The sequence below is a fragment of the Egretta garzetta genome, unplaced genomic scaffold, assembly GCF_000687185.1.
Source record: "Egretta garzetta isolate BGI_Z169 unplaced genomic scaffold, ASM68718v1 scaffold179, whole genome shotgun sequence".
In the NCBI taxonomy this organism is placed as follows: domain Eukaryota; kingdom Metazoa; phylum Chordata; class Aves; order Pelecaniformes; family Ardeidae; genus Egretta; species Egretta garzetta.
Window position 1 is genome coordinate 2835932 of NW_009270001.1, and position 72089 is coordinate 2908020.

Here is a 72089-nt window from a genome sequence, read left to right on the forward strand (position 1 = left end):
ATTAATGATATTTTGGCTTGTTTTGGTTTCTTCACTGCCTGTCTTCATCTTCAGCTGGATGTACCATTCTGAATAGTCTTGCTATTTTTGGCCTCTTTGTCTATTGATTTAGCTAAATTAATAGTACATCCACCAAATGGCTGGCTTCCCCTGATATTTTTATTTATTTTGCTATTAAAATTGTGACTCATGTTTCATGGACCTGTTCTAGGGTGGCAGAAAGAAAAGAAAGGTGAAAACAAAAATGTGTGGATTAAACTGGTTTGGAGGAATTGTTGTGTTGTATGAAGAAGGGCTAGAGAGAAGTCAGGAACCATATTTTACATGAGAAAATACTTCCAAGTACATGCTACCAGCTGCTCTTTCTACTATTGCTTTGTTTTGAATAGCAGCTATTTGAAGATATTTAGCCAGAATCCACTTTATGAGTGGGAGAAATAAAGAGAGTGAGGCAGCCCATCTGATTTCTGAATCATCATCAGAGCTGGAGCGCCTGCTCTCTCCCTGTCTCCATTAACTAAGAGGAGCTTACAGTGGCTACACGCCTGGTTTTGGCACCTCACATTAAAGGCTAAGGCTGTCTGGAAGGCCTCCCAGATTATGTTCTCTTTTCCATCTTCTTCCACTTGTGCTTAAAAGAACATAGCTCCTGCAACTGTACAAGCAGGATCACAAATGACTTAAGTGTGCTGAAAATGAGGTGTAACAGGGACATGCTAAAAGTTCTGTTGAACATCATTATCATTAGGTACTCAAACAGGTAAAGCATGGCTAATTACAGGACCCTGTTCTTAGCCTTCAAGCTGACTGGAACCTGGTATTGAGGGTGAGGATTTACTTGGAGATGTGGAAAAAAAAATAATTACCCATATCAAATATCCTTCCTGTAGCCCATCCTTTATTTTTTCTAAGCAATTTTCTGTTTACCAGGGAGGAGACTGGCTCCTGCACTCCTATCCTACAGACCAAAATTTAATGTTCAGTGATTTGGCACAGACCTGCATACTTTCAGTGATTAGGTTATTAATATTTCACTGCTGAGACCACAGGTCTGAGCTGATAGGATTTATGTCACCTGGTAAGTGAGGAGACTGGGAAATACTCGATAACCTGGGAAGATCTTGCCAACCTTGAGGGGGCAGGATATGAAACAGGAGGACAAGCTGTATACTTAAGCTCGTCAAGTGTTTTCCAGAAGGGTTCTTCACTGGAAAATGTTGATTCAAGGTCACTAAATGTGCCTTGGGAACATTTTGATTTCATTGGACATTTTCACTTGCATGAGGTGGCATTAGAGGTGAAATGTCGCCACCAAGGAATTACTACGCCACTGACCTGGCAAGGAACCAAGAACTGTGAGACCCAGGTATAAGGAGTAAGCGTGGGTGTACAGCAAAAACGTTGTCTGCACCCAACAGGACTAAGTCTCTACTGTATAATGGCCTGTAAGAGAGCAAAAAGCACTCTACCATCTCCAGATAAAATACTTACAAAATCCTGCTGTTGGGATGAATCAATCAACCTAATCACCATTGGTAATATTAGCAACCACAATCTTTTTAATTTCAGGCATTTCTGGCAAGGGTTCATTGCATCAGTTTAAAGCAAAAGCTAGTGGAAAGATAGAGCAGTGGCTCAGTTTCCATTAAAGTCCTCTTTGTCTTGTAGCACAGATGGAGTTCATATGGGAAGTTAACATTGCTGCAAAATATGAGAGATTATTATGAATAGGGCATCAAATGATAGAAAATACCAGTTAGAATAATTACATTATCATATTTTTATATGGAAATTATTTTCCAGGCAAATGTCGCCTGTTTGGAGAAGTTGAAAACAACTCTAAATACATCATTCTGTATGTCACAGAACAAAACAATTTTAAAGTTTAAAGCCCATTATTTTAGAAGAGCTATTTATTTCAAGTAGGTGGCAATTTTCTTCCCCTCCCCCTGCCCAGAGATTTCAGTAGCTATTCACCTCTCGCAATTTTCATCTACCGTGTTCTTTAGAAACCAATTGCAACCTTTAAAGTAGTCATCTATTTCCAATGGAAATCTTCACATCCTGCTCTTTAAGCCGCTTTTTCAAACTCTTAATAAATTGCCTTAGGTTGTAGAGTTAGTAATGACACTAAATAGTGGAGGGCTTTCATGAAATGTTCTGAACCTCAATTCTCTTCTCACCCTTTCTTTTGCCCACTGCTCCTTGCTTTTTTTTTTCAGAATTTCAACAATTGCTCTTTCAAGAGGAACAAATGCCTTTATTCTCCCGCAACAGAATTTGGGAAATTTGCCAGATAAATGGGGATGAGGAGAGACACGTAAACAGGGTCAGCTGAAGTAGAATTGGATCTCGAAAGAGCAGTAAATACTTAGCTCTCACAAAGTACTTTTCTCGGCAAGAATAATCTCTTCAGGGAGAGAAAGAAGAAATCAGAAGGTGACTTTATGTTGCTGAATTTACCTCCTGCTGCTGCTTTACAATCAACGTCTGCAGTGAGTTGGAAGTTTTTGAAAGCTAGGTAGGGTATCACAATACTGCAGTGTGCTCTGCAGGCTCCCTCCTTGTAGGAGTGCTGGAGATGAGAGGTGGCCTCAAAGGACGGGAGATCAAGATCCATAAACTCTTGAGTCTGCCCAAGTGCATGGTTGAGACTCTGGAGCTGCTGGCTGAGAAATGTTTCAGGATAATGCGTCTCATGGCATTACTGGCTCTCCTGATGGAGACCCCCTGATGGAGAAAGAAGGGGGAATTCCTCAGGCTGCATCTGATTGTAAGTTTCTGCAGCTCTAGTGCCCATAAGACGGCATAAGACGGATGCTCAGGAATGCAGTATCACATGAAGGAAATTTGTACTAGGATGACTGTATCCTAGATCATAATGGTATAGAGACACCACAAAAGATTCGGGTGTCCTGAAAAAAAACTTTCTGGTCATGTAGGTACTCAAGAGCATATAGGTACCCAATGTTGTCACTAAGAGAGCAAAGACAATCCTGAAAATCTAAGCAGAGGAATTATCCATTACAACAGGGAAACAAATGATTCTTAGTGTGCTATGTAAACATTAGTGGAAGATGGTATCCCAGTGCTGTTTTCCACATTTCAAAAGGGCATGTGGGTGAATCAGACAGCATTCAGAAAAAAATTACAAGCATGATTTAGAGTAGGAAGAACCGGTCTCTCTGTGAGAGATTTAAGAAGTTCAATTTATTCAATCTATCCAGTTAGATTAAGAAGTGAATTGATCCTAGTCTACAAATATCTATGTTGAGAAGGGGTTTTAGAAAGCAGACAATTCTTTGAGTAGAGAAAAGCTTAATGAGACTTGGTAGTTTGAAACAAGGTTACTGTGAACTCAGACTGGGAATGTGGCATGCATTTTTTGACTGTGGAGATAATTAACCATTGAAGCAGTTTAACTGGGTATATGGAAGACTCTCCGTCACTTGAAAATGAGCAAAAGATAAACTATTATTTAAACTCAATTAAGTGCTTGGTGCAGACATAACTAGCAAGGTTTTGTGGTCTGGTGTTATGCACATCAGCTTAGATGGCTATGATGATCTCTTCTAAATTATAATTCTTTATTAATTATTTCTGTATCAAACCAATACTTCTTTAGAAAGGGCAGGATTTACTCTGAAGACTGCAATTAAGAACACTACATTATCACGTATTTAATTCTATTGGAACATAAATGAGCTATAAAATTTAAAAGGCTCTAAGAAATAAAACACACTGCAGTTCTCAGGGCTTGCATTTTCTACCCTGAATAGTCAATGTTCACAGATTTATCCTCCCAGCTTTTACCCATCATCAGCCATCTACCCTTACTACAGACCTTCATCTTCAGGAACAATAATATGGGAAACCATCCTTCTCTTCCTTTGCTATGCTCTGGGGTTGACCCCCATCCCCTCTGACTTTAGGGGACAGAAGGAGTGTTGGAAAGCAAGACAAGATAATTAGGGAATACTCTGGTTTTGTTTGTTTGTTTTCTTGTTTTAAAGCAGCCTTTTAAAGAACCTCATGAGTAACATAGAGAAATAACAACATTGCCATCTCCCATGCCAACTTGTCCATAAGGATGCTAGTCACCTGACTGATAAAACCCGTTGATAAAAACCTCACTTGGTTATAGGAGAGATTAAAAAGCTAAAATGCATACTGTTGCCAGATCATTAGTGCTGTGATGAACAAATGGAGGTTTTGCATGTGCGTCCTGCATTGCTGCTGTAATTTTACAGAGCTGAAGAAAAGCAAGTCAGAAGATCACAAGCCAATGCACGTCTATGGGTGATGGAGATGCTCATGCTTGATCAGGATCCTGCAGGGCACAATGAGCCACTGAGATCTGCTGGAGTAAGTAGATGCAGGGACTTGTCTTTCTGAAATACAAGCCTGTACTTGCTAAAGGAATTACATCATCAATAGCTTGAGAAGTCTGCTGCCATTGAAGCAATATTGGAGTGAGGCATGAAAGAGGTTGTGGGTTTGTTTTAGGAATACACTCCTTGATATCAAGTCAACCCATAACCAGACCTGTACTAACCTCAGAGCATTCAGTACTTGTTTAATTTTTTTCATGCAAGATTAACGGAATCTAAGGAGAATCTGCAGGTGTTTTGGTCACTCTCAGGCAAATACTCCTTCCCTTAATATTGCCCCGAGAAAAGCGGAGTGTAGAAAACGTATGAAGCTTTAAGAAGATCTTGCAAACAATTCTCATAATAGCAGAACAGTGGGTCTCACTGCAGTACCAAAAAACCCAATAGGTCTGTGTGAACAGACAAATGCCACAGGCTGCTTTCAAGCCTGCTGAATTCTTTGAACCTATAAAAAAATGTTGAATCAAGGTGAAACAGTGTGTTTTAACAAAATGAAGGACTCCATATACCGAAATGTACAGACTCCCAAAGGGTTATACAGATTTGAAAAAGAGTCCCTATACCAAAAGTGAATCTGTTTGCATCAGCAATATTTTGAAATAAACCAGCATGCTACAGTTGTGAACAGTTAAAGTGTGGGATGAGGAGCAGACAAACGAAGAAAACAATCATGAAAGGAAGGCTGATAGGTTTCATGTGTTTTTGATTTAGAAGGTGAAATACACTTACAAAGGTTTTTTTTTCATACAGAGAAGGCTTAAGAATAACCTCCCCCTACACCACAATGGAACTAATCTGCTGCCATCAGACTCATGGAGCATATAATTTCCCTTGGATTAGGATATTTGGTTTAGGTAGTTTGGTCTCTAAAACAATATGCAGACATTCTTTTTTTTTTTTTTTTTTTTTTTTTTTCCCCTGTAGGGATCTTCACAAACCTTTGTCTCCAAGCTGTTTGTGTTTGTTGTGGTTTTGACCTCCTGCAGTGGGCTGAAGTTCTGTCTGGAACAGAGTCAGTGTGCCACAAAACCAACATGCAAAACCATCCGGGGCTTGTGTGGCGAATGACTCAGTACCCAAAGGTCGCTTTGCTTATTACTGTACTTCGGGTGAAGGCAACTCCTTTTCCCCTGAGTTTATGAAAATAGATTCCCATGAGGTCTCACAGAAAGCTGTGGTGTGTTCTTGATCCCTACTGGACAACTGAGAGCAAACAAACCATAATTTATTTTCCTAAGACAGGTAATTATCATAAATTAGGTGACTAGCAGTCACAAAACTACAGCTGAACAGAGACATGGACTCTGGAGGTATCCTCTGGCTCTGAGACATGGTGAGTCCCATGCACCACCCTTTGTAACATTAGCAGGAGAAAGGCACGTAAATCTAAACCATCCCCAGGTGAGAATGGATCTCTTTATCCAGGAGTGAACCAAACATACAGCTTGAAGCTTTATGGCAATGCTGTTACTTGCTCTTCTTAAATCTCAGCCCTTTTTGCATTCTTCTGGTACAGCTCCACTAAGAAAATCTTTCATTTCAAAAATAATGTTAAAAAAAGAGATTATATTCATCTCCCTCCCACAAAACCCCTGAGAAAACTAGTCTTCCAGTCCACATGATTCAGCCTTGATAAATCAGTGTTTCCAAAGGGAAATATATTGGTTACTTGACAATTTCCCAACTGGTTCTAACTGGCAAAGGTCACAATATGATGAAAACTTGCTTTCTGCTAAGGCATTTCCCCTTTCACTGAGGTATCTCTGGATGCCTGTTCTTGCCTTTCAGTTGTTCTTCCGCCTGCTGACATCAAAACCTCCCCTAAGGAAACACCTGCCTGAGCCAGGAAAGGCAGCGGGAACTTTCTCATGGTTCTACAGGAGAGTTTGGACAGGGAAGGAGATCTGAGGTATTTTCATCAGTTTTTGGACTTTCTCTTCCTCCCCCTGCCCTGCTGTGGGGCCAAAGTCTTGGAAGACAAAGCCCCCAGTTGGAATTAGAAATTTTGCAACTCATCTGTAGCTGCCAGCAATAAAAAATCAATGCCTGTCTTTACCCAAGAGGCATCTGTAAGGGATGCAAGAAAATTAGCAAGGAAGTGAGTCACAAAGTGGACACATCCATCAGCCTATTATCTTCCATAAAGACTACCATAAAATCAGCTTGTTCTTGCATTATTCAGTGTATCCACATAGGTACAGAATAAGACATGCTGTTCCAATAACATAGTTAACGATGGTCAAGATAAACAAGGGGGACCCTAGAAATTAGTACAAAATTTCTCAAAGGTGCAAAGGATGGTGAAGTGACAAATTTACACTGAAATTCAATGGAAGCCGGATACTAATTTTTATTAATCCTTTCAAAATTTTCCCTGGTCTTTGAGATCCTTCATGGACGTGATTATTCTTTCCTCTTTTATGAAGGGAAACTGAGAAGCTGATTCATTGAAAAGAAAAGAGAGAAAACTGAAGCCTTAAGGGGAGGAAAGAGATAATTTAGGCTATAACCTGTATGTTTCCATGCATATATGAGTTGTATATTGTGGGAAATAGCAGATGACACTGTCAGCTATTAAAGTGAAACATAAGGAAGCAGTTTTTACAGAGTGCACCAACAAATTGTGGACCTTGTGGCCACAGGGTATGGTGAATGCTAGAATATAATGTGACTTAACCACTCATGCTCTTAGTCCTACAATTCCTTTCACTGCAGAAGCACAGTTTGGGCTCAAGAACTGCTTTCCCTTCAGTATCATGATACTGTGCTTTATGGGGAAAGTAACAGAAGAGTTTGTTTTCTACCTTAATTATTCTAATGATAGCTGGTTTTGAGACACAACTGAAAACTAAATCTTGTTGCTTGGACTGAAGCTTTTTGGAGAGAAGATGGCCCGTGTTCTGCTTACCCACCTCTATACTAGGCTGTTGGATAGAAAATAAACAACCAAGCTCACCCAACGTGATGCATCCATACAGCAAGCATTTGCAGTACTGATTTCTCCACAGACAGGAAGCTGATCTGCAAGGTTCTCACATTTGCTACTGCTCAACAGAAGAGCAGCAATACCAGTTATCTTCCCATCAACTATGCTTTGACCTTGCTGATGACTTCCCAGATGGGTATTTTGTCAGTTCAGAATCTGGTACGTACTTTTCTGGAGGCTTTTACTTACAGCCTCATCCTTTTTACTGAAAACCATGTCTAACACAAAGAGAATTCCAATACCTTACACAGATTCTTTGATAATTTTGGCAGAAGAACTAATGATTCTTTTATGTGCTTAAATTGAGAATATGCACAGCACAACCTCCTGTAAAATCAGTTTCCCATCAAGCAACTGAACTCTGAAGATAAGGTTACCAGCTCAGTCTCAACATCCTTCTTTGTTCTCTATCCATCTCCCCCCAGCCCTGTTTTTTTTTTCTATTAGTCTCTTCTACATGCTGTTCTAGGTGATTCTCTCTGTTTCTGCAGTACTCTGTCGTGGTTTAACCCGGCTGGCAACTCAGCACCACGCAGCCGCTCGCTCACTCCCCCCCCTCCCTCAGTGGGATGGGGGAGAGAATCGGAAAGAAAATAAAAGGTTAGAGCTGAGGGCTGAGATAAAGACAGTTTAATAAGAGAGAATAATAATAATAGTAATAATGAGAATGATAACAGAATATACAGAATATACAAAACGAATGAGGCACAAGGCAATTGCTCACCACCCGCCGACCGATGCCCAGCCCGTCCCGAGCCGCAAGCAGTCCCCGAGCCGCGAGCAACTGACTGAACGGAACGAACCGACCGAACTAACTAACCCCCCCCCGAGCATGACGTTATATGGTATGGAATAGCCCTTTGGTCAGTTTGGGTTAGCTGTGCTAGCTGTGCTCCCTCCCAGCTTGTTATGCACCTGGCCGAGCAGGAGAAGCTCAAAAAGTCCTTGAGTAGTCTGAGCACTACTTGGCAACAGCTGAAAACATCAGTGTGTTATCAACATTCTTCTGGTACTAAATCCAAAACACAGCACTATGCTAGCTACTGTGAAGAAAATTAACTCTATCCCAGCCGAAACCAGGACACTCTCACTTAGTCATGGAGGGGTCAGGTTCTTCTCTAGCTCTTGCTGGTGGAATTCTCTGGAGTTCAGTGAGATGACAGCAGATTTATACCAACATAACTGGTATGACAAGGTGACCATAATGCTCTTTCCCGAGCTCAACATAAGCTCATGTCAGAGCTGTGCTTTCTTCTTAAGTGTCTCACTTCTGCTCCATGTGGCACCATTCCTATCTGAAAATAGCTCCTAACTGAGCTATGCCTTCACGAGAGTAGATGGAGAAAGAACCTTGCAAGTCTAGTATTAAGCTAGAAAATGGCTGTGTCTTCCAAGGATTTGGGATCATCTGAGAAAGTCTGTAAGTCCAGCTATTAGCTCAGATTGAAAGTACCATTTTTTAAATAAGTCTTTTATTTCAATTTGCTAATTTAACTAGAAATTAATAGTTATTGATAAATCTTACTACAAATCAAAATTATAGAAAATAAGGCATAGGATTAATTACTTCAGTGCAGAGAAATATCTTCAAATAAATACTTTTTGCATCTAAATCTCAGCTTGCTTTTTCAGTATAAAACTTTTCCTTAAAATTCAGTCACTGTCTAAGCATTTCAATATGATGGAGTGCTTATGATGCATTATACTTATTAACATTTCTTGATTTTGAGTCTTCTGTACAATTGTAACTATGCATTTTTAGCTTTTCTTCCCATCATAGCATCCATTCAAACCCATTTTCTTAAGAGAAACTGCCAGAAATTGCCAGAGAACTGTCTTTCATACAGTTTCTTTAGAGCTTCAGTTGTCAATGCAAACAACCTGTTTTCAAGAAGGTTGTTTTCAAGATGATGCAACACATTAACTGTGAAACAATCCAGAAGAAGGTGACACTGTAAAAATCCAGTAATTTTTTAATAAGACTAAGAATTGCAGCATAAACTTTCCTGGAAGAATATGGGTGGTCTTCCCATTACAGAAGAAAATAGATATAATTTTGTCTCTGTTTACACTCCTATGGTCAGCACTTCTAATAAACTTTTCAGTGACAGCTGTAGAAAACCTTGGAAATTCTGGGAGTTTTTCAACTTGCGCACAACTCTCTGAAGGCTGCTGACTTCTTGGTAACCCTGTGGGCTGGTGATGGTTCATGACAAGTAGGTTGTATAGGAGACCCGAAGAGCTATGATAACATATTAACCTATGTTTCCACAGGTTGACCTACGCAGTCCAACCTTTGCGCATGATATTCAAGGAGTGTCAAAGCCTTTGTAAAAGTACCATAGAACAACATGTACTTATGTACTGGCTTCGCGTGGGGCGGTTTTTGTAGCAGGGGGTCTCAGGGGTGGCTTCTGTGAGAAGCTGCCAGAAACTTCCCTTATGTCTGACAGAGCCAATACCACCATCTTCAAGATGGACTTGCCACTGGCCAAGGCCAAACCCATCAACTATGGTGGTAGCAACTCTGTGATAACATCTTTAAGAAGGGTGAAAAAACCCTGTGCAATTGCAGCTAGAAAGATGAGCAAGAGGGTGTGAGGGGAGCAGCCCTGCAGACCCCCAGGTGGGTGCAGCAGGAGGACAGAAAGGGCTCCAGGTGCCAGAGCAGAGATTTCCCTGCAGCCCCGGGTGCAGCCCATGGTGGGGCAGGCTGTGCCCCTGCAGCCCAGGGAGGACCCCACCGTGGAGCAGGGGGGTGCCTGAAGGAGGCTGTGACCCCATGGGAAGCCCAGGCGGGAGCAGGGGAGGAGTGTGAGGAGTCAAGTGGCAGAGACAGCGTGTGATGAACTGACCCCAAGCCCCATTCCCCATCCTCCTGTGCCGCTGGTGGAGGACGTGGAGAAATTGGGAGTGAAATTGAGCCCGGGAAGAAGGGAGGGGTGGGGGAAAGGTGTTTTAAGATTTGGTTTTTATTTTCTCATTATCCTACTCTGATTTGATTGGTAATAAATTAAACTAATTTCACCCAGCCAAGTCTGTTTTGCCCATGACAATAACTGGTAAATGATCTCTCCCTGCCCTTATCTCAACCCATGAGCCTTTTGTTATATTTTCTCTCCCCTGTCCCACTGGAGAGGCTTTGATGGGCACCTGGCATCCAGCCAGGGTTAACCCACCACAACTTAACACCCATCAACTGGTCATAAAACCAACATAATTCTGTAGTTAACCCAAGAGTCATGTTACTATCTGAAAATCACCTCAGTAATATCAACAAAGTATTGAGTCATCTGGGTCTAAAAACATAACTCAACCCATCTCCTTCAGAAAAAAACTGACCTTCTGTGCATAGGCTAGGGCCTGGATTCAGTGGTATTGGAATTTCATATGTGCATTTTGGGAGCTTTTAATCTGATCATAGAGGAAAGCCATGGAGCTGCCCACTGTTATGACATTTCTTCCATTTGTATAGGGACTAGAAAGTGGATCTCTTTCATGTCCAGATGCTACTCATCACTATCAGAAAAATACCATCAGAATTAGCCTAATTATTATACTTATCAAAAAGGTCACAGGGACAAAATTGCCGCTTGTGGTTTGCCTTGCCAGTTGTGCACAGAAAGTACACTTTCCTTATTTCTTTCTGAGCTATACTTGACCAGAGAGGATAGGTAGGCATCCTGTTGCCAAATAAAATTACTAAGGTTGTTTCCTAATATTTAAAGAAAAAAAACAAATATTTAAGGGAAATATATTATTGTATGACTTATGGGTTGTGGAATTGCAGTAACTGCTATAGGCATAGCAGGACAGGCAGAGAAGAACAACTGCATTCTGCTGTCATTCCCATATGATATAGCCTGAAGTTTCATATGAACATTTTATAGGTGAATCATTTAAGCTGTAGTTTTCCCTTCAGTTCAGTTTTCCCTTCAGTTTTCCACACAGCAGAAACCCTCCTTCCCAGCTGAATCCCCTATTTAAGCTATGGATACCTTACAGTCCTTTTAGACACAGTTTCTGAAGAAAAAATGTGCATGAGCAATGACTACTGCACTAGAAACACTCCTTCATCAGCTCTGCCAAATGTATTCAACAGATAAAAGAACTTAACTCCAGCATACATCCTACAAGTGATTCTGTGTCTCAACAGCTCCTTCACCTTTTGTTAGAACCAAAGGGTGATGAAAAGGCAAAGAAAAATGAGAAGCTACTGCAGATGACTCATGTCTTCTGCCAGAAGCCAGATCAGCATAACAAACCAAAGGTGCCTAAGGCACAGCTGACCCCAGGTGGATTCATCTTCAACCCTTACGGACATTAATTGTATCTTTATGACTACTGCACACCCAATAAGAGTGGGAACCATAAAATCAGCATCCTTGTGAAATCAAATAACTAGATGAAGAAAGTGTGAGCCCTTTTCACTAGGAAAGCTTCTGACAGTAAACTGCTGGTTTTGGTTCAGGCACAAAGGAATCTTAAGGGCTGGAAAAAAATTGTCATTCGGTCCCTACACATATTGATTTGCTTAATGAAGACAACGGATTTTTGATGATATTAGCTGATATTTGTTCTTCCTCCAAATCTTGATGCCTACAAAAATAATTTTGAGCATTGTAAAGGAAGGAATGTATGAAGGACGGAGATCCCAAAAGAAAGTGAGTTGTGTTTGTACATCTATTTCTTCTAAGGTCTGTGCAAATCATAAGCAGAGAGTTTAGCAAGAACTCATGTAGGCTGTAGGAGAAAAATAAAAGTATTTCAAAAGATCCATGCACTTGTGCATGAAATCCAGTCTATTTATTCACCCGGTGGTTTGTGAATAGTGGTGAAGAGGAAGTCACTCTTCATAAGGAAATCACCAAGTTAGAATTTAGTGTTCACAAATCGTATCCAGAAACCCACACCTCAGGAGTTATAAAATATATAGAGAGGTCTATGTGGAAAATCTATAAGATTAAATCGTCTAATCTGACATTTTCCATAATGAAAGGCAGAAAATACCAGCTCAATATGCCTAGATTAAGACAAACAACTTGTGCTTGACCAAAGCATTTCCAGCAATGCACTTGATCTTGATTTGAAGTCATCCAGCAAAAATACATCTGACTTGAATATTGCCATCTGCAATGTGTGTGTCTACATCTCAGCTAGTCACCCTCTTCTCCCTTTAAAATTATGGCTAAAAATAGCTATTTTTTGAGGAAACACTCAAAACAGGTCAAAGATATGGTGCCTGTTTCCTAACAGTGCCCATTTCAAGCCAACAGCAAGTTTTGATTTGGGTGTGGTGGTTATGAGAACCTATGGAACAATGAACCATCAATTAAAAAAACAGGTAGAAGTAAGACCGTATATTATTTCAACTAATCCTACCTATTAGAGAAAGAAAGAGAGAACATTGCTGATATTTGCTTACTCTGCTGTTGCTATTTTGTAAACTCACTTACAAAGCTCTTTTCTGATTTGGGCATTTAAGTCAATGTGGTTAAAAAAGCCCCATAGTAGCATTAAATCTGAGGGCTACACTAGAGATGGAAGCTTTCTGAAAATTCCTCTACCTACAGCCTCAGATATTATTTCTCCTGGAACAAAAAAAGTAATACTTCTACTCATGTGCATGAGGTGGAGTTTACCTATGATGTAACTATTGTATAAAAATTACTGGAATAATTTACACAGATCACTAATCCCTCACACATACTAATCTTTCCCTCTGAAACTATAAATTAGAAACATAGTTAAATTCCTGTATTTTCTTTAAAATGTGGGTGCACAGGGAGGAGTTTAAATGCATGAGAAAGCTTTTAAACTGGTCTGTTGAAGGACCAGGTGTGCAGCCTGCAAATTTCCCCTAAAATACAACTAAAAGTGGGTGTGAAGAAGTAGAATGTGGCTCTGGCTTTAGAAGTTCTTTAAAAAAAAAAAAAAAAAAAAAAAAGAAGAAAAGTAAGCTTTATTTCCCACAAATGATTAGATAGTTAAAATTCACATTTCATTTACAGCACAATAATATGTTATACGCACACACAGACACAGCCTGTCATTTTACATATGGGTTTTGTGAGCTTACAATGGCAATAAAAAAAACAACCCACAGTTTTTCTGAAAAGGGAGCAGGGCTCCTTGCAAAGTTTCCTCTCACTGAGCACCGCAGTCGTGAAGAATGGTGCTCGGATTATGTCGTATCGATGGTTAATTTCAAATCTAGAGGTTGATTAAATTTGACTCATAGCATAAAAGGCCACAATCAATTATTATTCAGAAAAAATCCCACTGTTTAGCCAAAGACTGTACTGAGCAATCCTATACTTGATGTGCTTGTGATAAACGTTCACATGACAAGGTTATTTGGTGTACAGCAGCTGGAGGGGTTGTCATAGCAACCTGCGCACGATGCCCATAAATCTGATGTGTAGTTATCCTTGCTGTGTATGCAAAAAAACCACAAAGCCAAGTCAAGCAGTTTAATTTACAGCATTGACTGTCTCCAAAAAAAAAAAAAAAAAAGGAATTCTAAAGTATTAGACTTGTTTGGATTATATTCCTTCTCAAGGAGAGTACTCCAAGAACTGAGACAACCTCTTCAAAACCAGAAAGATTTTAAAGATAATCATTATGGTAGGAAGGGCAGGTTATCATTAATACTGAGAAAGAAAAAAAAAAGCTCTCTTGAAAATCTCTGCCTGAGTATATTGATTGTTTTCTGTTACTTGCACAAACAGCTGACTGTAAGTGAAAAAAACCCAAACACCTTTTTTATTTTGCTTTTGTTTTCCAGAAATGATGAGGTGAAACCTTGAATCACCTGTCAAGTAGGCCATGACAAAATGCCCTCCTTTTCATAAAAAGTCACCAGGATAAGAAGAATCTATTTTACTTTATAGTTCTGTCTCATTCAAATACAGGATAAAAATGAAGAGAAAGGTAAAAAGACCACTCATTTCTGATGGGTAAAAAAGCTTGCCCTGGCAATGACAAAGACAGCAGATGAAGAAGCAGGAGACCAGGGCTTTTTAGGAACCAAGTCATCAAAACCTTCTGTTTGGCCGAGTTACTGAAATTATGTGCCTCAGTCTTCCTATCTGTATAGCAGGGGTGCCTTATTTCCTTTCCCAGGAATAACTTATCACCCCCTTCAAAAAGAAATAATGTCTGGAAGTGTGGAGATTTTAGAGTAAAATCACTTGCAGAGAGTAAGTGAGGAGCTCTGGATCATCCCCACCAGCACTGGGGAGAGGGTTAGAAACCCTCCCCAGTGCTGGTGCCCCTCTAACACACAGAAGGCTGCACCCACAGGAAATACATGGGCACCAAGCAGCAACAGCAACAGCTTCATCTTGTACCTACACCCATAGCTCTGCAAACCACATACGTGTATAATGGGGTGTGATGAGTGCCAAACGCCTCCAAAGCATTTGGGACTCTTCTCTAGAGGATGCAGATATTTATTATTACTTCCAGATGCATAAATATTAATGAGCCAAGGGTTCTGGGCATAACCAAACCAAGAGGTTCCCAGGCACAGAAGAAGAGGGTATACCATTCAGGATAACCTTTGCGCTCCAGTGGCCAGGCCTTTTGCAAGGACCTGTTTCAATACAGACAGAAGATACTTCTCAATATGCAAAAGATTTCCCCAAAGTTTTCTTGCATGACGTAGCATATAATTTATCTCCCAGGGGTGACCACAGCTATTTTCATCTAGAAGTGCTGTTCTATGACTTCTTGTCACAGAAATAAATATCTAGATACATAGATAAACTCAAAAGTATAGTGTATATTACTAAAGGAGGAAATAAAGGTGAGAAATGGTCTGTCCTGACATAAACACTCCTGGAAAGTGATTCGTCCAAGACTCAGATGGGTGCTCAATACAGTCAGATGATCACTGGAAAAGCTTATTTCTGTCTGTTGGCACACAGGGATGCTGCGTTGACTACCTCAAATTTAGATAACGGAAGATATAAATAAGAGTAATCTAAGCAAAATGTAGGTGTCCACAGTGCCGGTGTCTACATATGAACTAGGTATCTAGTATCCCACTATGCTCAGGAAGACTTAGGAAAGGCAGTTAATAGGCATTAGGGCAAAATTAATTTCATCCTTGAGTTGACTCTTAACTCTTAACATAATTTGGTTCAATGAATCACTTCCTAATTTCCATTTACTGCTTTGACTAGATTTTTATTGGTAATAGAAGTTTAGACGAGTGGTTCATGTGTAGTCCCTTTCAACATGGATCCCTAAAGCTGGATAAAATTGACCTCTCATGAAAATCCTTTCTTTTCTCACCCAGCATTGAAGCTTCAGTGAGATCTGTGCCTCCTATATTCCTTCCTTCAGGTAACTGCTTTCTCGAGGATTCCTTCTTCCAAAACCCCTCATTTTGCAACACTACCCTTTAAAATGCCAAGCTGCTGTGGCGCCATGTTTTTAGTGGAACAGGGTGTTCCCACAGGGACTGTCAGATTATACTGAGAAAACCTGCTACGTTGCCACTACCAATAACTTTCAGAGAAAGAACCACAAAGTCTCACATGGTATAATGAAATGTGTCCCAGGAGTGCAATCCAGCTTTGGTTAACTTCATTACATCCACCACATAAATGGCAAAACCCAAGCTCGTCATCCTGGGCTCCCTTTGTGGTCAACAAGGGGGAAAGGTGGGTGGGTGGAAAAAAACACTTTTCATAGAATCATAGAATCGTCTAGGTTGGAAAAGACCTTTAAGATCATCAAGTCCAACCGTTAACCTAACACTGCCATCCCACCACTAAACCATGTCCCAAAGCACCTCATCTATCCTTTTAAACACCTCTAGGGATGGGGCCTCGACCACCTCCCTGGGCAGCCCCTTCCAGAGCCTGACAACCCTTTCTGTGAAGAAATTTTTCCTAATGTTTAATCTAAACCTCCCCTGGCGCAACTTCAGACCATTCCCCCTCGTCCCATCGCCCATTACCAGGGAGAAGAGGCCGACCCCCACCTCACTACAGCCTCCTCTCAGGCAGTTGTAGAGGCCGCTCAGGTCCCCTCCTCTGGACACGCTCCAGCAACGCAACATCTTTCTTGTAGTGAGGGACCCAACACTGAACTCAGCATTCGAGGTGCGGCCTCACCAGCACCGAATACAGGGGCATGATCACTGCCCTGCTCCTGCTGGCCACACCAGTCCTGATACAAGCCAGGATGCTGTTGGCCCTCTTGGCCACCTGGGCACACTGCTGGCTCATATTCAGACAGCTGTCAATCAGCGCTCCCAGGTCCTTTTCCAGCCCCTCTGACCCATTCCTGTAGTGTCGCATGGGGTGGTTGTGACGCCAGGGCAGGACCTGGCACTTGGCCTTGTTGAACCTCACCCAGTTGGCCTGGGCCCATGGATCCAGCCTGTCCAGGTCCCTCTGCAGATCTCTCCTCTGCTCCAGCAGATCAGCACTCCCACCCAATTTGGTGTCATCTGCAAATTTATGGAGGACACACTCAATCCCCTCATCCAGGTCTTTGATAAAGATATTAAACAAGACCAGCCCTAGAACTGAGCCCCGGGGGACACCACTTATTTTGGCACACAATTCATCTTAGTGATTTTAGATCTATTTCAGGATGAAATAAATCACATCTGGAGAGGTCTCTATAGGGAGCTTGGAGTGTCTAATGCAGAGGTAAGCACCTACATAGAATCATAGAATGTTTTGGGTTGGAAGGGACCCCTAGAGGTCATCTAGCCCAACCCCCCTGCAGGGGGGTTGGACTAGATGACCGTCCAACCTGGCCTTGAATGCTTCCAGGGATGGGGCCTCCACTACCTCTCTGGGCAACCTGTTCCAGTGTTTCACCACCCTCATTGTAAAGAATTTATTCCTTATATCCAGTCTAAACCTACCCTGCTTCAGTCTAAAACCATTATCCCTTGTCCTGTCACAGTTGGCCCTACTAAAAAGATTTTCCCCACCTTTCCTATAGGCCCCCTTTAGGTATTGAAAGGCCGCAATCAGGTCTCCCCACAGCCTTCTCTTCTCCAGACTGAACAACCCCAACTCCCTCAGCCTGTCCTCATAGGAGAGGGGCTCCAGCCCTCGGGTTATTTTTGTGGCCCTCCTCTGGACCCGCTCCAACAGTGATCTGCTGGCCACGCTTATCCCGATGCAGCCCAGAGTACAGTTGGCCTTCTGGGCTGCCAGTGCACATTGCCGGCTCATGTCCAGCTTTTCATCCACCAGCACCCCCAAGTCCCTCTCAACAGGGCTGCTCTCGATCCTTTCTTCCCCCAGCCTGTACTCATACCGGGGGTTACCCTGACCCAGGTGCAGGAATTTGTACTTGGCCTCGTTGAACCTCATGAGGTTCACACAGGCCCATCTCTCCAGCCTGTCCAGGTCTCTCTGGATGACATCCTGTCCTTCTGGTGTGTCAACCGCACCACTCAGCTTGGTGTCATCTGCAGACTTGCTGAGGGTGCACTCGATCTCACTGTCTAAGTCATTGATGAAAACATTAAACAGCACCGGTCCCAGTATGGTACATGACAGACACAGTCAAGAGACAATGGCTTCAGTGCATGGCGTGCTGTAGCAACCTCATGGAAGATGAACATGATTTTTGCCTGTCCTTATAGCATAATGGCACAGCAATCAGGTGAGCAATGCTCACTTCTGGACAGGTTTTATGCACAGCACAAAGTAACAGCATAGTGGCCAAGCTCTTCCGTTTTTTTTTTTCCTCTCCTGAGAAGCTGAAAGGACAGAGTGAAGCAGTGCTCCCTGCACAGGTCCCACAGGACCTGGGCTGCTGCATCTTCTGGAGGGCTTCTGCTGAAACGAGTAGCAGCTATTTTGTTATTCTGTCTTTTCCTGCCCCTCGAGGGAAAAATAAATGCTTGGTATGAGGCAGTGGGGACCCTTGAAGCAAAGGGAAGCAAGAAGAAAGCTCTGTGGTTTCTCACATCCTTTATTTCTGCATGGCAAAAGGGAGAAATGGCCCAGTTGTGTGACCAGAGGGAATTTGCTTTGAAAACGGCTCTGCTGTGAAACAGCCAGGCAGCTGAAAGGAGGTTTTTCAAGCCAGTGATCCTGTTTCTTGTCCTGGGGGCTGGGAGTGGGGCTGCTCTGGTCAGGCTTTGCTCTCCACACTCAGTGGAGAGGTCTCATGCTTTAAACCTTGATGACCGAGGATGCTGCTGCTTGCTGAATTTCTTCTCTCTGCTGTGCCTGCAGAAATGAGAGGTGAGCTTAAAGAGAAGCCCACAGGAGGCCACTGAGAGAAGATGTTAGCAAGAAACATCTTTCTTTCACTTTCTAGCCAAAGACTATTGACTACATCGGTCCATATTTCATCATCAAAGGGTAGCTCAGAAAAAGCTACAGATGAAGGAAAGAAGCATGTTAAATTTAACATGAGGCATGTTAAAAAACTACCAGATGAATACAAGAAGCATCTTAAAACAATAAAATACAGGATGTCTGGACCAACAGCACATACCACTGGAGTTCTCTGAGTTCCTGTTTGGTGATTTGAAAAACCCAATGATTTATAGGTTTGATTTTTTTTTTTTAATAAGGCATTAAAGTTTATTACCTCACTTTATAATTATTCTCAATAATTCCAGAATAAGGCAAGCTAAGGAAAAACACAGAGTTACTCTCCTTCAGTGAAATGTTGGGGGACCTAAAAAAAGATTGGAGGAAACCAGCTTTTCATACAATCTTCTTAAAGTATCTGAAAAAATACAATCAGATGGCAGCTTCTCTCATCTTTTTATGAGCGACTGATATATGCAGAGGAGAATGTAAAGCTACCAGGCACTGGAACCATGACACAAATGCGAAACTGATGTTAGAAGTAAAACTGAGTGAAAGCTTTCTTTTGGGCAAGCACCAGTGTTTGTAATGGTCAGACATCTCCGTGTAATCCTTTCTGTTAAGAAGGGTAGCTATATCTTGGTTGATATCCGGGTGGCACCGAAGGCAAAGGAAATGTAATTACTTTCAGTAGGACCAGGGTTTTTTTACGTCTTTATGTTTGGGTATATTCCCTTTAATCTGAAAAGCCTTCAACTACAGGTTCTGCAAACTCTACACCAGCTACAGGCACACGGATGGATTAACCTCTCCCAAGTCAAGCAGCCCTGGCTCTAAAAAGCTGCACACAGATGTCACAATCTCCAAAAGAGCCTTGGCTCAGGCCCAGGAATGGCAAATGTACCCCCCTGGGTGAGTCAGGGGCAATTTTCCCATACGTTTTGCTGCCTGACTTTTAACACCCCGGCTACTTGTTTCTCACGCTCCTGGACACACAGACACAGGTTTGTGTCCAGCTGCCACCGTGCAACGTGCTCCAGGTTTATGCCTCGAGCTTTGCCTCTCTGCTCATGTGTCCGCAGCCTCAGGGATTGCTTTGACTGCGGCTGAACTGCACCCTTCCCTGGGCTGGGTTACACTATTGCACACAAACACACACACAAAAGGCAACAGAAAATATGGGGAAATATTTTTTTTTGTCCAGTCGTTCATTGAATTATGATGTGAATGGTGCAGAAAACAGGCATTACACAAAATGCTGCGGGCTCATCAATGATCATAAATGGGAAAGCCTTCTGAATTATGCCACTGCTGTCAAAACAGCACTCATTACCAGTATATCCTGTTGAACAGTAGCATCGTGGTGAAAAAAATCCAAATATTGATTCATAGGGGTATATTTTTTTTGCAGCATTTTGATGTTACCCATCCGTATAATAAGCAGGTCCAGTCTGTGAGTTAGTGATTATTATCTAAGTGAAAATGGCTACAGGCACAACAGGGAAAGTCACGAAATGGAAAACAAACAAGCAAAGTAAAACTGAAAATCTATTGACTGATCGATGAGGTGCATGTGCTTCTTCAGGAAAACAGAGGAGGATTTAAGTCCATAAATAAGACAGAAGCAAAATAAGAGAGCTTTGCAGAGGGTAGCTCGTGAAACAGCAGTTGTGTTCACCCCAAGTGTTTCACCCCATCAAATAAGATCCAGGAGAAGTGCTCCGTGCCTCCTCACTCCCACTGAAACTTCCATTTGTTTCTGCAGGGCGCGCATCTTTTTAGACAGCTACTTCCCATAAGCAAAAGAGTCCTTGCATGAGATGAGGGAGAAAGCAAGAGTTAAGCTCACGCTAACGCTAGTCCTTGCACTGGAAGCTGCATGGGATCACACTGCTTAACACAGCAGGGGAGTAGGATCACCAGGAAAACCCTCAACCAAAGCTCTGTCAGAGTGACAGTCAGACAAGACAGACATGAATCTGACTGCCACCTTCACAGCGAGCACGCTTTTTTATCCTGAATCTGACACGACAAAATTAAACTGCACCCAGCTAATAAATCTTAAAGGAGCTTATTTTTTTTTTATTTAATAAATAATAACTTGGGCAAGGATGAGTAGTACAGAAGGAAAAAGGTTTATATATATATATTTTTTTTTTTAAAATTCCGCAATCTGCCTTATCTGCTGTGTTTCCTAAATTATTACGTCCTCTGAAATATCCAGGACCGTGTTGGTTACATGAGCCCCAGTCCTAGTGAATTGCACTCAGCCAGCTGAGGAATTGGAGCAGGAGCACACAACTTCCAGGGCCATTAAAGCTAAACAACTCAGCTTGATTTCCAAACACTCAGAGCCACTTACTGGTTCAAGAGCATCAAAAAAATAAAAAAAAATAAATATTGTGTTGAATCTTGATTTTGAAGGAATCACAGCCTGTGTCTGGACATCCTAGCCTGGATTCATCTCACCTAACTTCAGTTCTCAGTGAATGTGTCTCTCTAAGCAGCAAAGTTAAATTTATTTCCAATAAATTATTCACTTGGTGTTGGTTATTATTATTCCACTGAATGCAAGTCTGAAAAGTTTGAGTGATATTCCTTAAAGGATGGAAATGAGCAATTGAAAATATATGGTGGGTATCAGGGGAAATTTCATAGGGGTAAGAAGTGCATCCTGGGGTGCAGTTTTTCCTTACAGGCATAAAGCTGGGTAACATTCCTTGGCCTGTCTTCAAGCTAGGTTAAACAAAGCACTAGGAAATGCAGTGAAAGGAATAATATTTGACCAACCTGTAGAATACTGGCCATGAATAGCTCTATGAGTTTTTAGCATCAATAATTTTGACAGTACCTCAGTGATGCCTATTTCAATTGTATTTCTGTCTGAAGTCACAGGATACTTGAGTATAATGAGGATAAAACCTACCAAAAGGTGTTCACTCTGCTTTGTTCTTGCACATCACGAAAGAAAGAGCAGTTCAGAAACAGCTCTGACATGACTCTTTGAATAATACCATATCGCTGCTAGAAAACCTCAGCTCCAAGAAGACTTAAGATTGTTCCTTGGACAGACTTAATAACCCTGCTGATTCTGACCCTCAGGAACACATGGTGACAAAAGATCTGTCAGATATATTGGGCCATAGTCACTGAATGCCTTAAAAATAAGCAGTAAAACCTTGAAATCAATAGAGAATTTTTAGAGGGACTTGGTGTAAAGATTGTAAAATAGGACTGATGTGTTCACCTATGTGCTGATGCTCTTTTAGAGATGTGCTCTAACCTGTGGCTGTGGTTGCCATTAACGTTATTGGGAGTCACACACCAGCAAGTGTTGGAGGGGGCTAGAGACAGGTCGAGGAATAGCAGGGCTCATGTACCCTGATTTGGATTTGGAACCCAGCTGCACAGGTGTAAATGGAGATGTGACATGACTTTTCCATATTTGTGCCTGTGTAAAGGTGATCAGTTTTTGCCTAGACGTTAAAAAATGTTATAGTTTATTAGGCATACATTCTATATGTTTCTCTTAGACATATTGCACTAAATAACAATCCTATATGTTCTAGAATAGCTGTATGATGCATGCCTTTATTTCTATTTGTGTATGCATATATTCCTTTTAATGTTTATTATGAACTTATTTTACAATTTTTCCCCTTTATAGCTATTGGTACAGTTTTTCTTTATTTCCTATAGGACTATGAATGTATGTACAGTTCCGTCTTTTTTACTGATTCACTTGGAGAGGTCTTTTTTGGAGTTGCACACTCATTAGACGCACAGGTTCATATTGTGATGCCCTTAGCTGGCGAGAAATTCCACTGGGCTTTACTTCAAGTGAACATTAGAAGTGCCCTCTGCTTTGTCACTTTTCCAAATATCCCTCTGTAGACCTAAGATGGAGGACCCTGTTCTGTTACTGTACCTGTAACTTATGGGTGAACAGGCTGTGGGATCTGCCCAGTTGCAGACCTCCTTGCTGCACCCAGAAGGTCACACTGTGGAGTCAAGGGCACCATTCCCTTCTTGTACTGGAGGTTAGAGCAGGGTCTTCGTCCCGCAGAATTAAGGGACATTATTCACATTTTGCCTGGTAGTAAAAAAAGAAGATCTATTCCAAAGATGTTTCCTGGTCAGTATGAAATTAGAATAAACCTACTTATACAAAATGAACACCTTCATCAGATGCAAAACCAATTCTTCCCGGGTCAAAATTGCCTGTGCCTGGTGACAAAATACACTTAGAAACATCAACTTGTAAATGAATTAATCAAGCAATAGGGCCATAATGGGCAATACTCCGAAAGATAAGCCAAAGAAATGTGTCCTTCTGTACTGCAGCAAAGACTGTACAGTTCATCTAATAAATCAGCAGGGGAAGAACAATGCAGAATCTGATAAGCCGTGGACGCTGTTGTGTATCCTCTCTACCTCTGCACAGACAGTGTTTTGAGGAAAAGCAGTGTGTCCTCTCCTATGAATAAATGCTTTCCTCCGTGTCCCATAAAGACACTTTCCACTCAAAGAAAGGCACCTTCACTTTTCAGACTACTCCTGCAACGGGAGCTAGATACGTCGCAGTGCAAAGCAGTAATTAAAAATACCTTTCACTCTGTAGTCCCTTTAGAAATTACAAGGGCTCCAGAATTATACAAAGAAGATTCAGTCCTGTGAAGAGTGAAAGCTCTTTGGGGAAGGTACTGACTTCTTTTGTACATGTGATGTAACTGAGCAAAAGGATGCTCTGTGCTCACTGGAGGCATTTCAGTCCTGTAACTAACATAGAGACTACAACACCTAGACACTTGCGACTCCCTTGTCCTCCTTTTCTTTTCTGATACCCTCATTCATGACAAGGCCCTGTACAAATCACAGCTAGCACGGAGTGGATTTGCAGAGGAAACTCCCCATGCTGTGTTTGTTTCAGCTGATTTCATTCATTTATTTGTTTATTGTCTCTTGCATCCCCTTAAGGTCTTTCATGTCAGATGTACACGGCATTTTATAAAGATCAAAGAAGCCAGTTTCATAGTCACTCCCCTTTGGACAGTGTTTGCTTTACTCATAACAGCATCAGGCACAGGAAAGGTTTTCCATAAAGCTGTAGCAGTTGTCATGTTAGACCCTCACATGTTAGACCCTGACTCCTCTAATTTTGAGTCAGGAGCAGAATCCAAGCTCTGGCTTTAAAACACTGCCACTGAAGAAAAGTTAAGAGGTGTTGCTGTGCAAAGAGGCCTTCACCATCATGAATGACACTTTTAAGCAGGTAAGGCATCTAAACTACTTCTAGAACTGGGAAAAAACACATACCGGGCTAAAGAGTCTACAGGGTCTACCTGGACCTCCACAGTCTACAAGACATATTTTTTGTATGTTAACGGGACGGTCTGTATCTCAGGAGTGGCACACATGCCTGCACACAACTCTTGCTTCATTCTGTTACTGGATAGAATAAAAGAAGCTTTTATTCAGTGGAAACATGAGCAGTCTAAAGGAAACTTTCCACTGAAGCATTTTTGGGCCTGGGATTACCATACAGGGTTTTGCTCAGATCTCTAAATGGATTCTCCCTGGGAAACAGGAGGTTACAAAAGCAGATGTCTGCTAGACACAATTGCCTATTTCCCCCCAAGTGGCAAAGTCACTCAATTTGCTGAGTGAAGAAACCACTACAGCACAATATATAATATCTCAAGGCATTCGTTTCAGGACACAGCATTCTTTCATTATCCACTCACAGCCTTCAGCATTTCTTCAGACACACATTATTAAACCACAGCTAATTATTAAATATTTAACAAAGACTTTACAGCACATTGACTGCAGCTACCAAGGTAGGCAGAGCTATACAGATTGATTTCTCTGTGTCTGGAGCTCAGTACACATCAAACAGCATGGATGCTTTGAAATTTCAAATCACAAGGCCAAGTTTGGATGGTTGGTAGTGCTCAGAACTGATTTCCTTATCCCATGAATATTTGTATGTTATTGAAAAAAAAAAACAACTACCCCACAACAGAGACAAAGTCTTGGAATCTTAAAGAACCCCCTTCAATTTGAAAAAAAATAGCTCTCTCTCTGCCTCAGTCAAAAAAACTCTCTTAGATAAATATGAAATATTTGGCCATCTTTATTATTATAATGTAACTAAATTTTTAAAAAGTAAGTTTCTTTCAAATGGAAATATTTTCATTTTCTAAATTTTAAAGGAAAGTGCCCTGAAACTTTAGGAAAAGAAGTATAATTTAGCTAAAGCCAATGTCATTCAGTGGTAAGTTTTGTTAATGTGACCTTTCAAACTTCGGAGTTGGCAGCTCCGTGTTTACATTTCAGCTTTAAAGACCTTTGTTTGAATCCAATTTACTTGTCATGTAGAATAAATGTTGGGACTTCTATTTAATCCTTTCACAGATATTTCTGCACACAGATTAATGAATTTTAAAGCCATTATAATCATCTAGTCTGACCTCCTGCATAACATGAGTCATAAAATGTCACCCAGCAATTCTTGCATCAAGCCCAATCATCTGTGGTTGAGCTAAAGCCGTCACACCGTGTAGCGTGACTTTCAGCATCTCCAGAGGAGCTGAACAGCAGCAAGAATCACAGTTTAGGAGATGATTTTCATGGCAGAGAGGAGTATTGGCTGATTAGAGTTGCTAAGGTCCCATAGACTACAAAAAGTACAAAAATAACTTTTCAATGGCTTCAAAAAAAGCCAAATGAAAAGGCTGCTGTGCATGTTTTTGGGGTGGTCCTTTATTTCTTAAGGTTGAGGATCAGCAATCTCAAGCACATGCTGTTAGCACTATTGCAACAGACTTGCAACCTGGTCCTCAAAATTTTGATCCACATTCCAGGAATGTGGGTGGGCAAGGGCAATAACATTAAGTGTGACGAGCAAGACGCCTGGCCCACTGCTTTGGTTCTTTTTGGCATTCATTCAGGAACTGACGCTGCCAGTCATGGCTGCTCAGAGCAGCAGCTCTGAGGAAGGCTGTCAGAAGCTTTGGAAAACCTTTTTTCTTCCTACCCACCATTGTAATTTAGGGCGAAGATCCCCAGAGAGACTATATCTTATGATAAAACAGGGAGAAAAAAAATAAGGGTTTCAGGGGGGAGATAAGAGAGTCAAGTGGTTATTTTGATGGATTTATGATTTATTTTCTCCTTCTGTTGGGATACCGTGATTCTCTAGATGTTTGTTATACACAGGTGTGGTAATTTTGGCCATTCTTTGAGAATCATATAATCGATACCTGTGAATATCCACTTTTTTACCTTTTGAAGAAGCTGAGCAAGTATTGCAACAATTGACCTTGATAAATATTATTGGTTCCCTTCCACCCAAGTGCAGAATTACAGTGGTGAGATAACAGGGAGTATTATCCTTCCCAGAGTTCAGTGCTAGTCCAGGCTCTCCCATCCTTCACCAGCATATTGCAGCTGCACAACCATCTTGCTCCTCCATCAAGAACTCACTGAAGGTACAGATGGGTTAATTACGAGACTCACGTAAGTTTTTTAACAAAGCAGCCGTAGATTTGGTGTTAGATACCTGGGTTATTGGCTCCTCTGTCTGGTTTTTAGAAGTAGAGGTGGTTGAGAGTGTTTGACAGAGTAGCCATTCTGTGGAAAATTGGGAACAAAGCAACATTTTCTCAGCTGGGTTGTGCTTGCTCTGGTTAAACTTCTGTCAGGGAAGTTTTATCAGGGCCAAAGTATTTTTTTCTAGTCAAAATGAGAATCAGATGATTTTGATTCAATGAAACAGGGACTCAGATACTACACAGGCTCTGGTACCCCATGGGGTGAGTCTGTTGATGGAGATTTATGAAAATTCACACGGTTTTCCCTGAAACGGCTATTTTCTTTTAGAAAAATTGTGAATGAAAACATTTTTTTATTATTATTTGAAAATTGCTGCAGAACAGCAGTTAATTTCCCACTGAGCCTTGGGGTAAGCTCAACGGTCTTGTTCCTGCTTTCAGTCAACATTTCTCAGAACCATTGTGGACTATGGGCTTCAGCTGAGAAACATTATCTATCCTCAAAGAAATTCCAGCAGCATTTCCATTAAAACCAATTGGAAATGTGCCTGTGCATTAAAGCGGTTGCTTGAAAACCATTTTGATCAATGGAAAGACTACCACTGATCGTGGTGCAGCTAGATTGTGCCTTGCATAGACACAGTATGGGGACATACAGTCTGCGGAATCTGTTTGCAAGGAAGTCAATGGGAGCTTTTCTTCAGTACAGCCCAGTATTGATTCACTGGATGGCAAAATCATCAGATCAAATGTCTCTGCTCCCCATAAATTATCCAAAGCAGAGAAAAAAATTACCTCACTGGTAATTATGGGAAACTTACAACACATTTTCTTAAAATTGGCTTCCCTTGGGAAAGACTTGAGGAAGACTACATGTGAGTTGCCCTTTGAATAAAGAAGGGAAGATTTTTTTCTGATGCTCAGCAAGTAAATAAGAAAAAACACAGAAAGAGAGCCCAATAAAAATGTTTACAATTAGTGTGCTTAACAGGGCTTAGCAGACTGGCTTCCTCAGGAAAAAAAGGTCTTCCTTTTCCTTCCCTTCCTTGTTAATTGCATACAGAGCATTTCCTCTTTCCTTTTTCTTCCTATATTCTGAAAATAATTAGGAAGACAAATTTGAATTCTTCTTTTATTTCCTTTATTTCTCCTATTTATTTCCTTTATCCTTCTTCTTATATTCTGAAAATAATTAGGAAGACAAATTTGAAAATTGGAAGACTTTTTATGGGCAGACTATTCCTGGAAGGAGACTGAATGATTGAAACTTGTGGGGGGACTATATAACTCATCAAGCATGCTTCATTTCTCTCAATAAGGCATAGCCAAAAAACCCCTGTGCTAGACCAAGATCTTGCATTAATGACATCTTAGAAATGTACTTTTTTAAAAAAAAAATGAGTAATTCCCATTTTACAGCTGCTGATCTGACTGCTGCAGAGAGTTGGAATAATTTCTGCCAACACTCACTGCCTAGTTTGGTTTGGGCAAGTCACACCTATAACAAGTGTTTTGGGGCCTGTATGTAACCTGCTGGCTCTTGTTAAACTGCATTTCGGCCTTTGATGTATGTGAAACAATATTGCCAGTCCCCCTTACCACACAAATCATAAGTCTGACTCATAAAAATACAAAGATTGTGTATATAATAATGAGCTCCCAAAGGGTGGAAAGAAGGCTCTTTCACACTGAGCTGCACACAGGCACGTATTAATGCAGTTTGATTTGATCACTGGAAAATTGTATCCTGTAATTACTAAGCAAACACGCGATGGAATGACAGGGAAATGCAATGAAATGGGGCTTTGAGGTGGAAGACGAATTTTCAGAAAGTGCAGTTGGGAAGGAACACATACGAATCCTGCGCAACTGCCTTGAAATACAAGGGACCCATTGATTTAAAAATGAATTGTATGCTCACTTAGTGCTGCAGGACCTGCATGGGGCAGTATAGACCAAGAATTTTTGTGGAAGAGCTGGATTTTGGGCACCTGGGTTCTCAGATAGGTGCCACTTTTGGAAAACAACAGCTTTTCTGAATGGCTCCCCTTTGGAATACAAAACTATTGTTTGTTTGTTTGTTTGTTTGTTTTTAAAATTATACTCAGTTTCAGTTTTAATAATCTGTTTGCTGGATAATAATAATACTGTCCCCCATTATTGGATGTTAGACAACTTATGAACTTGATTCAGAGTCCTTCAGTATATTCACAAATAACAAGACCCAATCTCCTACATAATGATATAAATTGTTAGATATCAATTTTCAATATTATTATTTGATAGTGGTTGCAAATGAGGAAATGTATTTGCAATGTGGAGACCTGCTTACCCAAAATCATTCCACATGCTGGTTGTCAAACCCTGTTAGAACTTGGCTTCCCTGGGTCCCAGACCAGGACTCTTGCATCTACAACATATTACCCAAGCGCAATACACATCTTTCCCTCAGGAAGCTACCTAAATTTGAGTTATTCTTCAGACTTCCTTGGTGATGCTTAAAACACTCCAGCCAACCTTGTAGGTTGCGTATACTATGAATAAGAAATGGAAGGATGTATTCAAATGCCAGTAAATCTTAACGTTTCCTGCCTTCCCTGAAAGCTATATCGCAAGATGTAAGGATAGAATGGCAAAGCTGATGCTTTCAGCCTTGTTTCATTTCCTGCATTTAAATGCTTTAATATGGCGATAGACATAGTTGTGCAGGATTATTAAGAGGACTTTAATGCAAGGCCAGTGTATTGGCAGCACGTGTACTGGTGATGAGAGAGGGTGAGCACTGACCACCTTACCCATTCAAATTCCACTCTGAAGGCCAAATCTATCTGCTTGCAAGTTGGTTCTCAAAGTCACCATTAACACGGAGAATGGCGTGTTCCCAGCAGCGCTTGTGAACTTGGTACGGGAGTTACCAGGGATTAGTGTCCTGACTCAGCTTTGTTACAGTCCTTTTTAACAGACAGTAATTGCTTATGTTCAGAGCATTCAAGTGGTAGCCTGGCGCATGCTGACAAAGCCTCAAGAAGTGACAGAGTTGCAGCAGAGCTTCTTGAGAAGCGAAATGAACAATTAATTTTCAGCAAACTAAAAATAGAAGAAAAATCAAAGATGTAGGGATCCTAATAACGTCGATGTGGACTGGTGGTGCCTTTATTAGTCTCCTTTGTGTTCTCACTTGAAACATTTATCATTGTTGAACTAGCTGATTATTCTCTTTTAATTATTTCATATGGAATAATTAAATAAAATGAAGACAATAATCTTTTATAGATGCTTATGAAGAGGAACATTTCTTCTCGGGGAACTGAATATAGATTTCTTTCCCCTCCCCTTTACCTCCCAAGACTATAGAAATCTAATGCATTCAGTGCTACAGCATAAAGAGAGCTCCTGAATTCTCTGAATTATTTATTTTTAATAGTTAGCCATCATTTAAAAGCCTCACCTGGGTGACCTATGATTGAAGATCAAGCCTCATTGAGCACAGTGTTTTGTTCAGATGAGACGTTTCCAGACAATTTCCTGTGTGTTATATGAGAAGCTGAAAATGCTGCAAACTGCTCATATCTAAAAGGACCATACCTCCCAGGCACCCAGAGCTGATGATCTGTCCCTTTCTGCATAGGGCTGTATGCAGCACCCTGTTGAGGGCATAGGACAAGAATACAGCAAGCCTGCTTTGAGATTACCCTTGATGAGATGGCACTTTGCATTGCAGCAGCACTTGATAGCTTCTTGCCTTCTCTGTGGACACAACTTAGACCCCAAATCTGCATGACGATACAAGTCAGAGAGAGAGAGAGGCCAAGGCATTTGGATGAAAATGTTCAAGAGCTGAATATGGAGAAGCAGGAGCATAAAAATGGCTGCGTACTTGGCTTTCCCTCACCAAAAAGAAGTGAGGACCATTCATTGTCCCAGCTAAGTTCCTTTGCACAAGCAGTTATCTGTCAAGTTCACAAGAAACAGATGGATGTGAACTATGAGCAGATGAGGTATGGATACATTCATGATGCATATCATTAGAGAAATTTCTACAGAATAAGTTGCAATCAAATTGGGTCTTTAAAATAATGACAGGTAATCTAGTCCACATTGCAAGCTGAAGCTTGTGGCTACATGTAGGGCAGAGAGAAGGAAGTGTACGAGAGAACAGTAAGGGTGGAACTCACTCCTCTACCCTGTAGGTATTCGAGCGTGTTTCTACCCATAGCCAATGAAGAAAAATTAGCGTTTCAAAGGAGGGGGGACACATTTCACCACCTGACATAGGGTATATGAATCATCCTCCTGTGCTCGTGACCTGCTACAGTGCAGCCCACATCTTACAAGCATCTTTGAAAGAGGTGATGGTGAGGTTGTCAGCAGGCAGATGGATTGAGAATGGTAACCTACATTTCATGCTATGCAGATCTGAACAACAACCAATAGTTTTTCCTCTGTTCTTGCTGAGTTGCCCAAGAGGAGCAGACTAGCTGGCTCTTCTGCTGACTACAAAGGACGAAATTCCTTTGCAATAAACTCTCCAAGTGCCCTGTTGAGGTGAACAAAACTGCTTCCCTGGAAGATGCTTGTTCCAGCAGGCAATGGGAAGGGCCTGCAATGAACTGTGGCTTTTCTCAACCTTCTAGCAGCCTTTTCTCCTGTGTAACCACAATCCCAAATGCATTCTGGATATTAACTGGACTTTAAAAAGTAAGTTATAAATGAGATTTTTTTGAGAGGAAAGATGATCCTTGGGTAAGGCGCTTTTGACTTAGTGGTATTCGTAAGAGTTAAGAGAGTTTTTGAATCTGGAAAAGCAATTATTATTAATAACACAGCTCTTATAATACTTTCCTTTTCAAGATTTGTTTACCCATTACCATTGTTTCACCATAAATTTATCCATTTTACAGCTTAATGAAAAGAACTCTCTTATGGCTTCAACTGAACAGATTTGGGGAATATTTTTTTTTTGAGAGGGGTCTGTGATGTTGAATCTGGGCTGTGTCAGCCTGCACATCTGAACACACAGACACTCAAGATCAGACTCAATGTTGTTGTTGTTTCTTAAATTAGTTCACGGCCACACAGAAACATTTAACCCACCAACGTTTCCTACTAGCCACCTGCCCTGATTCCAACACTGTTGCCCTGTGGTCTGAGTCCTGGCTCATTCTCAGTCCAGTTGAACAGCAAGCTCTCTTAGAAAATTTGGTTCTCACAGGGCTTCCAGCGTCATAACCTACTGCAGGAAAAGACCATCATTCTGACTATGCTTTACAGACGTCAAATCCTTCATGAGACTCAGTTTAAACTTTAGGCTGAGTGTCAAAAATAATACAAAAAACTGGCTGTAATTACCTCCTGGAGTTAGCCTGCAATAAATTAAAACAAAATAAAAAAAAAAAATCCACCCCATATTTTAAAGGAATTCTGACTTTCTGCCTAGATATATATTTTTTCACTCCTTGCTTGGAAACTTAAAGAAGGGAACAATTAATGAAAACCAATTGCTAGAAAAGACATGGTTTTTCAGATCATGTTTTTTTTTCATATCTTGAAGTAGCCCGCTGTTTCTTAACATAGTTTTAATTCATAAGAAAACCCCAAGACAGATTAGAAATGTAGATTGGATGATATAAATTTATTGGATGATATAAAATTATTTTTATTTTGACCCCATATTATTGAATGTCCTTCTGCATGCCTCATTTTTTTTCTTGTTGGCCACTGTAATAGTTTAGTACTTTTATAATATGCATTATTATAATTTAAGGGGTGTGTATTTTTATGGACTTTTTCATTCTCAAGTGTAACAGGGAAAAAAAAGGTCTGTGATGCTTTGAGAACAGAAGATTGTGTGGGATCTGGGACCTTATCAGAAGTTGGAAATATAAGCCCAGATGTCTTGCCTAAATTATCAAAGTGGAAAAAACTGTTTGTTTGAGAAAATTTTTACTATGTTTTGGCTTTTATCCAACACAAAACCTGAACTTCCAGGCTATAAGCAGGTAGAGCTCTCAATCTGCTCCTGATGCTAGACATTTGTCCACTGATAGAGACTTGACTGTGCAATTCACTCAACCAACAGTATCAATGGCAACGTTCCTTCTTAAATTGCCTGTTTCCAAAGGCAATCTTATCTATTTTGCCCCTAAAGCATGCTTCTCTGTCCTGTTTTACCATCCTGGGTACACTGGAGTTGGGAGGAATCTGTTGCTCTAACATTTACCACTGGAGCAAGGGCTATGTGGGCTTTGGTATCCATCCTGGTAAGCAAACCTGGAGCTCTGCCTTCTGCAAATAGACCCTTCTAAAGTGTCCTTTCCCTGTAGGATGGACTTTGTCCCTCCTTTGTTGGATGACTGGCTATACCCCACGGGTTTGAATCCCTCTTTACTTCCTTGTTTCCTGGACTTTGGCTTGATCCTGGACCATAAGTCTCATGCAGATGTTAAGCTTGATCCAACCTTTCGTCTTTCTGGGTTTTTCTGCCTGGTTTTAAGTATAGTACAAAATGTATCAGGTGTCTCAGTCTAAACTCAGTCTAGCTTCTGTGAAACTACTCTACATTTATGCTATGCATGTATATACCAACACACCAACCCCAAAGTAGTTTACATGGCCTTTCCTTTCAATAAAAAAATAGATTCTAACTTTAAGCCAGAGTATCTGTGTCAGATCAGTCAGTCTCTGTTATGCAACTCCCATCTGAAACTCAAGACAGCAACTTTTCAGAGTAAATTGTGAATTAGATATTCTATGTTTAGAAAAAGAAAGTGCTAGTCTCTAAGTCAAAGACCTTGGATCCCCTACTGAAAATGCTTGTGTTTTTCAAGTTCAATCTATATAAGAAACATAAAGCAGAGTGTGTAAAATACATCAGATTTTGCCAATTTTTTTTCATTTGTCGGTGTGAAAAAGTAACTCTGTGTGCGAGAACTAATTGCTGCCAGAAACTCACTTTATGGAAGTCATCAAAATGAGTCATTCCTTGAGTTTAATGGATTTGCTTCAAGAGGGAAGCAAAATGAGCCAAGAAAGAAGCATGTAGAGAGTTTTCCAAGGATTTAAGGTCAAATAAGACACCATCTTTCAGAAGTCTAATGAATGACGAGTCGGAAATCAAGACTTTCAGACACAGGAAAAAGTCACACTTTTACTGTAAGTGAGGATGCTTAAAAGAGAGCATTGTGGTGGAAGTGAACCAATATTTTTTAATGTATATAGCAAAGTAATTTTGTTACCCCAACACAGAGAAATCCATGTAAATTCAGTGTAATTATTGGTGAAATAAAGATGATAACTGTGAAATTTTTTCACATCTTTTCCCACATTAAAAATATTTTTAAAATGATCTTTAAATGCTTTACAAATGGTGAATCAAATGGTAGCATATTTTACAGTGCTGGTTGTTAGAGGGTGATTTCAGGGCCAGGTATATTTAATCACAGCATCCCATAGACTCCTGCTCCCTATTCACTACGCTGACAACCCTAGCCCAACCCAGTGGTTTGTCTCCCATAGACAATTAGCTTGTTCACAAAAGGGCATGTAGAATATCTGCTTCTGCTGTAAACCTAAAGCATGACCCAAGACAAGAAAAGACTTTTGTATGACTGAAAAAGGGGAGTAGAGGAAAGAGGGAAGCAAAGGGGTAAAACCTGGATTTTCCCATTGTGGAGCATTTGTTATGAGATTTAAGCAAGCAGGGCTGGGTTTTCCCACCTGATCCTTGTCCACTGTGTGAGCTGAGTTTGTCAATTCCACCTCTTTCTTCCACGTTCCCTGTTTAGATCGATCATTGTTCAGGACAGGCAGTATCTAACTGTGTACATGGTCAGTGCCTAATACAGCATGCAATCAGTCTTGACAGGGACATCCAGGTGGCAGCGCAGCCAATACCTTTGTTGGACCCCAAGTGTAATCAACCAGCTGTGCTACAGGAGTGAAGCAACAGAGTGGCTTTTCCAAATTCAGTGTTCTGTGATGTTTTCATAACAAGTGTCTTTGCTGGTTTTGGGTGGTCAGCTATGATCACCTGAGGAGAAAGGATGATAAGTGAGCTCTGTCACTAAGGAGGGAGAGCAGTGCCTGGGTTTGAAGGCAATGGAATTAGAAACAGTACTGTGTTTCTAAGATCACAAACTTAGTTAATCAGCAAATGGAAAGCCACTGAAAAATCAAAAGCCTTTGAGAGAAGGGAGGTGGAATTCTGCATGTTTGGGGCAAAGAAATAGTCTCTAAATACAGCTCAGTTGTCCAGTCAGTGGAAGGTATGCTGGGCAGTTTGTTCACATCTTCCGCTGTGGAACATACAGAACTTCTCCTGACTTTGTCTTCCTCAAATTTTATGTCTCCTATAACCCCACTAAATCCAATGAGCTTATATCATAGTAAAAATGTGTCTGTAGTAAATTCTACTCAGACTAATAACTCTGTCACTAAGCTTGCAAACCCTTAATTTATGGATTTCGTTTTCTTGACCAACATTGATGTGTGGCTTAACTAACCTTAAAGTGTCACAGAAATCTCACTATCAGACATTTGGCCATTCCTACAATCTAGCGCCAAATGTTTGTGGCAAAAGACAGACAAGTCAAATAAAAATAATCGTAACACTTAAGAATGGATGTTTAAAAAACAATCTTGCCAAGATATACAGTAAAAGGCAGAGGGGATCCACAGTCACAGCTTTTATATCTGCACTGATCACTTGTCCTTTATACTCCTTTACCCCATAGGGACAAGGATGTCTTTTGAATCCACAGAATCCAAACACTATGTGACAAGAAGTTCCAGCCTACCAGCATGGAGAGAGAGAGATGCTTATTTCTAAAAAAGTATAACATTCAGGGGTTTTACAGGGATGAATTTAGAAGAGACAGATCGAAAGGTCTGAACTTCGTCCTCCAGCACTCTCTCACGTGGTCTGCACGTTTCTATATTGCCAGATGTGGCTGTTCATTACTTTGTGGCATTTCCTAGCCAAGCCATCAGCATCACAGAGCTACCTGCTTCTGCACTGTCTCAGGTTTTAAAGGTTATATGTCTAGAAATGGCATTTTCTCACTTTCTTTTACTGGATCACCTTCAAGAGTCATTTGAACAAGTTCTACCAAATGAATTATTCACTTTTGCAATTGTGGGTGTTAATGGTGCTTTAGTCTTGAGATCTCTGCTCCTCACACACAGTAATTTTGTCTCTTGATGGCTGAAATGTCTTTGGTCTAGCCCAACATAATAGGATGAGCTCAGAAATATTGAGGAGAAATGTAATGGTTTGAGATACATAGAAGAGAAGACTAAGTGACCAAATAATGATGTTTAGATAAAATAATGATGTTTAGATACAAGGTCTACAAAACTAACAGAAGAAAACTTCATTTCTATCAGATTCACCTGTGAAATTCTGTTCTTGTCTGACACAACAATCTTTCTTCTGCGAGCCTTGAGTTTTGTTGGCCCTAATCAAGCTTTTATGGTGAACTATTTGAACGCAAATGAAATTTAAAGACACTGTAATGCCTCATATCAGGATGGAACTTTACAATTAGAAGAATAAATTATCCCAAGAATCCCCACATGCTGCAAGTTTATCACACCTGTTCAACATGTGTAAAGAGATTTCATAGTGCAGATATTTTGCAGCTTGTCTTTTCATCTCAAAGAAGAACAATTACAATATGCTCATGCTCCTGCCATCCAATTACTTCTGCTTTGTTTTGCCCCCATGATTTGCTGATAACATGGGCTGGAGAAGATCTAGGTGAAATATAGGGAGCTGATTTTTCACCAGACCTTTAGAATATTGGTGGCAATGGCTAAAGTTTTCCAGAAGTAACATGGAGTTTAAAACCTAAGCATGAGGTTCACTGGGAGCAAGAAAAGAGGCTGTGAAACAGCTGATGAAATCACTGATTCTTTAAGACTCATAGCCAGTGGTGGTTACTACCCCTGTTAGAGGAGAAGAAATCAGATGATGCTTTTCACTCCTCATTCTTCGGGAAGTGTTTCATTGGTTTTGGTAGATATCACTCTACTGGAGATGTGCAACAGTGAGATGAGAGTAGACCTTGTAGGGGTCTTTTGTCTCACATACTTATGTCCTTTCACAGCAACGAGGTACATTTCCACCACAGCCCCGTGCATCTTTTGGAAATCCAGGAAGAGTCACAGAGGAGCACTATGGAATCATAGAATCATAGAATCATAGAATCATAGAATGTTTTGGGTTGGAAGGGACCCCTAGAGCAAGATTCATCTGAACATCCCCCTTCTTAACTCAACAAAGGGAGCTCTTGGTCTCCATGTGGCTCAGCCACTGCACGACCACTTGCCCTCTTAGGCTGGGGAGGCTGAATACACAAGCCATTGCTTCCTGACTATTTGTACCACCTATGTACTGGGAGAACCTGACTGGGACAGCTGGCTTGAACCTAAGTCATGCATCTTCAGACAGTGCTGCATAAATGTCTGAAAGTATCTGATGCGGTGCCATCAGCCCTGGCTTGGATGGGGCTACCAAAGACATCATGTGTGCACCTGTAAGCGCAGGATTTTGATCTTGTCCTGAAAATGTTAAATTTTCTCACCTGTTTTCAGATCCATCCTCAAGTCTAATGTTCCACAGCAATGAATTCCACAGGCAGACTGCACTGTAGGGTATTTCCTTTATTTGTTTTAAATTTACCTACCATTTATTTTAACATATGAGCCTCAGTTCTCATATTACTGCGGAGGGTAAAGAGAAGGAATAATCAGCTTTTCTTATACCATTCATCATCTTAAATAGGCCAATTAAGCTTGTGTAATTATCCTTCTTTCCAAGTTAAATAATCCAAGTCTTTGCAGCTTCTCATATGGAAAGTCCATCATGCCTCTAAACCATTGAAAATTATTATGGTGTTAAATTAAAACATGGCCACTTGTAACATGTATATTTGTGTCTATTTCTACTGACACTACAGTTGTCAGCTAATTAAACATGTGTAACAGAAAACGAAAATCCAGGATTTTGTTCCCACATCCTGTAACGAAGCGGCAGCGAGTTCTGGGATGTAACAGCAATTTGCATGTGCTGAAGGTGGTCTGGCACCTTCCAGAGGACTAGGAACCACAGAAGCTTACGAAACTCTTGAATATGTTTTAGTCCCTGACCTCTAGAGACAGGGAGCTCTTTGGCTATGTCCACACTGTCTTGTCCCCCTGCCAGAGTTTCCCATCGCACTGATTCAGTCCCAGATAGAGGAAACTTCAGTTGTTACTGAAGTCCAAATAATGCCTAGGGTCTCCAGCTGAGATCAAGGCTCCATTGTGCTCGCAATGGCATAAATATGTACTTACAGACAGTCCCTGCCCTAAAAGGCTTACAGTCCAAATAGAAGAGACAGATAAAGGCTGGGGGAGAAAATAAATGTGGAGTGACTTGTGCAGCTGCTGGGACAGCTGCTTCTGGAGGGAGCTGGGAACAGGACCCAGTTTGGAGGCGCTCAGGCCAGTGCATTAGCTACTGCGCTGTCCTGCTTCACATTTCTTGTGGGAAATGGCACTTTAACTACCGTGTCTTGAAAGCACCTGGTCAGAGGGAGTCTAGGGGACAGAGAAGTTAAAACACAAGCATTCACTTGGCAGCTCAGCACCTTTGTGTTGCTTCTGCTGCTTTTGCAGGTAGAGTCAGCACAACAGTTTTAGAGAAGACCTGATGTGGGAAAGGCCACATTGAAAGAAATGTGGTGTCTCCTGTGGTCGCAGGTCATTGATTTATGTTGAACACTCAGAATTCAGGCTGTGTGAAAGCTTTGACAAACTCCTGAGCAAATGAGCATTAGTAACTCATTTAGCACCAAAATTAAAAGAGGTCTGTGACCCAAAATCTTAGGAATGTTTAAATTTGGAACCTGATTTTAGTGTGTCTTTGCATTCCAGCGTGGGAGCTCTCTGGTCCTGTGTGTTGAGTTGGCTATCACAGCACCTCGTGGTTCACACAGAATGTTGATTAATAAATGAAGGATGTAGAGGGAAGTCTGTGTGTGAGGAGCTGTTGCTGCCAGGGACATGCACAACTTCAATCCCTGTCATCTCTCCTTGGCAGCCTCTGCTAAGAACTGGTGAAAGCTGCCTGGGAGTCTGTGGCCTGCCCACGTTGAATATCCAGGTGGCAATCCACTTTTGCCAGTCTGAGATGTTCCTTCCAGGCAGTTTTATAAGCAGTAGTAAAATCTACTCTTCTTCAGGCTGCTAAATTTGACCAGATTGCCTATTTATGAATGTATTGGTCATCTGTATAAGCGCTTTGCCTACTGCTGCGTGCCAACTTAGAGTGTAAGACAGCCTAGCTCCCCCCGTGTCCAAGGAAGACCTCCTAACATGGGGATCCCTGCTGGGCAGACAAGACCTGCCAGGGTGCTTTCTAGGATTACCTGATGCTCTTCAGTCACTCCTCATTTGAGGTATTTTCCCTGGCTGACTGAATTTCCGAGGGACAAAGTAGTACAAGAGCCATAGGTTTTGCTGTGATCTCTGCAGAAGATTCCCTCTTCTAAGACTCTTTTTCTACCCTCTTGCTTGCAGCTACTTCAAGAGGCAGACTCCTCCCTCCCATCCTCTTTGAGATGGAAATGACTGATCCAGCTCATACTTGATTTTTTTTTCAGTAGGTAGTGAGCTCTTCTGCTTGTGTGCACTGCCTGGGTCTCTGCTTCATGCTCTCCACCCCAAGCTCCTGCCAGCAAACTGGTAGCCTCACAGCTTTAACACTAGCCACTTCATTGCCAGTAGCACAGGAGAAACATCTTCCATGCACAACAGCACTTGCTTGTCAGCAGGTACACAGTCCATTCACAGACCAAATTTACAATAACATGCACGTAAGATTTTATAACCATTCATGCCTATAGGTAGACACATATTAGATTTGGGACCCAATTTTCCTCTGGACTGTGTTACAACCTTCCTGCTACAATCCTCAATTTTCTCTCAGTGTATTTCCCTCCTCTTCTTTAAATCATAGCTAAAAAGGCTCCTAGAACTCCTAGTTTCTCAGTTTGGCTAAACCTCTATATAACTATTCCCGGGCAAAAAGGGCGGACACCTTATGGAGATATCCCTGATATATTCGTATGATTTTTGGGATGCTCTCAAATTATGCTAGCATGTATGTTTTCTTTCATGTCAAATTTGACCCAATGACCTGGGTGCACTAGGACTGGTGTTTGTTGCTTCTAGACACTGATATATCCTCTACAGTCACAGGAGAGAAAAAGACACTTCTCAAAGGTGACTCAGTCTAAGATGCCATCCACACTCCAGAGGGGCCATATTCCCCCACTCTCAACATCTAGGAAGGAAACCAAGACTGATACACTTCTGACACAGAAGCCTATGCTTAGTAGCTGAAGTTGGGTGAAATGATGCCAGCCTTGGGAATGATCCTACTAGGGTGGCTTTGTTCCATTACAGCTATACTACAGGGCCCTCTCCTAGCAGAGACAATATGAAAGCCCTCAGAAGCCGGTATCCTGCCAACGTAGTTTTGAAACCCCCATCGAACAGCATAGCTGTGTCTACAGTAGGATTTTATTGGCAAAGATACATTGGCTGGGTACGTCTGATTTTTTTCACGATCTTAGCCAAAGAAGCTATGCCAGCAACATCTCATAGCATAGACTTCACGGCAAGTAGCCTGTCATAAACGCACTCACAGAGGCACACAGAATGGTCATTAAAAAAGATGTTCCCCACTTCTCTGCTAAGTTCTTGTTGGCTGCAGATACGTAGCAAAGTTAAAAATAAATAAATGAACCAATCTTATTACTCACTTATTGCGAGTCAACAGCTGTCTCTTTGTGCTAGTATGAACTCCAATCAGAGGTCATGATGTAAATGAATTTTAGCAGCACCCAGTGTTCCCCCTGATGAATATGATTCTTTTAGGTCAATCCTAGGTCACATAAGATTGAAGAGAAAGTGCTTTCACTAAGTTCTTTTCTTGGGACCAACTCACTTCAGAGATATTCCTTGCCAGAATTACGTGACTGCTTCACAGAACAAGATACATTCTTTGAGTTAATAATTTAAAAATTTAATTCTCAGCTTATAAAAATAGTTCACACCGTAACAGAGAGTATTTTCAGGGTTTATCCTCTTCCTCTTTTTAAACTGATTTTCAATTCACTGTTACTCAGTGTCACTTCTGCTATTCATGGAGCACAGCCAAGTGAAACCGGGACCCGCTATGCTGCTGATTTACACTATAGAACCATTATTAGCTGAGCTCTGCATTGGCATTCCAGGCATTCCAGTGTGCAGCTAGTCTCCTGTGTATTTATTCATTCAATATAATGACAGGACTGGCGAAAGATGCTGGAGTGACAGCCCCGTGGAGTGAAGAGGTCCTTCACTAAGCCACAGAATAGGAACAGCGGAGCCAATATGTGCCATCCCCTCCCCATAGCTCCTGCACCCTCCTTGGTCCTAATCTGAAGGCTGTCTGCACCTTGCAGAGTTAAAGTTCAAGGCAGAGCATTTGCAAGGCCTAGTTAGTTTTTGATGAGATGTGCAACAACGGTGTAATTTCTGCTCTCACTGTCGGTGGTCTTTCATCATTCTTAGGCTTTTAAAGAGTTCTCCAGCACAACTACACTTATCAGATGGCCTACTTCTCAAATCACTAAGGCAAACACATAAAAAACCTCCAGCCTCCAAACAATTTAGGACCCTAGGACTAGGTTTCAGGAGTGACCTGGCCTGTAATTCACAGCTCCAGGTTACAATTAAGGTAGATCTGAGGTCTCTAAATGCAGCAACCATTTGGCCCAGAGCCCAGAGCACGCTGCTCACTCTTCTTCTTTCAGTCCTTTCCCTCCCATTCTTTTGTAAGAAGGAAGCATCATGCTAGATCATTAATGTTATGAAAAATGGAGACAAGCGGGTGTAGCAGGGAGGCAATTAAAGTATTCCATTGTGCTAAGCACTGTGCAAACACTGAAACAATGGTCCCTGGCGTGGGGATCTCACCACTGAGGCGCTGCAGACAATAGCAGCCATTCACACCACCTATTATAGACTATTTGGTGTATCCATTTTAGGTGTGAGTCATTGCCTAAATTTTCTGTGTAGTCAAAGAAATAGATGTTTTCAGGGAGTGACTCAGAGCACCTAAGTCAGATGGCAAAAATTCATATGATATTAATATCCCTGGTCAGTATGTGGAGCAGAATGACGGAGAATAAGCACCATTTGCCTAATGGACCACTCTCCCTAAGCTCCCTCTGTTGCCAACAGGAAGAAAAAGACTTCACGAGGTGATTCAGAGCGTCCAAGTTGAGCTCTCCCTCCTCCTGATGGAAACCATTTCTCTTTACTGACAACAGAGAGGGGAGTCTGGGGATAGTAAGTTCATTAGGCTAAAATAACCTCTCATAACACCCTTGTAGCTAGCAGAGAAAGCAGCATGCAGCTGCCTAACTTTGTCAGGTTGCCCACTACCTTTATTAAAGGATATAAATGGGCCAAAAAATTGGGGAAAAGAGGAGAATCCATTCACAGGAAAATAAACATCTTTCCACATGTCAGCCAAACACACTCAAGAACAATAATGAAAAACACACAGATTCTGAATAAATTTGACATGTCATCTCAGACACCTCTGTGATTCACGTTTAAAGCAAGACACTGTGAAGCCCCAGCCACCACACTCTCTCCAGTCCCTGCTCTCCCAGGTCACAAAACTTCATGGAAGGCAGTAGCTCTTGCCTACCATGGTTAGAAGAAGCCACCAGGGCTTGGGGCTGCAGGAACCATCTCCCAACGCTCAAGGGCAGCTTGCACATCACAACCGGGTTTTCTGCTACGACATCCATAACACTGGCCTAACAGTATCTACTTATTTCCTGTCAATCAGGTTTAGTCAACGGATGCTTGCAAACCACTTACAGAGCCTCTGAATAAATGTCCTAATGGAAGAGCAAAGGGTTATATGCTCATGGTGCAACCGCTGCCATGTGCTTCCCCTCCCTCTCCCTGGCAAGTTGCTGTGCATAGATCCTGCTCTACCATGACCTTCTATGGTGGTGCTGTGGCAGCCTATTTCTTCACGGGGGCATTCGGGCTGACAACGCGATGCTCCTTTTCCCACATAATTGAAAGGAATTTCTGATTATGCTCAGGGATGTCAGCAGTGCAAGGAGCTTGGACGCCTTCCAGCCGCAGCCGGATCCAATGACAGTACTGCGATTTCTCCTTTTTTGGCACTCTACTTGTGAACTTTCTGCTCCCTTCTGGGAGTGATTTCTCAAGATAATATGCTGCTGTTCCAGCTTCTCTCTGATGGCCTAGATTTATAGCTTCTGCTAGGCGTGAGAGGGGAAGGGGTGTGGGAGAGGCAGGGAGGATGAAAGCAGAGAGGGAAATTATTTTTTGGTTGGGGTTTTATTATTTTGGTCCCACTCTGCTACAGTGACTGTCTCCAGGCTTTGCACAAAAATAGTCTGTCATTTCCATCTCTGTAACACTCTTTGCTGCCTGCAGTGAAAGGTTGAAAGTACACACGCGTTTTTCTGGCCTCTCTTTAGTCCAGCCCCAGTGAATATGTGGTACGAAGTGAACACTACATTTATCTCTGACCTTTTCACCATCTCTTGCATCTGTTAACTGAAAAGAGGGGAAGATGTCGCCAGCCTCCTCTCCCACAGAGCAGACAATACTGGTGACTTGATTTACTTGATCTCCATCAGACCCAACTTGCCTCAAATTTTTCCAAATGTCTAATTTATCTAAAGCATTCATTGCTCTAGTTTCACAGGGGAAAAACAAAACAACCGCCCCAAAACCCCCAGCCACTGATTTTCAGGAAGAAATATTTTAAAATTCCAGATGCTGTACTCAGAAATTTAGTAATGCCATAATTAACTAGGACAAAAATTTCTCTCTCTGGATGTGCTAAACAGCTGAAAATCCTCTTTCCCGAGTGACTTCAGACTACTGAAGAGGTTTCTGTAACATCAGAACTATATTATCCAAGTATTTCAACCCTCTACCATGGCACCTCCAGGAAAGCAGGATGGTGCTGCCATCCCCATTTTACAGGTGGGGAACTGAGGTACAGAACAGGCAGGCTAAGTGAGTTACCTTTTGAATATACGTGTTCCTCCCTACTACTTATAAAGGTAGCTCACAGGATTACACCCATATTCCTGTGTGGCTGCAGTCGGCTAAGATGAATACTGCTCTTTGAGACTCAACAAGGTCACCCAGGAACCACAGAGCAAAGCAGTGAAATGAGCCTTTGTCTTTTACAAAGGATGCGGTGAATAATATGCGCACCCCCTTATGAGGTTTTAGACCCTGAAATGTTCAGTCAGCATTGCTGAGAAAGGCAGGGCGGGTGCTGAGCATCTCCCAGAGTTGGTCCTGGACTGTGTTTCAGCTTTGGTGTTTTCCTGGCTGCCCTGGGGACACCAAGGCAATTCTGCGGTGCCCACTGGCTTTAGCTACCAGGGTCTTTCAGTTCTTCAGGTTGCATCTGGAAAGGGAAATGGCTCTGACAAATATGCCTGTGCTCAGCTGCACGTTTCTCATCATCTCGAATAGTCAAATTGCCAATGCTGAGTGCTTATTTCTAGGGGTTGTGGCTCAAATCCTCCCTCCCCAAGGAGCATACGTCAGGAGACTGACATGAAAAACTTGCTATTTGTCTTGTTCCTGTTTATCTTTTGCTGGTTGCATCTGTAGGAGTCTCAAACTTCCCTTCACTATAAGCTTTTTAAAATTACTTCTGGGAATCTCAGGTACCCCAATTCCAGGTACTGAGGCCTAAGGAAAAGCTGTTGCATATGGAGGGATGTAAAATCAAAGGTGACTGGACACAGTGCTGTCTTACGAGGACTGCAGGAAAACATCCTAAAGGTCAGGTCTGGAAAATGTTTGCACAACTCTTTCCTGATGCTTTGAGAATTTCAGTACAAAACCCCGTGCTCTGGCTGTTACAATACACCCTAATTCAGGGCCATTGAGAATCATATCGGACTTGCATTGAAAGCAGAAATGAAGTTGACCACTTGGTGCTCCCCGAGCCTGGGTATCTGGGCAGAGGCTGTGATTGTGGGGTGACCTGATTGCGGCCGTTCAGTGCTTAAAGGGAGCCTGTAGGAAAAACGGGGAAAATCTTTTCAGTAGGGCCAGCTGTGACAGGACAAGGGGTGATGGCTTTAAACTGAAGCAGGGTAGGTTTAGACTGGATATAAGGAAGAAATTCTTTACAGTGAGGGTGGTGAAACCCTGGCAGGGGTTGCCCAGAGAGGTAGTGGAGGCCCCATCCCTGGGAACATTCCAGGCCAGGTTGGACAGGGCTGTGAGCAACCTCATGGCATTGAAGATGTCCCTTCTCACTGCAAGGGGTTGGACTAGTTAACCTCTAAAGGTGCATTCCAACCCAAAACATTCTATGATTCTATGATTCTATGATTCTATGATTCTATGATTCTATGATTCTATGATTCTATGATTGAAGTGACCTTGCGTGCACTCAGCCAGAGGAGCCAAACTCTTCCTCAGCAAGGATTGGTCTAGGGTGATGGGAAGCCTTTTTCTTCCTCTCAGAAATCAGAGTGACAAAGACATGTCAATTGGTTGAGGAAATTATATTTTATTCAACTTGTCAGCACGTGAAAGATAACAGAAATGAGCTGCAGAGCCAAGCTGCAATGTCTTCTGTGACGGCAATTGCAGAGGGGGAGAAGAAATGCTGCAGCAAGCCAGGTACTCCCGACTGCTGGCAGGTCCCATGCTACCACAGATCTCCTACATGGCCTTGCAAGGTTGCTCGGGGCTGCACGCGGGGTCTGCCTCAGGTGGCACAGCAGTCCCCATGCCTAATTCACAGAAAGCAAAGAGTCATTCAGATGATGCACCATATGCCTCTGTCAAACAGTCCAGGGAAAATAGCGGCCACAATGCCTGGATTAGGCAAATCAGCCAGTGTGCATGCCCCACGCTGAGTGTTGTGACGGCCTTTCTCTGCTGGCACACGGATTAGGAGTCAGGCAGATGGGGAGAGCAACTACTCCCAGTTACCCATTATTGTCATTGTCTTGAACTGGAAAACCACAGAAGTCTGGGTGCTTAAGCCAGGCACGTATAACAGGAAGCTTAATGTAGGTTTAAGTGCTCTGCTCTTCATTTTCTTACCTATAAAACAGGGTTAGCAGCAGTGTCTGGAGGCAGAGGAGGAATGTGAAGGTAGGCGGCAAAAGCTGCGGCATGCTCAGACCCCCTGGCCATGGAGATTACTGTGCTGGCTGTGCTACCCACCAGCCCTGTAAAGCTGTTGTGTCCCCGAGGCTCCCATGAATGGGAATCCCCCTCTTGCCTGGAGACTTTCTCTGTTGGTGCTTTTTGTGCTCAAGATGTTTTTGTGCTTGTGTGTAGGCAAAAAGAGGGCAAAGCTGACCTGGCCATGAAGCCACATGACATTTCTGGCTGCAATGATACCTCTGCTATTTCATGGGGGTTTCCCTCTTCTCCCCCTGAGTGAGTAAGGAGAGACCACACACCTGAAGTGGTAAAACCAAAAGTTAGGCTCAAGCTTAGCGTGGTCAGAGACAAAATATTTACTAGCTTGGTAGTAAACTTTGTACTGGCAAGTTAATACTAATAAAAAAGGGGGTTTGATGTATGCAATACTTCCTAGTATATGCATTAAAACATGTGGTGGAATCTGGGGGCATAATAAAACAGCTGCTTTAGTTAAAGCCAGAAGAAGAGTGTATGGTGGTTATGTTGGAGAAGAGGATGGGAGTGGAGCGAGGGTACCCACTTTAACTGCTTCACTGCTGGATGTTGCTGTGGCATGGCCGCAAGAAGGGAGATTTTACATGAAGCTATGAGGCCCCTGAACTAATGGTGTTTCCCAGTAATGCAATTTTCCTCCACTGCCCTGCAGACAAGACACATCCCACACACAGAACAACGTTTTCACTGCTATTTTATCACCAGACATAATTTGATTTAACGAGCCTGTCCCAGATATTTCAAGTGCTTACAGATTAGGAAGCCCTTGTGATTACATGGACAGTGTTCATAAAATTCAATGTATCGTGCAAATTGTAAACAGGAAAAGATCAGCACAATTTTATTTACTCCACACCACTGCAGGTTTGATTCCAGTCCAGCTCCCTGGGAAAAGGAAGGTGGAAGCTGTACGATCTCTGCAGTCTGTGCAGGACATGGTTGATGTTCAGGTTCCTTCTGCTCTACTTTCAACACCTTTTAAAAATATTTTCTCCCTCCTTGGCACTTTGGTACTTGAGACACACATTTGTATCTCCTCTGAAATGTGTGTTCAAATATATTTTTTTTTCCCGTGTAAGGGACTCGGTTAGTTATTTGTATGTTTGAAGGGGAAAAAAAAAAATTGATATATAGATTAAGAGAACCGGGTTAAAGATTTTCCTTATTTGTATGTTTTTATGGATTTGGAGCACTTAGGGTTCATAACCAAGAAGTTCATAACTGTCCTACAGAAAAGTGATGGCAGAGGGAATAGATGAAAATTTTCTTGCTGTCTCCCTGAGCAAGGCCTTCATTAAAATCATAAGAAATAGCAACTCTGCTTCTCCACTTAGTTTCCTTTTGCAGAAATGAAATGCATTCATTTTTCCCTATGCAAAGTTGTTTGAAGAGCTTGTAGATCCTGGGGCCTGATCAGTGCATATGTGGTACCAGGTTCAGTATATACGCCCACAAATGGTGCCTTTGTTCATTTAGGAACTTGTTCAGCTGTCTGATAAACATCGTCACTCCAGATTAGGCTAAACACAGCACTCTGCCTTTCCTTAGCAGGAGTCATCGCTAACAACCCTATGCTGGATGAAGTAGCCTGGGGGTTCTTTATATTTAACATCAAAGGAAGGCAAAACAAATGCAATTACAGTCCAATAATGAAATTTGTATCTATTGTAAATGTCCTTAGCTACATAGCAGAAAACCCAGATACAGATGAGCTAAAAACAGCTCCAAAATGAGTGGTGAGGGAAATTTGCAATTTCTTTTTAATTTATGGGGAAAGAGATAGCAGGCAGTATATAAACCTCACAAAATATTTACTTTTTGTTTAAGCTGCAGAGTAAAAATAACTTTCCATTCATCATGTGAGTGACTGTACAGCATGAGGCCAACAGGGAAGCTGCTCTCAGCCTAGAGCAATGTGATGTTTTTGATTCCAGAGGCAGAGAAAGGGGATCTTCAGTGCTGTGCCTCGGACTAGCGGCCAGTGAACACTCCTCGTAAAGCCCTAATGCAAGACCACTCTTCATTTTGCCAAGGTAATGCTTATCCAACCTAAGAAGAGCAGTGGGGAGTGGGCTCCATCTTAGAAACCAGCACTTGTTAATGAACATTTCCTGTCCAACCTCTGGAAATCAACTCTCAGCCTTTCTGCTGAGTCTCAGAGCAAGAATCCAAGAAGCTGGGAACAGGTTATCCTGTTTCCTAACCATTAGTGTGCAGTGGGCAAGTAGAAAATTAACAATAAATCCAGCCAGGACTGCAAGCAAACTAATTCTCTGTAATTCTGGATGAATGTCCTTTTGTCTGGGTCGTGATTGGTAGTTATTTCCCTAAGGGGACTTTGTGCACCATCCACATTTTTTGTATGTTAACTACACTTATTTTAACATACTACATGCTTCCTTTCTCTGATGTGCAGTGGCAATTATTTTAAATTACTGACCAGGCTTCTGTCCCTTTACTTTTATTGAGTATTGTTGCAGTTTCAGGAGGGTTCCTTGCAGCAGAAGATGTGAACATAAGTGGAGACGGTAATGTGAATAACCAGACCAGAACATGTCCCTGAGACTGCTGGACTGAAAATACATCTTTTGCTAGCTAAACACCATAAAAGGCTCTTGAACAAAACTCATCTGAGGTGCAACCCCATTCATTGCCACCAAGTCCTGCAGTGGGGAGAGCCGGACTCTGAGGTTTTCCCTAGATGAGACACAACATACAGGAAGACTGAGCTCCCCAGTGAGAAAATGTTGAGAGTCCTTAATCTAGCTGGTCTTTTGATTCCGCAGACCACCTGAATCGCAAGGTCATGGCATGGTAGGATAGCTAGTTACATCTTCTTTAAAACTGGCTAAACAAATTTTAAATAAAGCACTCCTCAAATGAGAAAGTGTTTTCCACTGAGGTGGGTTGCATCATCTCAGCTCTCTGAAGATTAAGGTTTACTGCTTGTTAATGCCACTTGCCAAGGACACATTTTGTTGCCTTTGTGTTACTGTATGTCAGTCAGGAATAAATCTCTGTAGAGCTTCTATCTCTCTCTTCAGCCACACGTAACCTCATTTATATTCAACAAACTTTCCTTGCCTCCTCTCTCCCTTGCCTCCCGCCCCCTCTTCTTTTGGAGAAGGCATTTCAATGAATCTGTGCGGGCACAATTTAGGACTGAAATGGAGATCTCTATTCAGAGACTGAACAAATTCTCACCAGCTTCCTTAGACGTAGGGCTAAGCTCCTCGGTTCCCTTCGCCCCTTTGTCTGCAAGTTTTTCGGGGCCACACTGCCAAGTTCAAGCGAGGCTCCGGTCTCTCCTCTTTCACAGACCTCCTGATTAGTGGCTTTCTTTTTCTGAGACTATAGATACAATTATTAGAAATTCCTTTTTTTGTGAACACATTGAATGAAGGTATGAATGGAGATGCTAAGACGAAGAAAGTGAGAAGCTTAATATAACTTCAGCTTCTGTAGTTAATTAGATTTGGATGGCTTCAGAGGAGCAGCTGTATTTTTTTTTTTTAATTGAAGTTACATAAAGGGCTATTCAAGGTATTTTGGGTGGGGAGGGGAGGCTGTATAAAATAAAGAAGCTGCAAGATGGGTTTTGGAAATATACACTCTCTCTCCCCCTCTTCCTTATTAGGAAACAGTTGTGAGGAGAGTAAAAAGAGAAGAAGAAAAAAAAGTCCCATCACCAAAGGGGATAACAGAATCACTGGTGCTACTGCTAATACCCTGTGTCTGAGGCACAGTGAGAAGAATTTATTTTTTTTTCTTCAGAGATAATCTGAAATGCAGAAGTCTGAAATGCATTCTTTTGCACATCCAGAATACTAGATCTCAAACTTTAAAAGGACATTGCCAAGATAAAGATCACATTCAGTGTTTAAAGCGTTTCAAGAAAATGTGTCCCTCCCTATCTGCCTGAAATCTTCAAGCTGCTAAAAGAAGGCACAGATTTTGAAACCCACGTGACGTTGCAGCAGTTATGCTCTGTGTTTATTCTTCACCCTGCCCGGTGAAGGGGATGAGACCGGTCAGCTCTGTCGGCTGTTTCACGTCATGCCAGTTTTCTCTTCATGCACGGCACACACTGCAGCTGCCTCTGCAATCCCAGCCCTGCCCAGCATCTCAGTCTTAACTTAATTTTTAAATGCATAAAGAGGTGGCCAGTAGCAGTTAGGTTTTGCCACCCTTCTTTTCCTTCACCATAATCTGCGTGTTAATCCCAAGGCACTTGACGAAAGTGGGTCTCTTTCACCAAAGGTATTTCAGGACCTAAACCTCAGCTCATGCAGACTGATACTCATTGACCGCAATTTGTCCTCAGGTAAACGTGTCAGACTGGGCTGTGGGAGAAGGCGTCCATCACTTCAGTCACACCAACTTGCCGCACTGATTTCAGAGTGGGGAGTACACAATCACATCGACTATCTATCTTGCTAAATCAATCAGTGTGTTTTATCCTTCTCACCTAGGCTATAAATAGGGTAAATCAGGGGGAATTCTGCTCTTGGTATCCCGCTGGATATTTATAGAGGTGGAAGGATGAGAAAAAAAAATTAATCTATTTGACACTTCCAAAATTTTTTGAAGTCAGCAAGATATGACACTTATAAAAACTCTGCTTCCTAAATTTGAATTCTCTGATGTCTAATAGTACCCAAATGCTCACAATGATATTTTTTTCTCGGAGAGAGGCAGTAGTTTGGGCTTCAGCCTTCTAACCAAGTGCATGTTTTATTAGAAAATTCTAGGAAAGCATCTCTGAGATCTTCACTGTTTTATCAATATTCTTTTTAATTGACTGGTGTGTTGAGAAGGAAGTGATTTGTCAGTACAGCCTATAAGTCTGATTTCTTTCTCTTTCTCCTCTATTTGGAGCTAAAGTTGAAGTTTTTATGAACTTAAAATTACTAAAAAACCCCCCAGATAAGCGCAATTTCCCAAAATGTCTGCAATGATTTGCTTAGGGAAAAAAAAAAGTTGTTAGCACAATATGAGATTTTGAATTGTTATGTTTTTGAATTAAGAAAATGTTATGGAAATGTTGAAATGAAAAATTACTTTGAACTGATATAATAAAACATTTAATAAAACATTTCAGACTTCTGAGTGATTTTTGTCAAATTTGTCAACACATTCTTCAAACATTGTGAAAACAGGGAAAAAAAAAAGTGTGAAAATTTTTCCAGCTACTTCATATTGGATTCGACTATACCAAACTTTTGTCAGTTCAGAACAGTATAAATACCATCTTTCCTTATGACACTTGAGAAGAAAAAAGAGGAAGAAGAAAAAGCTTGATTTGCCCTGTAGATTTAACAGTGGCAGAAAAGGTGCAGGTGCCTTAGCTAACAAGGAACAGCATTGGTGGGTTTGCAAGAATTCTGACATGAATTTCTGGGTTCAAAACTATGTGGATGGTCTGAGAGGAAGAAAAGATTGCCAGAGAATAAGTGTGGTATGATTCTCAGAAGGCAGGGTAGCAGTACCAGGGAATGATTTTGTGGCATTTGGTTTCTGGTTTAGAGACCAGCTTCCAGTTGCTAAAGCAAGCAAACCACCTCCAGGATAGTCACGATGCAGAGATGCTTTCTTTTACTGTAAACATCCTAGCTTGGTTACTAGAGGCTCCAAGCTCTATAAAGTCTGAAAAGCAAAATAAATTATCATGCCTGGAGTTCTTCACTGCCACAACTAAGCTGCTTCCACTACCCAAGATAAATCTTTTTTGTCTAGCTTAGTTACCTCTAAACTCTTGTGCAGTTCTACTCAAAAAACCATTTTTCATTTTGCTGTTAACCTTTACCTTTCTATTAATTGTAGCCTCAGAATAAAGACATTGTTAAGGGAGTGTCTGCTGCTGGGAAGAGGAGGAAGGAGAGACAAAGGATGAGGTTATCGTTATGAGGAGCCAACTGGATTGCCCATATGCAAGGGTCTTAGCTAAAAAAAATGGTGGAACTTAAAAGTATTGCTATGTGACATAAACCAGATCATTTGAAGGAAATATAGAAACATGGCAGAAAAGCTGTCATTGGGGTGTTCAAGAAGATACTGAGAAATAAGCAAAAGTCAGCACTGACTAACAAAAGGAAATGGGTGGTGGGAGCAGAAAGGTTTATTAATAACTTGTTGAAAAAAGTAACCAGCAACTTTCTACTGTGCCTTCAATAGACAAGCTCAGTAACAATTCTGGTCCAAATACCTGCCTTGAATTTAAATTCACTCTTTAAATATTTGTATAGTGACTTAAAAATTCCCTGTAAATATTCCCAGTGGGATAAGGTGGATATTGAAATGTTTGCACACAAAAGGTGTAGTTACTGTGAAAGCAAATCCATTAAAAAAATATTGAGCAAATATTCAGAGGAAATGAGAATAAAACGAATGAAAAAGGCTTTAAACGGGTTTGGAAAAGAGGCGGGTAAAGACATTGTGATAGTGCCATGTCAGATTAGTGCTCTGAAAGTGCTGTAGGGTTCAAAGTAGTTAAGACATTATTTGCCCCTGCAATAAAACCAGTATTATTTTTACTCACATTAATCAGTAGACTTGTAAACCCATTAGAGAACATAGTCCATGTATAATAGGAAGGAGAAAAATCAATGTAGAATAGTAAACTAGTAAAAATGAGTGAAACTAAACGAGTTTTCTGTGATTTCCTACCTTTTCAAATTGCATTACTTATTAGAATAAACCCTTCAGGGAGCTTGCTGTAGACCTGAGTGAAATACTGTAGAACAAATTGGTAACTAAACGGGGCATCAAAATAAAAGAGTAACTCAATAATATAATCCTTTATCCAGAGGTCCTAACTACTAATCTGACTTTATCGCTGGGCTGTCTGATTTGATATGTTTTTTCTAAGTGTATTCAGATTCAATTACCTTGATTGGAGAATTACATGGCACTCATCTAGAAGTAACTCTACTGCAGTCAGGGAACCACAGCCTTAGGAGGCAGCTGCCTTGCTGCCTTGCTGACATCAGGTTGCCAAGAGCCTGTGGTCAGAAGATGGCTAAGAAGGAAACTGGTGGGCTTCAAAAATGTCTAGGAAGTGTTCAAGCTAATTATATCCATAACCTCCAAGAAAATGACTCCAGACCATGGCAGTGTTTAAAATGTCAGGAAGGACTTGAAGGAGCCTTCATGAAACAGCTGTGGTTGGTGGGGGCCACCATAACTGCTCCATTGTCTGGATGTAGAAAGGGCTGAGTTTTGTTGACGTTCACATTATGGATGTACAGAGAAGCTGAGACCATGAAGAAGGCTTCAGTGTCTCGGGAAGTGTAAGGTCCTGATTAACTTCTCTGCTTTGAAGCACTGAGGGCGATACCTTGATCCCTACTATGGTTTCCTTATGTTCAGTAGAAAGGTGCAATTGTATCCAGAAAGGATCTTAAGTCACCTCACATAAGTGCCTACAGTTAGGTAGGAAAAATTTAGAACTAGCAGTTAGTAAAGACCTCACATACATAAAACACAATGCAGCTAATGAAGCTAAATAAATGACATTTTTACATTTGCAAACCTGTATATTGCATTAACTCATGAATGAATAACCCCCTACCCACACACAGACACTGATGCTTTAATGAGTGAAGAACATGTTTTGCAGCATGAGAAAAGGGTGAGGAATAAATATACATCTCAGCTGCGTCACACTGTTATCTTGGATTTTAAATAGTTCTGGTTCCTCTTGTTTCTATTCAATCTGAACATTTTGCAAGGCAATTGTCTTAAGAAAATCTCCTTTACCAAGCAAAATGTACTTTGAATATGTTAAATAATAACAAAATCTAGTTATTTTGGTTGCAAACATTTGTCTTAAGTTAAATGAATGGCTCCCTTCAAACCTGGGTTTGTTGACTGTTCTGAGTACAGAAATGGCAAATGCTCTCTGCCTATCCCTAATACTTTTGAGATGATTTTCTCTGTCTTGTATTCCAAAAAGTAGTCAGATGGGAATAACTTCTGCTCTTGACACCGTAAAGATGATCCATAGCTCTGTAAGTGAGTCACCAGGTCACAAAAACATGACCATGACTGTATGAAGAATAGGTTTGAGAAAGTAGATCTTATATTCACTGACTGCTCATTGCATTTGTCTGTTTGAGGAAAACATCAGTACACAGCTTCTGCACAACAAGAAAGACAGGCAGAGCCAGGGTGTGTGATAGTGGGGTTGTGCGTGAACCCCACTCATGTAGCTCTCTCCATAGCATGGCCTGTGGCTGTATGGAAGCTGAAAAGGTAAAATGTAGTTTTTGCTTCCAGAAACAGTTCAGCATTGACCAACCTGTAATCCAGCCAAGGGCATGATGTGGTCTTCAGGAAGTTACGAGGGGGGAGAAAACTAAGCTGTTTCTCCAAAAGCGCACTTTCTGTGTTGTAGTGGGATGACTCGTCATCTACTGAAAATGGAACAACAGCGGTGCCAACAAACAGGCAAAATAAAGGAAGTTTGAGCAAAACAGAGCTGAAAGTTTTCATGGGCTTCCTACATGTTGCTGCCATGTGTCATGGGTATAACAGATTCCTGGAGGAATTGCAAGGGTGGTAAACTCTGTGGGAGAAGTGAAATCTCTTATTAGACCAACAGACAGAGTTTGGGAAAAAATTACAAGTTTTATGGGTACACAAGCCCTTCTTCAGGTCTGAAACAGAAGCAGCAATATTCAAAGCTAAAGACAAGATAAAATTAACCCCCTTCCCGTCTTCTTTCCAGAAAACTAGGGGTGGAAAATAAGTCCTCTCTGACACTCCCTTCCCTCCCCCCCCAAACAAAAGTGCTACAGGAAAAAGAAAGAGCTCTTGCCACCTCCGAGGGACAAAAAGACATTGATAGGACAGTGTAGATTGCATTTTTCAGTGAAACAGAGACATTTTTCTGTAGAAATCACCTATATTGCTTTTGATTATGGATTTTTAACTGACCAACATAAATGTCATGTTTAGAGAGCCCAGGTGTGATAACGGTGGTTCTGACCCTCAGAAGGACTCTAAAAAATGGTCTTCAAAGAGGTCTCTTTCATTTCACCAGTATCCTAAAGCAATAGATATGGGATTAGATTAAACTAAACCCAGAAAATCCTTTGAAGATCACCCCATCACCTTTCCAGTGCAAAATCGGTGGATTTTCAGAATTTTTCTTTCCACTTACTTTTACCAGGACAACCAAGGCTTTCTCCAAGACAGCTTCCTTTGGAGTCTTTTCCAGGTTTTGAATGAGGTTTTCATTACGATTTTCCTCCCTAATATTTTTCCATTGCTTAATTTTGTCCCATTATATCTAATTACACTCCCCTGAGCAACTTGAAGCTATTCTTATCCCTCCCGTCAAATACTTAACAGACAATTATTTTGTTCCCTATCCCTATTTGCCAAGTTACAGCTATTTAGTTGTTTTAACCTTCTGTTCCATTAATTTGACTTTCCTGTTATCCAAGGGCTATACAGTACCTTACTTAATAGGAAAGAAAGATTTGGAATGACTCATATTATTGTAAGCATAATGGGTTAGGTTTGCAAAATATTTGTCTCCTCCTTGCAATCATAGTCACAAGTATTCCATCACATTTGAAACCCCTAGTTCCTGGCATTCTGTGGATGGTTATCAAAAAGATCTGACCTTTTAATAATTTCCTAACTGATGTACTAATGTGCTGCTGCTGAGTATTATTGACTTCAAGGATTTATTAGCTTTCTTCTTCCATTACACAAGGGAAGAAAACAAAATAGCTATCCTATTGTTCCACACTGGTGATGTCATGTAAAGATTCTTGACCAAGACTTTGGAATATCAATCAAGGAAGAGACTATCTGAGGTTAACTGTAAGACCAGACTTCTGTAACTCTAAATATTTGTAGCACAGCCAGTACTACTGGCTTTCAAACATTTCTGAAGTTCTCCCAAAGAGAAAATTTCACAGGAGAGAGGGAGTAATAGTTGGTAGAGTCAATGTGAACTAAATCACTAAGTTTTGGGTGAATGTAAATCTTCTGTTCTGTTCAGATTCATGTTTTTAACAATAACAAAACCCTGGTCAATTAAGCCTTGACTCATCTCACCTAAAGGCAGCTGTGTAGAAGTTAAGCGTGCAGACTAGCCTAGTGCCTCTGCAGGCATGTCCAGAAAGTAATGTATTTCACCTGTCTTTGATATTGATCTTGGTGTATAACACGCTTCTAGAGCATATTTTCATTATCTGCCAGTAACACGAAAACAGACAATACTTTGGACACAAGCTGCTTTGGAAACAACTCACCAGGCTGTATTACTCTCAAAACCCCAATGTATTTCATAAGTAGTGGCATTAACAAAGCCTTTTCCTTAACAATTTGGGTGGCTTATTCCTGTAGCTTCCTCTCCTTTCTCTCACCCCGTACGCTGTATGATGAAAAGCTGTGATGCCTTCCGTTCCCCCCTTACATCCCACAGCTCTCCCCTGGGCAAGGGTAACCTGTGCACTTCCAGAGATGTGGGAACGTCCTGGCTGGATGGATACCTACTCACACAGCTCGGTCTTTTTCTCTGTGTGACTATTGGATCTCCTCCTCCAGCCAGTTGTCAATGTCACGTACCTTTTAGGAACATAGTATCACCAGGATTTTACAGGAGAGTTATAAACCCATCGTCAAATCTGACTGAAACAAGCCAAGAGATCCCAGAGTTATTAAGTAGAGAACACAGATGGACAAATGATAGTATGATCGCAGAAGCCTTTTTTCCCTTCAGAAACTCAGCTGAAGAAAGAACAAACCCTTTAGATGGGATTAAATCATAACTTTTTTTTTCCTATGAAGGACTTGCTATCGTTTTCCCCCTTGCTGCCATGAAAATTGAGAAACTGGGAATCCAATTACAAAGGCTAGATAAAAAGGAATGATAGTGAAGAATTTTAATTGGATGGAAAAGACACTGAATGCATGTTCACTAGATACATGATTCAAAAGCCCTAGCACTACAAGTGTACAGGCAGGCGTCACTGCAGAAAGGGATATAAGGTGACTTAAACACAGAAACAGTGAACCACAGGCTCTGGTTTTCAATCAATAGAGCCAGTGAGAGCTGCTGGACCTCTGGTGCAACTGATTACTTTGAGAGGTAGTAAATAGTGATACTGACATTTAGAATGTGGCCAAAACAAAATTGCTCATCTCTTTTGTCAGCTTTATTTAAAGTGTGAAAACCCTCAACAGCAGGTACCAAGCGTTTGATAACCTTTTATTTCCAAGGCTTACTATAAGGAAAAGGAGATGTTTGGGGCTCTCTTCTGAATAGCTCTTACTGTGGGGTTGTTTATTATTATTATTATTATTATTATTATTATTATTATTATTGTAAGTTGCTGCAGTAAAGAAAAAAAGGAGATAGTCTGTTCTTTCATGTACACCATGATGACCCAAAGTCCTCTTGATACTTTAAATCAGAAAAGTCCAAGTTGTTTGGCTGGAGATATGATCTGAACTTTGCAGAACTTCCCTGCTAAGCATGGCAAGCAGCAGTCATTTAAGCCCTGCTAAGGTAAGCAAAACAGGTTTGTATGCAGGAAGACTCAAAATGTAAATCAAGCTGAGCCTGAGCATTCCTTAAATCAGCTTGCTAAACTTTATTTTGTGGTATCTCCAGACCCACGGGATGCTGGCATTTAAATTACGGTGCAAACCCAATGGCCAAACTCCCACTAGTTTCAAAGACATCAGGATTTCACTCATCAGAATGAGACCATCTATCAAGCCTCCTTGTTCAGCCCCTGTGAATACAGGAGCATGCCACCTGATGCACCTCACTACAATTCAGGCGGAGGTGTGTGGTTTTAATCTCTTCCTTCGAGAGAGCAGCCCAGCATCTGACAAGACTTTGGAGTTAGGATATATACCATGAATTAAATTCCTTTGCTGCTGGGCTCTGTTTGTGGGGAAACTATTTACCTTTTAAATGACACACTTTCTCAGACCTGTCACTGTAAAGCAGACCCACACCTGACTGTATAGCTTCTGTTAATGGACCTGCAGGAGTTTTATTGGAAGGACTGCAGGAAAACAGAAACAGCCACCCTAGATTTGATGGTCCATCCAGTGAAGTTTTTGATGCTAGGTCATCCAAAGAAAAGATATAAACATGTCCGTAACAGATATTATAAAGATTCTGCCCACAGCAGAAATGTTCCCCTAATCCATATTATGTTCCCCCAATCCATATGTCTGTAATGCAGACAATGAAATCTTCTCTTACACTGGAAACATGGAGCTTCCTTTTGCCTTTCCTTCTCAGACATCCTTCAGGAAAGACTGACAACCCTGTCTGCACAGCCTGAGTCACATCTTTAAAGAAGGAGGTTGGGGTTTATACAAATTAACCTCTAGTTGTAGTTGTTGATCCCACAAAACCATGGCTATATTTTATTTAATTGCTGCCTCATTCTTTGGTGTTAGTGACAGTTAAAGGCATGCACTAGTTTTTGCACTGTAAAGGTGAACTCCAAACCTTGTCTGTATCTGTATGTGCATGTGTACATGTTTGTGCATCCATATGAACACACAGATAGTTCTTATATGGCTAGGCTTAATGGGGTAACAGGCATAAACTAGACCAAATACAAATACAGATAACATACATTAAAATGCTGTGCAATTGGTGCAGTGGGAAAAGAAAAAAAGGGAAGGGAAGGGAAGGGAAGGGAAGGGAAGGGAAGGGAAGGGAAGGGAAGGGAGCAGAGCACTCATCTTTCTATGTTTCAATGATGTATCAGCGCACCATGCGGGATGTGAACTGGCACACACCACCTCCACACTCATAACATGACCAATTCATAACCTACTTGACCTGTTACAGCATACTAAAGAGCTGACTGTATTGCTTTTTGGGAATAATTTTATTCTCGTCCACTGTCTGAAAGGTCAAACGTCATTGACCTCCACAAACAATTGGGAATGCTAAGACATGCTGCAAAACTTTTTTTTTTCTGTGCAATTTAAAATGACATTATGGAAAAGAGAGATAAAATAATTGAGATGGTCACTTTTAACACTTCTGGTTTTACCTTTAGTTCTAATAAAAATGCAATGTAAAGATATGAAACATCACATAATTTTCTGAAATCAATGCTTATACAGGAACCTCAATGTAAACCAGAGGGACTGAAGATAAAAGAATAGTTATATCTCTATTCCTATCTCTAATTTATATCAGTGTTTTATCTACATCTTCTTTACATCAAAGTCTCCAAACCTTCTCCTTTGCCACTCTAAAACCATTTATAATACTTTCAACATAAACTTTTATATAGACCTAGTATTTTCAAGTAAAATTTTATATTTTTATAATTATTTTAAATTAATTTGACTGTCCATTAACAGAGTTGCAGGGAGACATATTGACATCTGTACCTTAAAGGTTGTTCCAACTCTCAAGCTCTTTCCCCTTCCGGTAACCACAGATATTATTGTCACTGCCACTAAAGACTGCAATCCCTCTTTCTGGAAATGTACCTGTAGACGTTACGTAAATATATATAACACTGTTCAATTATTTTCTTGCCCTTACCATGCTACAGATTTATCTACTTGTAACTTCTGTTAAGATACACACCCTCCTTATCTTGAAAGAATCAAGCACAGACTGTCTGAAGACAAACTTGGTTATAAGGCAGCAATAACAGATGGCAGCAAGTCAAAGAACATTATAGATGTCACTTGCCAAAGGAATTTTCTTACAGTTTGTGGACAATGAATTATTGACAGAGTTTGGGTTTTTTTGGGTGGCTGGCTTTTTTTGCAATGCTGTTTTCATTATAGCATTATGATGGTAAAGTTTTCTACAGGCTCTCACTATAGTTTTCTCTGTAGCTCTTCCTGGAGGTTCCTTTTGGGACCTGAGTGTGACAGACATATAGGTGAGATAATTAATCTCATAAATCTTTAGGTATTGACTATGGACTGATCTGAGTTAGTCATGAAGAAGTCCCTTTGGATACAATTGAGAGGAAATCACTACCAAATGGTGATTCAGCTGACCTAGCTTAGGTAGCTAACTTCTGCTAGATGGACTTTATCATTAAAGTGCCCATTTCCCTCCATTGACTATAAAGGAAATTTAGACAACTAGTACAGACAAAGAACACCTAGAGACAACTATCACTTTGTGAGAATAAACCTGTGCAAAAGACAAGCAACAGTCCTCAAGAAATCATTTGAATATGACTAAAACCAGAAGTACAAGAGGTTCTGCATACTTACAGTGAAACTGTTCTGAGCCGTATGATGAGCCACAGACACAGTAAAGATCACCTATTAGTAAACACAACAATTTTTTTGCAGGAGTCACAGCAGGGAGAATTTTAAGGAAATAATAGTGAAGGTGAAGAGAGCAGTTTATGAGGATGTTTTCAAGGAATGCCTTCCAGGTACTCTGGGAATGGGCGAAAAAAATTATCTTGCTTATGAAATTTACTAAAAAATGTCGTAACTCTGGCACTGACAGCAGTAGGCAATAAGAAATGACCATAATAAATATATACAAGGAAGCATCATGCATGGTGGAGACATAACTTAAAAAATCTTACACAGAAAGAAGTTTGTATTGAATCAATGGAATGAGAAGAACCTTTGGAAAGATACACAAAAGGAAGCAACATCTTCAAAACAACAGCCAAACCAAATGGTCTCTGCCGGAGTCTAGGAAAAATAAATGCTTGATTTTCTTTTGCTATTTCATTTCTTTAAAGCTTTATAGTACTTATCTGTCTCCCTTTCCTAACCAATAACATTTGCATATGTTTTATGTGCAGTTCTCAGCTTACACTAATAGCTGGTGATGGACTCTTAGGTCTATTTAAAGGCTGTAGATTATTCAGGAAAGTCACTGGAGCCTTCCCCCGTGGTAGCCTGCTAATCCCTCTCCATTTTTGAGGAAGCGTTGGTGGGACAGAAGACTATCAGGATCTTTGCAGCTCAGTCAATCATTCATCGTCTTATTGATATCATCTGTCTGGCACCAACAACTAAAGTAGATGACGGCCACACCTAGTGCCTATCTGAAATTTCCCTTGCTGCATTTTTAGTCCACAGTTACTCTCTTTGAGCATGGGGAAACATGAAGAACAAACAATAATTATACTTTTCTTTGCAGCAGTCTTTTATTTATCTCAGGATTGTTATACCTTCAGTTTTCTCCAAACCAAGCAATCCCAGGCTTTTGATTCTCCTTTGTAGACTGTGCTTTCAAGACCCCTAATCATTCTTCCTGAGCTCTTCTGAACTGCCTTCAATTAGGCCACATGTCTCTTGATGTTTACTGAACTAAATCTGGATCTGCTGAATTTGAAGTAAACACCAACAAATAGTGGTGCAAAACTGTGCTCAAGCACAAGAAGCAAAGATTGTGGTTTAGAACAGGACAATTATGCTAATAACTTCTTATCCTCAGACTATGTGTGTTCTTGGGGTTGTCAGCTGAGCTCTAAGGAATGCTGAGCCATTGGTATTCACCATCTTTATTCAAATTAAACCACATAAATAAAAAGTGCCAACAGACAACAGCCTTTGAAGATACTGAATCTCTAACACATATTGCTTTTCATTGCTGTGCTTTATTTTCACTTAAATAGTAATGAGATTTTGGAAAGGAGATAAGGCTGGGGAGCACCTGGACCTGCACCTGGGAAGTGATGCTGGTTCTGGGGATTGGAGTCTGTGGATCTTGGTTATCCACCCACTCTACTTGCTTTGAGCAGTCTGACATCTGTAATTACTGTGGACCAGTATGTACCAAGTTAAAAGTCACAGCAAGTAGTTACACATTGGGAAGAGTATCTACATTCTCTAAATAAGCTCTACTTCCTGGATTTCTCAGGTTTCCAGCATCTGTCCAGGTTTTTAGGTTGCTCACTTCCTTTCAGTAACAGTTCGTGTCTTCATGTTCCCTTTTAATTCCTCTCCACAATAGTCAGGTTTACAACTGCTGTCCCAGTGCTGCTCCTGCACAATGTTGTGCATCCATCCCCTCTGCATGTCTTTGCTGGCTTCCATCATTCTTGTACAGCACAAGCTTCCCACTCCACAGTTTGCACTGTCTATTTTTCCATTCTCTGCTTCTTCACCAAATGTCCCCTCCAAAGAAAAACTGAACCCAAATATCTGGGTAAAACCAGTCCTGACTCAATTTAACCTAAGTCCCATTCTCCAAAAGTTGCCCCCCACTTTTAGTACCTGACATGCTTTTGTACCTCTCCCTTGCCTAGCTGAGTTCCCGAACTCTTTGTGGGAAGACCTTTCAGGGACCCTGCATTTCACAGTGTTGGAGATCAAAGTATTTTTTTTGATCTCAGAAGACCCAGGAGTCTCCCCTCTTTCCTTGCAGTCCCCCTACAACACAGCTTAGCTTTGCAACGTTTCAAGAGAGGCAGTAAAATGGGGAAGAGAGAGAAAAAGGCAAGGTGGAATTTTCCTGGATTTCCCCTGTTCCCTCAAGATATACTCTCTACCTCTTGCCTTCTCCTGAAGTTATGTCCCCCAGCTTCAGAACCAGTCTCCTAACATGTCATCTCCATATATGACAGTAAGTAAAGCAGTGCAAAAGCCTTGGGTGTCATAAGAAAAAAAGCATATGAACTACCTCAAGAAAAATCCTGAACAAGAGCAAAGCCATGGCATTTGGCAGCATAAGAATTAGCTAGCACAGAATATACTATTAAAGGTAAATTATTTCTTCTGTCATTATCTTAATAGCCTGATGGATGTGGTAAATATTTACAGCAATCCAGTAAGGTGGGGAATTCTGTATTATTAGAAATGAAAACAGCTATTATATTAGTTTTGAGGAAACTAACTAACTTCTATTTTCCTAATGAAAAATTACCTATGTATTTGGGCCTTCACTGGATTATATCTCAATTCAGCTCTTTCTGGCTCTGATGTCTGACTCTGGCTCCATGTAGTACTAGAAGCAGTTCTGCAAGTTGAGGCCAACTCATTCCACTGGTCCTACCCCTAAATCAAAGCAATGACCTGCATGGAGCTCCAAGCCAACTCTCTTCACTCCTTCCCTGGATCATGTAACAACACCTAGGAAATGGAAACATATTGCTAGACCTCTAGTAAGAAGTGCAGAGTGGTTCAGTGTCCTCAGTGCAACAAGAAGGTTTCACCGCCTCTCCTTAAGCCAATGTGGGACCCCATCAGTCCCTCACAGGACCAGGCAGAGAGCCACCAAGGCCACGAAGTCCCTTGTGGCAGGGATTGCTACTTGCCGTGAGACAGGAGGAAACAGCCTGGTGGGCTAACTCTAATCAGCGAACAACCCTGAACAGAACTGAGAAAAAAACATGTTGGCTGTCATTTACGATAGCATACACTGCCTAATTTCATTCAGTTGGGCTACTTTAATACTCATATCCTTTCCTATTTAAGCATAGGTGATTTTTAATTAACTTTTCCTAACATGTCACTCTCAATTGTACCCACTGTATGCATTATGCAGTCCAGGTATTTTGGGGAAAGAACATGTTAGAACAAACATCTTTCCAGTTATGCATAAACGGGGCCATTAGGAACACATACACCTTAAAAAGTTTAGTCCCTTGAGTATATGCCTCTGGCATGCCCAATTTTCTTTTAGTATTTCCTCGTGTGTAAGAAGAGAACTAAGACCTCACATTATATAGACAAATGAATACCTGAGTTCATGAATTTTATTTTCCTTCCTAACTCTAGAAAGGTGATTGAGGAAGGCTCTGTATTTTACACTGGTCACATTTTTGGTATATGTTGCTCTTCCAACAAAAAACTTAAAAGCACCACACTTCCACTATTTCAGTCCCAGTTTTCTCAACTGCTGCATTCTCCATTAACTTCAGGGTTTTTTTAATATGATAATTGAATGAGCAGTTGCACTCAACAGACAACACAGAAAATACCATATCAAAGCTTGATGTTTCTTGAGTGATATCACAGATACTGCATCAGGTTCTGTCTTGTCCAAGAACATCACCTCACCCTTTGCCATTTGGCTCAATTCCTTACCATGCCTAACCCATGCCAGCAACATTCTTTAGGTTTTCTCTGTACGGTTTCAATTCTATATTCATATAGGATGCAACATAAAATGGTCTGCAGAAAGTAGAGATCAGACTGAATCATGAAGTTGGAGTCTGGTTCCCAAGAAAATTCATGTCTGGGAGAACCAAATCTGGGGAATAAAGGCTTTTCTATACAATTAAGCTTGCAGTAAACGGCACAAGGTCCTTGACATCAGTCTTTTGCTGTACTGATTCTACTGAAGTGATGCTGTAAAAGCTCTTTGTTTGCTAAATCACAGCTCCTCATTGAGACTACACCATCACTTGAATCAGAGCTGACCAACATAAGAATAACAAAGCAACTGAGGAAAAATAACATAAGAATAACAAAGCAACTGAGGAAAATAATTTTTATGGGGAAAAAAAACACAGAAAAAAATAAAAGAGGAGGAACCAGGTTGCTCCAGCAACAGAAAGATAAAGGGAAAAGGAAGATTTGAGTAGGGTGGAGAAGTCCTAAAGAACGGGGATTCCCATTTCTGCTGCGACGAGGAAGGGATCATAATGATGGAGGCAGTTGCTGCTCTACATTTCCCAGCTCCAACCCTCTCCTCTTCCTCCATGGAGGAAGCAGCAGGGTCTAAAATAGGCAGCTGAGCCACAGCTGGTTTGCTCCTCTTCTTTCTTTCTTAGGAATCTCATCTCCACAGTGGTTGCCTTCCGTGCCTGTTCCCTGACATGGACATTCCGTCCAGCAATAAATTGTTTCTGTGAGCCAACGCCAGAAGACCCTCAATACAACAGAAACAAAGCACAGTCCTGAGATCCCATCTCTGCCAAAAAGCCACCAAACTGAGTTCCCCTGGAGGGTTTTTAATTGACTACAGGTAGGATAAAATCCAAGAAAAAATAAAAGGGTGTTTTCTAGTGCTCTTAGTTTCAGTTTTCTTTGAGCAACAATGCATTACTGTAGGTCGCTACTCCATTTTCATCCTCTGTAAAAATGAGGTCTCTCATAATTAGTGTCTGGAAGGATAGCAGGTGTCCAAGGCTGGATTTTTTTTTCCTACCTTCTCTTTTTTCTTTTGTAGCATAAAGGTGAGTTAACAACACTGTCTGTTCTGCTGAACTCAAGCTAGATCCAGCTGAACTTCAATTCATCCCAGCAGTAAACTGTTTATTAAAGACCTGTCAAATGCCCATATTCTGTGGATCATCACAGGAGCTCAGAGTGTGACAAAGGCTTGAAATCCAGTGCATATCACTGGAGGATGCCATTAAAATGAAAGAGAGACCAAAACCTTGCAGCTGTCACTCATTATCTAGGACATTCTCACACAGTAGTTCTCACACACTTCCCTTTATCTAACACAGGTCTCCTCTTCCAGCCTCCCCATCTTCTCTATAATTAAACAGCTTTCTAACAAAAACATTTTGAAACAAAAAATCCATAAGTCTCTATTAAGATGTGAATTTCTACTCCATTTGGGGTTCTTGTTAACGTCCAGTTAATCACTGTATCTTTGTTTTTGGTCACCTGCTGCTTATTTTATAGGCTGTTACATTTTAGAGCTTGAAAAGAAGAATAAATAGGAATGGTTGAGTTTCAACCATTCAAACAGAGCTTTTACAAGAAAAAATTGTCCTCAGTCACTTGCCCTTATCTCAGACCAAGCCTGAACATAACTTTGTTCCAGTTCAAATGAGATAGGCTAATAATGTTTCTGTCCTCATTATTTTTTCAGTTTTCTCCCATTTTTCCAATTCTGATTTTGACTGGGAATTTAAGGACTGTGATAGCTAGATCAAAGCTGTATCAATGCTGTCAGTGAACAGCTCTTAGTCGTGAGTAAATGCTGGTCTTAGCTGTAATTACCAAAGGTAGGATATACCCAAAGCCTCATAAGCTTGTTCTGAAAATGCTTGATAACCAGTCTGTCAGATCATTTTTACACCCATTTAGCTCCATCGACATCAGAGACACTATGCCAGAGCAAAAATAATAGAGCATTGGCTCAGGCTTCTATAATTTTTAAGTAATTCTTGATTCACTTTTGAGTACAGTATATTTAATTGTCTCTTGTCTTCATGCCTGAACTCAGGTCTCAAGGAACTCTTTTCATTACAAAACCAGTAGCCAAAGGAAGAACCAAATACAAGACAAAATGTACAGTATAATTCCTTGATTGTGATCTCATGATACGTAATTATGAAACAGTTCCACATTTTATGTCTATAATTTGTACAAATTCTTATTAAAAGGAAGTTCATCCATATTAGCACAGCTTTCAAATTTATTACACTGATCTGTCACTGCTTTCATGTTAAAGATTTTGACAAATATGTTTGGTATAAAAAACCATATTAAGGGTAATTATATCATTTACACATGGATTTTTGTGATTAAAGAATTTTATTTTTAGAATCACAGTGCACAACTTACCTTACAGTGTAATTATTTAAAAGTTTTATTTTGCGTTAATATATACAGAACTGCTACAAAAAATGTCAGAATAATTCTAGTGTGACTGCAGGTTAAATTCTGTTCCATTAAGAACAGAGAGTTAATAATGCCTGTCATACACTTAAAGTTTGGGGTAATTATACACATTTAAAAATATATTGTAAGTGTAATTACAGTGGAATGGCAGTGAAACTGCTATGCAATGAAAAACACTCCATTACCCAGCATACCTGGGGCAGGTGGAAACTTAACTAAAGCAGATGACTTAGTATTTAAGCCAGGTACTTGGAAAGTTTTTCAGGGCCATGTAAGTTAATAAAGAACAGCAAAAATACAGTTGTGGGGTTTTAAAAATTATTTTATAAATTACAGTTAAAACTAATAACACACAGCAATAACAAGATGTCGATGAGACTGACAGTACAAAAAAGTGTTAGAAAACTAGGCTATCCAGAGCAAAGGTTTGATTTGGGCCTCAGTTTCTAAATACAGTTAAATAGAGTAGCAGTTTTGGGGAGGGATTAGACAGCAGTCATTAAGACCTGAGAAAAGAGAGGATGGTATGAGAAAAGCCTATGTAATGCTGCCCAGAAGATGAAGTGTCCTTAGGAAAGATGCCTGGAGACATGGAAACCATTCTGGGTGCCTCCTGCTCTGCTTAGCAAAATGAGACATATTTTTACACATCCTTTATGACTAAAAAGGATGGCACTCGTGCATCACTTGACTATAGTAGCAATACCGCCTCCTGACAGAACAACCCTGGAGGCCCCAAATACTGATTAATTGCTTGTGACATAAGGAGTCATGTTAGTATCAGCAGCAGGATCCGGTTCCCAGGGTGAGAAACCACAGACTGGTAATTTCTCTTGCACCAAGCTGGAATAAATAATGTAAATGATTACACAGATCAGATAATCTGAAACAAACCAAAACAAGGACCAAAGATGAAACAAGAAGGCTTTGAAAGAATGTCTGGAAACATCCCTGGAAGAGCTTAGAGTTGAGCTGTATTTGGAGAGAAAAAAATATTTGCTAGGACAAAATCTACAACAAGTCTGAACAGACCTGGTACCTCTCCGGTACAACTCCTGTCCTAGCCTGGCAAGGTGGATCAGGGAAGTGCAAGCTGTCCCCAAGCCTGGCAGAGGATGTGAAGAAAGTTATGGCCTGATCTGGGATTTGCTACTCAGGATGAGCTGCAGAATGGATTCGGGGAGCTGAAAACATCAGCTTCCGAAAGAAATAAAAGGCATGCAGACCAGCATGTCTGGATGAGTCAGTGGATGAGGAACTGCGCCAGTTGGAAGATTTGGTAAGACTGGGCACATACATCTTCCACATTGTCTGTAACCAACAGAGACCTGGAACAGAAAGGCTGGATTATCCCAGCCTGAGTAGCACAGCAGCCAATTACTTTTGAGGGAAAAAGCTCCCTGGGAGTTCTTGCTTCTGTTTAATTTCATAGTCCAAGTGAAAAACTTGGACACTAGATAAAAAGTGTGTGAGGGAGAGAGGGAAGGGACAGGGGCATTTTCAGGCAGCCAACTTTATTAGCTCATCTTCAGCAGTACCGCAGCACTGTATCTCCAGGAAAGAAGCTGTGTTATCCAAATCTGGTAGAAGCCCTTTGTTTGGCATGTGATGGCAAGGACTCATCTCAGCTTGTCAGAGCACATCCAAGGAGACCCCACCTGAACCTGCAAAAGAGCCTGTGGAGACTAGTCCTCCTGGCATGCCCAAACACCAGAACCCTGGAGCAGCTGATAGTTGAAAAAAAGACACAGCTCTGATGGAGGTGGCAATTTAAGATCAGTAAAATAAGGCCTGGAGGTGCAGTGGAGACTCTTGAATTTACCAAACATCCTGGAGAGCTCCTTGGTGCAGTCTAACAAAAAAAAAAAAAAGAAGGGGCTACTTGCAATGGAAATGGGTCACCATAATGCATGTCAACATGTGGAGATATGGCTCAGGTGTGTTGGGTATGGGGATTTAGCGTGATTCATGAAAACTTTGGTAGACTGACAGGAGGAACTTTGGTCTATATATGAGGGAAATGAGTAACTGGAAAAGAAAATTTGCAGGAACAATTTAGTTAAATACTGACAGAACCAGAAGAGACTTCAATAAATCGAAGGCTGTTCAGGTGTCCTGGTTTCAGCTGGGACAGAGTTAATTTTCTTCCTAGTAGCTGGCACAGTGCTGTGTTTTGGATTTAGGATGAGAAGAACGTTGATAACTCACTGATGGTTCAGTTGTTGCTGAGCAGGGCTTACACCAGTCAAGGACTTTTCAGCTCCCTCTGTTCTGCCAGGGGCACAAGGAGCTGGGAGGGGGCACAGCCAGGACAGCTGACCCCCACTGGCCCAAGGGGTATTCCAGATCATATGATGTCATGCTTGGGGGGAGTTAGCCAGGGGGAGAGTGATCCCTGCTTGGGGATGGGCTGGCCTTTTGCTGGCGGGGTGATGAGCAATTGCATTGTGCATCGCTTATTTTGTATATTCTGCATATTCTATTATTATTATTATTGTTGTTGTTGTTATTATTTTCATTAAACTGTCGTTATCTCAACCTATGAGTTTTACTTTTTTTTTTTTTTTTTTTACTGATTGTCTCCCAAATCTCACTGAGAGAAGGGTGTGAGCGAGCAGCTGTGCAGTGCTCAGTTGCCTGCTGGGTTAAAGCACAATAGGACAGAGCCTCACCATTGCCCACTAAGCACCACCCAGCTGCTTGTGTGAACTGGCAGATCACCAGCTGGAGATGTGCTTTGGGGGTAGAAGGCGCTGTGCTAAATGTGGGCAGTACAAAACCAGTCATGGAATTTTGCTAATAAATACAAAAATCTATGAAGGACACAGGAATAACTGGCCAAACTTGAAGAGCTGATTTTCACATGATTCTAGAGGAAATGGAGCCCAAACCCATCACAGATGGAGACAGTGACAGGTGGGTAGGAAAAAGAGGAGAACTTGCATGCTGGAATTCATTCAGAAGCCTGTCCACATGAGGGAATACTCACTTTGATTTAATTTTTGGTAGTGACTGTGTCCTAAACATCAGAAGTGGCCAACAAATCCAATCTTTAGAAAAGTACTTCAAAGAGGCTATTAAAGTAAAATATGATTTGATCAAGTTGGAGATTGGCACAGCAGCATACATTGAACAGCTACTCCATCATGTCATGATATGAAAAAGGGAAGACTGAACAAGTCACTGGGGAAAGACATCAGCATTGTATGAATTAGCCTTCAACCAGTCCCAGAATCTCACTATATTTTTGGCTAAAATACATAACAGAAACAGATTTTCTTTGGAAGAGAGAGGATGAAGTGTTACAATCTGCTTTGTTTACAGAATAGATGTTGACCAAGATGCTATAGTTGGCCCAATGTCCATGTGAAAATATGTGTTGGGATGTGCAACTGGAACCTAAAACAAGATGATGGGTTCTGTCACAGCAGGATGAGGCTCGAGGTGATTTAAAATGAGATCAGAGTTAATCACACTGCAACTTCCCAAGTGGCCCATCACGAGGTCCCTTGGTTTACCAAGACTGCAATATAGCTGCAGTGACTGGGTGAGAAGAAGAAATTCTTTGGGGGTTGAGTGTCATTTAGCTCAGACTTGAACGCTAGTGCCTGCTTCTGCCTTACCTTCCCCTTAGTTCAGAACTTTCAATAATGCTTACAGATGGCAAAGCTTAGGGACTAGAGTCAGATTCCAATGGACCTGGCATGGTGGTGCCATATGAAGAAAAGTTTCCAAATAAAAGATCTTGGGAAAAAACCTTGCCCAAAAGGAAGTTCTGGTTGTGGTGAAATCTGTAAGATGTTTTCACCATGGGCTGCAGGACGGCATAGCTTTGGTTAGATCAGGCCAAATTTTCTTGCACTGCCTCTTTTAATTCAGAAATCCTAGGGAAACTTTCCAGTTGGTTGGAAAAATTACCTCGTTTTGGTGTCACGGTCATATTGAGGCCTGGGTGTGAAAACATAGTAAGGCTCTTCCAGATGGTGTTATTGGGAAGCTAATTGCAAACATTATCTCAGGCAAGAGCGGGAGGAACTGGTTGCTCCAGGGAAGGTGCCTGCTTAGGAAAGGTTGAGTGTTTCTTCTTTTTCCTTATTTTATTTTTCTGACTAGTTTGAGAAAGTACAGTGGGGTTGCAGAAAAAGGACTCTAGGAAAGTACTTCCAGAAGCATATGTTTATATCAAAATGGAGTGTCTAGAAAATACTTTGAAAAAATTGACCACCCAGAACCACAGTATTCTCTGCATGTCACTGCTCAATATACATGCAAACTCTGCCTCTGGTCTGAAGAGTCAGAAAATGAGACACTCAAAGAGCAACACACTGGAGACCGTGTGTGAAAACTAAGAGTCTAGGAGAGCTTTCTGGATTACTGAGAAATCTATGGCAGTAAGGTGGATGTCCTACAAACCCTTGTATCCCACCATAATAATCTGATTTATCTCCAGGACACCCTGCAGTCTGCCCACTGGTGGGTCTCATGCTGGAACGTGCTGGACAGCCCCAGATTCAGATGGCAATGACAATTTGTGAGTGCTGTGGTGTATCTCCACTCAGGGCGTGCAAGCAGCAGATGAAATACAGCAGCAATGCATAGTGAATACTGTAAAAATAAACAATGAGTGCTTGTAGTGGGTAACTCTCTGTTGAAGGGTATGGAGACACCCATCTTCTAACCTGACAGGGAGTCATGAGAGGTATGCTGCCATCCAGGAGCTAAGGTTCTAGACATGGCCAAGAGGGTACCACAACTCATCAAGAAACAGACTACTGTCCCGTTACTATTTCATGCAGGCATGAACAACACTGAAGGCAGAAACCTGGGTAAAATCAAGGAAGACTTTCAAGCCCTGGGGGTGCAAGTGAAAAACATTGGTGTCCAAGTTATCTTTTCTTCCATTTGCCAGTTTGAGGGAAGGGGGCAGCCAGAAAGTGCGTAATGTATATCAACTCCTGGCTACATGGCTGGTGCCATCATGAGGGTTTTGGCTTTTACGACAATGAGGTGTTCTTTGATGACTATAACATGTTAGGGAGGGATGGCATCCACCTGCCTAGAGGAGGCAAGGGGATCTTGAGCTGGCTAACTTGGTGAGGCGGGCAGGCTTTGAACTGAAGGACTTAGGGGGTGTGGTCCAAAATGGAAATGCTCATCCCATCACAACCAACTGGAGAGTAAGTCAGGCCAACTAGTGTGGCAACAAATGTTCCTTAGCTGTCTCCTAAGATGTGAACCAGAAAAACAACCACCTTAAGTGTATGTATACAAATGCACACAGTCTGGCAAACAAACAGGAGGAACTTGAGCTCTGCGCCCAGTTAGAGGGTTATGACATCATAGGAGTAACTGAAACATAGTGGGGCAACTTACATAACTGAGGGATCACGATGAACAGCTATAGGCTGTTTTGCAAAGACAGGAAGAGAGGAAGAGGTGGAGGAGTCGCACTCTATATGAAGAAAAACCTCAGATGTATCAAATTCAACTACAGTGATTGTGAATGCTCTATCGAATGCCTCTGGGTTAAAATCCGAGGGGTTGCCTGCAAGCAGGATCTTACAGTGGGCATCTGCTACCAACGTCCAAGCCATGATGATAAAGCCAACAAAGCAATATTTTGGGTACTAAAGCAAGCTTCTGGTCAACAGAAATTGGTTCTTATGGGTGACTTCAACTAGCCAGACATTTTCTGGAAGAACAATACAACAGCTCACATGTCATCCATCAAGTTCCTGGAATGCGTAGAGGGCTGTTTCCTCATACAAATGTTAGATGTGCCAACCAGGGATGAGGCACTGCTGGACTTGCTATTCACAGACCAGGAAAACCTGATTTGTAATATCTTGGTTATTGACAACCTTGGCTGCAGTGATCACAATATTTTGGAGTTCGGAATCCTGCTAAGCATGCTGAAGATTAGTACCAAGACAAGGGTTCCAGATTTTAGAAAAGCAAATTTCAGCTTACTCAGAGATCATTTGGGAGGGATTCCATGAGGTGCTTCCATGGGGGATAAAGGAGCTAGTGAGTGCTGGGAATTCTTCAAGGA